The sequence below is a fragment of the Anabrus simplex genome, chromosome 3 (assembly GCF_040414725.1).
Source record: "Anabrus simplex isolate iqAnaSimp1 chromosome 3, ASM4041472v1, whole genome shotgun sequence".
In the NCBI taxonomy this organism is placed as follows: Eukaryota; Metazoa; Arthropoda; class Insecta; order Orthoptera; family Tettigoniidae; genus Anabrus; species Anabrus simplex.
The window spans coordinates 55,446,376-55,518,464 of record NC_090267.1 but is presented as its reverse complement, the minus strand read 5'-3'; positions in this window follow the sequence as shown (position 1 = coordinate 55,518,464).

The following is a 72,089-nucleotide window of genomic DNA, read 5'->3' as shown; positions in this document are numbered from 1 at the left end:
TTAATTGGCGACGCGTATAATTAGTGTGGGCATCTTGAAGCATAATCTGTGCATTTTGTTGGTTAGAATATCGTATTTGTTTAATTATGTCGGCAGAGTTTAAAGGGAGCATTTTGAGAAGTCAGTCAGGTAGAACGAACCGGGTGTTTCATGTAACTGCCAAGCGAACTTGGGGGGTGAGAGGCCTCAACTGTGATAACGGGACAGGCGTGGAATTGAGATTGTACTGTATTCTCGGCCAGGGAAAACGTTAAAATGCTGGATTTAGTTGAAATTCATAGCCGGTAATGATCTGAGTATTGTTAAATACTGTAATTGGGGACGTAATGAACATTTGAAATCACAAACTTTGAGTATAAGGAACGGAGTAACCAAATTCAGGGTTGTCCAAAATATAGAGCGGTGGTTGTGATGATCGGTTTGTCTGTGAGGGGTGTGCAAAATTCATAAATGGTAATGACGAGATATGACATCGTAATTATATGGCGAGTTGTTTGGTTTGTACGTAGATTCATAGGATATCCAAGTTTTAATAATGGTTAGGACTAGATTAGATTTTAAAAGTGTGAGATCACGAGACAAGATATATAACTGGATATGAATTATATAACAATTCTTTTCCAGCTAGACATCACAATATTGAATTCACATCACAGCTGCGTAGGAATTTGTGAAGAAACCAGAGTCCGCGGAGATAAAATTTGTTGTTCGTTAACATTTCGTCAAATCATTTAAATTTATTTAATTACTAGCGAATGTACCCGTGCTTCGCTACGGTATTCTACATTGTATTCGAATATCGAAGTAAATAGTGTGCATGCAGTAAATAAGATTGTTTTAAAATTGCATGTCTCTTAGCGTTATCCGAGAAAGAGCATGGGGAGGTCCCCGTACGTTGTTTCCAATGTAAAGTGTTTGTTATGGATTTGTGATATAACGGCAGGCTCACTTGCGTACTGCCATTCACAATCGAGTTGGGAAGTTTACATTATAATTGCAGGACCCATTGCCTACTACGCGGACAGAATCGATTTGGGGAGTTTTCCTTAAAATGGCAGCCCACCTTTCCTACTTCCAGATAGATTACAGTTGAGGAGTTTCTAATATAACGGCAGGCAATTACCCTACTATCACTCGAAATTGAGTTGTGCAGTTATCATTATAATGCCAGGCCCATTTTCCTACTGCCAGCCAGCTTACTGCCAGTCACACCAAGTTGGTGAGTTTCCATCAAAATAGCAGGCCACTATGCCTAACGCCAGTCACATTTTAGATAAGGACATTTCTTTATAATGGCGGGCACCCTTGCCTACTGCCAAACACAATCGGGTAGGGGAGTTTTAAACAAAACTGCATGCTCACTTGCCTTCTGCAAGTCAAATCGAGAAGCGAACTATTCATTACAATTGTAGACCTTCCTTACTAATGACAGTTACACAGGAGTTGGAGAAGGAACCCTTTCATACTGCCAGTCAAAGTCGGTGTGGGGAGTACTGATTACAATAGCAGACCCACCCTTTCTCGATCGCTACAAATCGACATCAGTGAATATATGTAGATCGACATACGAAAGTATATGCGTGTTTACAATATTGAAGGCCTTCATGTACAGATTAACTGCTACTAAACGTACGTCATATCGGCAAAGGATTATACCATAAGACACGCCGGATTTAGTGGCCTAAATGGCTGGTCCTATGATATGTCATCTATTCTTGGGTCAGATTGAGTTAGAAACGTGGAACAGGGTTACGTTTTTGTAAGATTATCTCACATAACATTACTTTTCGCATAATTATGTGACAGCTACATACATAGCATTTGGCTCACATATGGCTACTGGGTGGGCCAATTTTCGTGAAGAGTTTGATGATTCTGTATTTCATATAAGTAATCGAAAGTATGAATTATGAATGTGAATATTCCAAACTGACTTAACATCGATTAATAGAGAAAAATCAAGCGAAAAATGGATACAGATACGGCAAAAAGTCATAAGACCAAGGTTGTAGATCATTCCAAATTGAACGGAGATTGTGCAATCTGTTATGTGATAGGAATTTCCGAAGGTCTGCACCATCATTAAAATCGCCTGCATATTTCGATATTCTTCGGGGATAAAAAGTGAAAAATGTAATGATCTTGGATGTTTTCCGTTCGTTACAGGCTAAAACGTATAATTTTGTCAAATTTCAATTATCTTCTATTTTCTTCTGGCAGATTAAGCCGCAATCTGGATTTTGGGCGAGGCGGGTAAAAATTAGGACTTTCAGGAAACTAAACCAAAAATTATGCAGATGGTCATTATTACCCCTTAAACGGAAAGCTGTACGAAAATTTCGCCAAAATAGTCAGTGTAGATGCACACAGTCGTTACGATTTGATTTATACAGATAAGGAATCTGCTCCATGTAAAACACCTTTGTGGCTATGTCCGCTGGCCTTAACCTGCAAAACTGACCATTCATGATATCTCCCTTATTAATCCTCCTGACGAAAAAATGCACATGAAAAAAAAAGTTTAGAGGTGGAATTCCATCACGTTTGGTCGATTTCCAATCAGGTTGGTCTTGTTCTGTATATATTGTGGAAGAGTAAAATCACCATTTCGGTTCCCTATAAACCGCCAGTCCATTCCGCAATATGAAATGTTATTTACGTTTAACACCTACCATTGGACAGGTGGATGCTAAATACAAAGTTTGGTTCGAATGTCTTCAGTAGTTTTCAAGTTGTAAGGAATAGTCTACGCTTTACACGCACGCGCTCGTGAGTTAAGTCCGATGGGACTTGTACAGAAAAACGGTCCGTTAATGTTATCTCCCTTATTAATCCTCGTATCGAAATGATGCACATGAGAAAAAAGGTAGGTAGATTTCCATTAAGTTTGGTTGTGGATATTTTGTGGAAGTGAAAAATCAGTGTTTCGGTTTCGTATAAACCCCCAGTCAGTTCAGGGATTTAGAAACAATATTTGCCCTAAAACCTATCAAGGACAGGTGTATTCCAAATATGAGTCTCGGTGGAAATACATCCAGTAGTTTGTAGCACTCGCGTACATACGGCGTAATTAAGGAAGAAAATAATACAGTTAAGAAAGTTGAAACTAATAGAAAATGGATTATAACTGAGGACAGCCGGATAACGACAAATATGTAAATGCCAAGTTAATGTATTGGAAAATCAAATGCCCGTCAATAAATTATGCTAGTGTGAGTTATGGATATAATAAAGCGGTAACAGAGGAGAAATTTAGGTCCAGTGATTCTTAGGTAAACAAATAATAAGAAGATGATTAATGGTGTTATTACTTAATCTATTCGAGGGCGGTTATAACATCCAACGATATTCCGCCAATATCTCGCAGATAGGCCGATTGACGCCTCTCTTGCCTTCTACCCAAGGAACAACCACGAATTTAAAAGCATGATGAGGAAAATGGCAATACGTTACTTCCCTGCTGGCATGCAGTCAGAGACGTTGCCATGGTTACCTGTAGGTTCGTTGTCGGTCTGTCGGTCACTCAATGCAGAGCATGATACCAGCGGAAAATTGTAAATTTCTCCGTCATGTGAAGAGTAAGGTAAATTATGGACATAACGAAAGTTGTTTATAATGAAGAGACGTTTCACGTACGGTAAACGAAGTTTACAGAAAATCAATAGTATAAGAGAAAATGGAGGAAAACCATTCTGGTTTTCCTATAAACCCCCCGTCTGTTCAAAGATTTTAAAATGATGTGCATATTCGAACCTTCCCCGGTATGAGTATAATCTATATATGAAGTTTGGTTGAGATCTATCCAGCCGTTTCGACGTGATGGTGAAAAAAACATTCTGGTTTTCCTATAAACCCCCAGTGTATTCAAAGATTTTAAAATGCTATGCATATCGAAACCTTCCCCGGGATGATTATACTCTAAATGTGAAGTTTAGTCGAGATCTATCCAGCCGTTTCGACGTGATGGTGGGAAAACCATTCTGGTTTTCCAATAAACCCCCCGTGTATTCAAAGATTTTAAAACGATATGCATATCGAAACCTTCCCCGGGATGAGTATACTCTAAATATGAAGTTTGGTTGCGATCTATCCAGCCGTTTCGACGTGATGGTGGAACAGACAAACAGACAGACAAACAGACAACCAAACAAACAGACACGAAACGTAAAAAGCACCGATTCGGTCTTGAGTTGACCTAAAACGGATAAATATCTGAAAAATTGGCAAAACAAAAGAAATTACAGACAGCGGACCCCCTACAATTTTATTTATATAGATTAAATTCAGTGAAACTGCATTTTGAAATAACTTTAATCAAGCGAATAACTTGGAGAAGCATTCTGGAAATTTTAGTTTGTTTTCTGGGGAATATTAAAAAATAAAGTAACGATTAAAGGAACATATCCGAAGGAAATGGATTTTACTGCCACAAAGTTTGTGAGCATTGCTATTGTCGTAACTATTGAACTTTGATTGATTGAGCAGTGAATGTGCTGGGGATAGTAAAGTGGAACTTTAGTCATCAACCGATGTAACTTAATTGTGTTTAGCCTTCAGCCTAGAAACTTGGATGGTCAGGGGGTCATCAACCTCAGTGACTTAGATTAGGGCCATATGCCATTGTAGCATCATTTCCTTGCGGTCATCATCCACAATGACTTTAAAGTAACTTAGAAGATTAGATGTCGGTCCATAACATAGACGCAGGTCACATCGATTCAATTAAGGGTCCCATGCCGTAGAACCATTATGTGGCACACACCGATTGAACGGCCTTAATTATACCCAGAGTCCAGAGTTCGTGTTACGAGGGCTGAACCATAAAGAATCATTATGATGGTACATGTGGTCTCACATGGAAGCCGAATTTAAGGATTTCCAGACTTTCCTTTCTTAAATGATTAATAATTGAGACAATGGTTTCTAGTATGAATGCCCGTCAGGCAGTTACGTTAAAGTCTCACACCAGTGTTCTGACGTTTATGTAAAAATGATTGTGGTGTCCAGTGGACCCAATTGACTTCTATGATACCATTGATATATCAGAATGCTTCAGAATTTTCCTGAATAAATAGGAATCTTTTAAACAGACCTTTCATTCCAGTAGATAGATTAGAATTACTGAACCCTACCTTTACCTCAGCAAGTGACGAAGAACCCGATACGACCCAAGAGACAGATCTCATGAACTTTGCTGATAGGTAAGAAAGGTAGGTATCCCACAATATGGACCTAAAAGGGTTCAGTAGGATAGTTACGATGGCGGAAGTAAGGAGAACAGAAAATACACATTAGTACAAGAAAGGAAAGTTTTTCTTATGAAAATAAATTTGTTCACTTCGAACATAGATATAGGAATTAGAAGCGTGTTTTTGAAGACTTTCGTCTGGAGCGTGGCATTGTATGAAGGTATAATAATTTCGTGTGGCTATCTCTAGCCCAGTGCAGCCCTTATAAGGCAGACCCTCCGATGAGGGTGGGCTGCATCTGCCATGTGTAGGTAACTGCGTGTTATTGTGGTGGAGGATAGTGTTATATATGGTGTGTGAGTTGAAGGGATGTTGGGACAGCACAAATACCCAGTCCCTGAGCGAAGGGAATTAAACCATTTAAGGTTAAAATTCCCGACCCGGCCTGGAATCGAACCCCGGACCCTCTGGACCAAAGGCCAGCACGCTAAACATTTAGCCATGGAGCCGGACATTGTATGGACATGAAACATGCACAATAACTAGCTCTGAAATAAAGAGAATAGAAGCCTTTAAAACGTGATGTTACAGAAAATATACTAAAAGTGAGATGGTTAGATTGAATCACGAACGAAAAGATGTTGAATAGAACTGGTGAGAGGAAAACGATGTGATGGAATTTGACCAGAAGAAGAGAGAGAATGATAAGACACATCTCAAGACAACCAGAACTTGTTCAGCTAGTTTGAGGTGAGTGTAGACGGTAAGAATGGTAGGGCTAGTCCACGGCATGCATACGGCAGAGAGGTTACAGTAGATGTAAGATGTATTAGTTACTTGAAATGATTAACATGGGATAGGGTGACATGGAGCGCTGCATCAAACCAATCTATGGACTGGTCGCGCAAACAAAAATACGAAAGCATAATGTTTGATTCAGGGCACACCATTCAAACCGTCGATATAATTCAAGAATCAGTTGACAGATGTTTAAACTCGCCCACATGAAACAGTGTAGCTAACTGGCAAGTGCCTAAGTAGCTGTTTTATGGGTTCCCGATGGTATGTTTTAATGTTGGTAGAAGTTAAGTGCGGTAACTACAGTTCCATTTCCATATTATGCTGAAGAACGTAAACACGCCATTCGGCATGGTGTGAAACAAAAGAAACATGCAGCGTGTACTTGAAGGGCGCAGTCTGGCACAACTGGGTGATGCAATGTCACTACGTGAGGAGCCATGGCCTGTTAAATCAAGTAGGCAGTGCTTTCAAATAAAAACTCATTCCGTTCAAGCGAGTGGACAGAGGTCAAACAAAAGAATCGGTCGACCATAAAACTAGACAAAGGCAAGCAATTTTAGGAGACAAACAGCGACAGACGGGTGCCCCAGACGTGGCAGTGATTTGTATGAACTTCCGTCTTCTGTTTGGTTATTACAGCTCATGCTGAGATAGCGGCAATTAGCCATGTACTAGTTTCAATGAAATATTTAAAAAATAATATAAACAGCAGGTCTTCCATAATACGGCAATGCTTGGTAATTTGTATAGCTGCGATGTGATGTAGGCTACTTCTCTACTGCAGGCCTTCTGCGCGTAAAACAATGGCTCATTATTAATTTTTTACTGCATTTTTTATGCCAGCAGTTTAATGTTCTACTAACACATAGAGAGATTTCGGCGACGCAAAGGCAGCGTTAGAAGTGAGAATGTACCATCTCTGGCCTTAATTAAAAACAATACAACCCCAGCACGTCAGTTTCGAACATGGGAAACCATTCTCAGGACTACGGAATGTGAGATTCGAACCCACCACCTTATGAATGCAAGCTCACACCTTCGCGACCCAAATCATGTCCAGCTCGCTCAATTGTATTAAAAAGGCTAAAAGCCCTGTAAAGTTGCAAGGAAATATATTGAGATATTTCTTTTATCGATTTTGCTGAATTTCGCGTACCGTATGTTGCAGGGCGTTGGAAACTACATATGCATTTTTCTTTTCTGCGGACTAATACATGAAAGCGCAAAATTATCCCACAAAAAATACGGATGTAAAGAGGTGATTTCAGAGTTTCACGTAGAAACAGGTAATCTTTTTGATCAAAAGCAATTGCAAAATGCGTGTTTCCAAGATACATGAGCAAATCACTTCCGACCATTTTGCTATTTGACGTTATGAGGTGTACAGTGCAACAGAAATGTACTTCTAGAGATTATTTCAGCATTATTAACATTCATATCGTGATTCTAATATTTCTAATATCCGATATGATTCTATTTTAATATCACTAGGTTAGATTATTTTATTAATATCATTACTTTTATTATTATATTTCTCCCTCTCCATCTTCATAATATTATTACTAATAATAGTGAATTATGTTAGGATAGTTAAACCATACAAACATATAAAATCATTGTATGCTCTCGACCTTTTTCAAACTCATTGAATTTGTTACAAAAGAAAGTCCAACATATATTTTGTGCATAATTTGGTTGTGTTCGGTAATTATTCTGTACTAATTTTGCGATGATTTTGTCCCGTTAACTTGGATGACAGATATTCGTAAATTAAGTACTGTTGCAATTCTTCATAGAAATGTTTAATACAAGTCTTGCAATAAGGTTGGTTTGATAAATTGTATTTATTTGCGGAAAAATCACAAATTTGCATGAGATGTAGCTACCCCCGTAAAATGTGTTTTTTTTTTAGTAAATGTGGAAACATGTTAATTTTGTTTAAAAAGAGAATTGCTTTTGATAGAAAAAATACTGCACTTTCCGCTGTATTTCTTGTGTGGTGCGGTGCTTTCAACGATATCACAACATTGTGCTTTCCCGACTTTGAAGTGTGATGGGTTCTTAGTTATTTGTTTCCCAATTGGTAGTTGTAGTTTTACTTTGGAAATACTTATTTTCGAAGCCGAGAAAATATACTTCAGTTCCACCATAGGAGTGGGAAGTAACACTGTTACAATATCCTACATTCGAATCACAGTGCTATCTTAAAATTGCCTTTCCTCCGAGTTCCTCAAGACTCGGTCCAGGCAAATGCCGGTAATATTATTTATTTCAAGCTCCAGGACAACAATTTACCAAGTCAAAATAGAAACAAACAGTGATTACTTGAAATCTCAGAACAGCTCAAGAGTATCCAATTATACAACCTAACATGGAACCAATAACAACGAACGACAAATTCGTGAGAAGACATCTCATCAGAGTATAATTTATTAAATTTTCAATTTCTTTGCGATCATTTAAGAAAAGGCTAAGGAAACAACAGATAGGGAATCTGCCACCTGGTGGACTGCCCTAAATGCAGATCAGTAGTGACTGATTGACGCTGGATATATTCCGATCGACCAGCTTCGTCTTTTTTCGTTTTACGAATGTGACATTCGGTCTGACAGACCAAACAGCCAGGTATTTGGTTATGGAATGGCTAGGGGACTATTTTTTTTTCTCTGGTCAGTATGCCTCGGTGAGGGGAAACAGAGAGATGTGAGGGAACGTGGACAAGACCAGCAGAGCGGAAATGTTTATATTGGTTGCGGATAGAAAAGGGATTTTGGCTATGGATATATGTTTATTATGGTTCGCTAATAAAGTTGTTAAACTGGTCGGTAGAGGGAGCGCTTCATGAAACCTCGACTGTAACTGAGCTACCTTACCAGGGTCAGCCGTGGAGTTTGGGGATTCAAGAACTCAGTCCATGCCTAGGTCCCATTCTGATTATAGATTTTACATCCCTGGTGATCGACAAACTTAATAAAGTACAAGTAAGTGTGATGTACTGTACAAATTCTGAGATTGTAAATAGGCAGCTGATGAAGTTTGACGATGATGAAAATGTTCCCCACCCTGGAGGTTAATGGCTTTTCTGGCCGAGAGAGAGAGTTTTCTGACGAAGAATGTTGTTGTTTTGTTGTTGTTTTAAGGGGCCTAACATCGAAGGTCATCGGCCGACGAGGAATGAATGAATGAAGATGCACGAGTCTATCAAGGTGACTTTTGTACACAGGCCGAAACCTTTGCTATGGGCTTTTCTCTCTTCGTTCCAAGCTGTTCCTGTCGTTTTCTTCGATTTGTCCCATTAACCAACGTGCAATTTATGAATTTATCTCCCTGCTTTGGAAGCCTTCTTGAGCGCATTTTTTAAATTTCGCAGTTCCATTTCAAAGTGTTGCTTTTGGCTTTATTCCTTCCTGTCTCCACGGAACTCGACTATTTCTCTTGTGAGTCTGAGACCTTCAGTGTGGCCGTAAAATTTTAATCTTTGTTTCCTAATGTCTGGTTTTCTGTTCAAAATTAGTGTTTCCGGGCCATCGAAATCTTCTGTTCTTATGACCGTATTGTAATGTCCTAGTTTTATGTGGTTGAAAATGCATTTTAGCTATAGATATTTTGAGTGGGTAGATATATTGTTTCCAATTCTTTTACTTCAGATTTCGCTGGCATTTGTTTCGGTTCTATTTTCCTGAATGTTCGCAGAGGTATTTAAACTGCGGGTCTAGTATGATTTTGTCGTATTTTATATCAGTATATTTTGGTGCTTGTTTGTCACAGGTAATGTAATGTGTTTCTTCGAATGATACCTGGAGACTGAATTTTTTTACTGTTTCTTTTAAAAAGTTCAGCCAGTTTTTGGGTTCATGGAATTAGGGATGAACAAAACCTGTTTCCACCCATTCGACCCGCACGCTTGTACCAGCCTGTGAGGACGCAGGCTAGTTTCGCTCTCACATCTGACCCTCCCCTGACTTGCGAATACAGCGAGCTTGTACCAGCCAGTTTCGACGCAGGCAAGTCCCGGTCTCAAAACTCATCCTCTCCGACGGCGAATATAGCAAGTTTGTACCTGCTAGTCTCGAAGCAGGCGAGTCCGGCTGTCACATCCGACTCGCACGGAATTCTGGGGGCATAGTGTAGTTTCGTCTCACTCCCACAGTTGATTACGTCCAACTAACACAATACTAATTAAAGAGCGAAAAATAAAAATTATGAGGATATTTCGAGAATAATGCATATCAAGGTATTGGAGAAATGGCTTTTAAGTTTCACACATGTAATAGTTATTGTTCCTTTTACAAAGGAATACATATGTGCTGATTATTTTTAATGTTCTCTGAAACAACTTATACGCCAATGTCTACGTCCCGACTATGCCATTCATTCTTAATTAACGAAAACATGAAGCTGTCCCGATAATATAATCCACGGAGCGAGTTGGGTCGCGTAGCTGTTAGCCTGCATTCGGGAGATGGTGGGTTGGAATCCCACCGTCGAAAGCCCTGAATATGTTTTTCCATGATTTCCCATTTTCACACCTGGCAAATGCTGGAGCTGTACGTTGATTAAGGCCACAATCTTTCATTCCCAGTCCTAGCTCTTTCCCATCCTCGCGTCGCCGAAAACTTCAATGTGTTAGTGCGACGTCAAATAAATAAATAAATAAATAAATAAATAAATAAATAAATAAATAAATAAATAAATAAATAAATAAATAAATAAATAAATAAATAAATAAATAAATAAATAAATAAATAAATAAATAAATAAATAAATAAATAAATAAATAAATAAATCCAATATTACAACCCAATAAGTTCAGAGACAGGCCAGATACTACAGGAAAAGCTGGCGATATTGTTACATACAGTTATTGGAAGAGCCTCATATCACAGGTCTAGGAAATGGACAATTTCCTCCTAAGTGGCCTATTTAAATGAAATGTCAATTTCTTGGGCAAGTTGCAATAACTGCTTCTTTCGGCTTTTCTCATTTTCCTTGTATAGCACTGGCGGAATCACTTCCAGATTTTCCTTGACTGACAGCAAATGTACGACCTTCCCTGGATAAAGGAAGTGCTCTCATTGATGGACCATTGCTCCCTTCCTATATACAGTATAGAGCCCTGCACGGATGCGGATATCCGCGAAGTTAGTGTCTTGGCGGATGCAAACTGTATGGCAGTGCGGATAATTTTGCTGATAATTTTTAATAATGATGTTTATTGATTTTCACTCAGGTAAACTCCTACTTTTGCTTGTGGTTAGGCAATCCTTGACGCTGGTACAGGAGAATAGCTATATATAAAGTGCCTTGAGACCATAAAGCCGTAAATCTGACCCATGCCTAACTGCCTTCTGCCCGCAATTAGTGGAAGAAAGAAACAAAGGTCAACACGTCGGTAGATGTCGCAACAGAAAATTCGTCATAAACCTGTGACTGTAGGTGCCAGGTGTCAGGCCTGTCGTATTATGTTAACAGATCTATCCGTTTCAATATCTTGGGTGTAATATACTGTAGTTAAATATTTAAAATATCCGCGGATAACCATTCGCGGATACGGATAACCATTCGCGGATACGGATAACCATTCGCGGATGCAGATGCGGGTGCAGATGAAGGAAGTGCGGATGCGGTGCGGATATTATTTGTTATCTCCGCGCAGGGCTCTACCTATATAGCAGTCGGAGTCTGTTCAAATACGGGACTGGTGTGCATGTTGTCAAAACGGGCTTGTGCATCAAACACAACATGCTGATCTGCCTACCTGCTAATATCTCCGTTGATATTCCCCATACGGCAAAAAAGCATGACGTATAAATGACTGGAAATTATATTTTGCACAAATTTTCTTATGTACAGTTTGTCGATACGGCTAATATTAACGGAGACATTCGAAATTTCTAATGTTGGATCCTTTAATATCGCTGCGCCACTGTGAATTAGTCATATAACCTAATATAACCCAGTCATAAAACCGGAAGGACTGTTGGTTTCAGAGAGTCTTATTTTAAATACAAAAGGGAAGCTGCAAGAACTCGAGAAGAAGGAAAGGAAGATGCTGAGGAAAATTCAGGAACGGAAGAAGACTACTAATGGGACTTTCAAGAAAAGGAGAACTGTGGAGCTCTACAAGTACACCGAAAAGATCACGGGCACAATGCGGAAACGATGGCTGAAATTCTACGGACACCTAGTAAGAATGGATGTCAAAGAGATTTTCAGATACATCATGGGATTAAAGGCCATCTCTAAGTGGGTAGAAGAGGTCAAGAGGGCTTCAGAAAGAAGTTGGAATTACACTAGAAATGATCACAACAGAATTCCGAATAGGTGTCGGCAGTCATTTGAAGAGAAACCGCTACAAAGGAGACCCAAACGGATCATTTCCGAAGAGGAGAGAAAGATGAGAAATGAAAGAATGAAGAGGTTCTGGGAAGAGACGAGAAGAGAGGCCAAGAAACCTTAAGTTTTATGCGGTTCATAGTTGGCCAAATTCGAAGAAAGAAAGAAAGAAAGAAAGAAAGAAAGAAAGAAAGAAAGAAAGAAAGAAAGTAAGTAAGTAAGTAAGAAAGGAAACATCAGCAGCTTGGTACACATCCCGGGTATTGTTGAACTAAATAATAATAATAATAATAATAATAATAATAATAATAATAATAATAATAATAATAATAATAATAATAATAATAATAATAATAATAATAATGGCGTATGGCTTTTAGTGCCGGGAGGTGTCCGAGGTCTTCGGATCGCCAGGTGCAGGCCTTTTGTCTTGACGCCCACAGGCGACCTGCGCGTCGTGATGAGGATGAAATGATGATGAAGACGACACATACACCCAGCCATCGTGCCAGGAATTAAACAATGATGGTTAAAATTCCCGACCCCGCCGGGAATCGAACCTGGGACTCCTGTGACCAAAGGCCAGCACGGTAACCATTTAGTCATGGAGCCGGGCAATCTTGAACTTAAATACCGATTTTCGAGAAATTCTCGTGTGATATCCCTACAAACAAACATCGAACTGCACCTACTTTCGACGTTTATTTACCTAATCCCGAATAGAAACAACGTAGGCCTGCGAAGCAAAATTTCGAAGTACCTACCGTATATGGACATTTGACTTCAGTATCAGAACTCTATGAAGGTAACTCCTTGTCTGCTTCACGCGCGGTGTTGCTCTGTCTCGCTATTAAAATTTCAGGTAGTCGATCGACTTTGTCAGCCCCACGAAATAGGAAGCTGCACCATTCAAAGATCAGAGGATCATATCTCGGCACTGCGAACACCACTGTCAGTTTTGATTTTCTCGTCCTTTTTTAAACTGAACCTGAACAATTATAGGAATAAAACGTTATTTCAATTTCCTGGGCATCTATCTGATGATTTTCAGTACGCACATTTACTGTAGATACGTTATACAACAACCAGGATTGTACCTGTATTTTAGGCTTCTACACGTATATTTCCCAAGCGCGCGAATTGAGTTACCAACGGAGTAAACGTTTACCACTGAGGAACTATTCAGTAGTTTTTTCCCCGTGTGAAATAGTATTCATCTCTTATACCTGTCATTTACAACCGCCTTAATTCTTCTGGGCTGTTGATTCACACACGTGAGAGACGTATCATGGGCCTCATCTATCATTTTAAACCGTCCATTTGGCCAAGTACCGAACAACCAATAAATTGTTCGCCGTGTTGAATCGTACACATTTGTAAAACGTCACCGCCTCATCCATCTACGTCGACAGAACTTGTGATAAGCATTTTGTTTTGTTTTCATCGTTCAGATAACAGCTACATCAGTGGCTACATCCTGTTTGTTGTGTGAATTTTTTAATAATAATAATAATAATAATAATAATAATAATAATAACATTAGACATTAAAATACAGTCATTAAGCCAGAATGTATTTATGGGCCAGAAAAGCTAATTTTGAACAGGAAAGCAGACATTGAAGATATTCAGAAAAAGGAATGCAATATCATAAGAAAAATCCTAGACCGAAAACACACCGACGGACAATACTGACTCAGAGGCACACAGGAAATCAAACAATACACAAATATTCACTGTGACATTAGAAAACACAGGTGATGGATATGAACCTCCGTGGCTCAGGTTGCAGCACACCGGCCTCTCCCCGCTGGGTTTCGTGGTTCAAATCCCGGTCACTCCATGTGAGTTTTGTGCTGGACAAAGCGGAGGCGGGACAGGTTTTTCTCCGGGTACTCCGGTCTTCTCTGTCATCTTTTATTCCGGCAACATTCTCCAATATCATTTCATTTCATCTGTCATCCATTAATCATTGCCCCAGAGGAGTGTGACAGGCTTCGACAGCCGGCACAATTCCTATCCTCGTCGTTGGATGGGGGCTTCATTCATTCCATTCCTGATCCGGTCGAATGACTGGAAACAGGCTGTTGAATTTTCAAGATTCTGTGGATATATAAGAATGCATCCAAAAGGACTTATAAAACAAATAGTTGAATTCTATGAAAACAAGAGCAACGCCAAAACAGACACAATGAATGGATTGGCGAAATCAAAACTGATTTGAAACAGTCAGGAATTACACCAGCAGATGTCTAAAACAGGGTAATCTTTAGATCCAAAATTCACAAATGGCAAGAAGAAGACTCGAACAAGCCGGTCTGAAGAGAGAAAGGTAGTCCGCAGCAAAAGAATGAAATAAATATGGGCTCAAAGGAAGGCAAATGCACTCCGCTAAGTATTCTGCGTAGTCCTAATTGGCTTCCTCGCATATGATGATGATGATGATGATGATGATGATGATGATGATGATGATGATGATGATGTTAATAATAACAATAATAATAATAACAGCTGTTGCAGACGACCTGGCGATCTTAATTCATGACATCCCAGCTAGAGATGAAGAACGGATCAGCACTCATACCCGACGTGTTCGTCAGCCAGTGCCTCCTCGTCAACGGATATAAAACCAACAGCGCCTGTAGAGAAACTGACCGCATCTGTTGATAAACGTTTTAGGTTTCTTTTTAATGCGCAAGACAAGGCTGGGCAGGGCAGTAATCTGTGAAGCTTGAAGAAGCAATCAGCCTCCGTGGATAAACACGTAGGACTATGACGTCATCGCGGCCAAAACAAACAGTGCCGGGTCGCAGGAAATTGCGAGCTACCATCACTCATTAGGAGCTCGAGAACATTGGCCTCTCCCTCTCCAAGGGGAATTACAAGGAGGTCGATTTTAAAGGGGTAATCTCCGAAGAACAACCTGCGAATCAATAATCGCAAATAATAGCGTAATACGACCCAGGTTCCATTCCCGGCAGGGGCATACAGTAAATTCTACTGGTTCAGGGACTGGGCGTTTGTGTTCGTCTTAATAGTCTTCTCTTCAACTACACACAATAGTAAATACACCCCTGCACATAGGATTGGCGTCAGAAAGGGCAGCTGGCCGTAAAACTGAGACAAATCCGTATCAATTTCCAACTTAAATAAATATAAAACCTCTTCTCGACAGCGTCCAGTTTAATTCGAAAACATAATAATTGAATTAAAACTCGTAACGTTACTGAGTACAGTAAAATGACAATTTATTTGTTAAACAAACAGGAAACCTTTATATAACTCGTCACATTTGTTTGCATTCATTAAAAGTATCTTAGATGTGTATGCTATTTTCATTAAAATATGGTTTATCGAGTTATAATACACGCCATTTGGTTACCTAAGAAGACCCCATTTGGGTGTCTGCTATCATAATACAGATAACAGTAGTAGTAGTAGTAGTAGTAGTAACAGTAGAAGTAGTAGTATATTTTATCTATTCCGTAATCATCATAGGTCCACACCCACGCCGAGGCTCATAAAGGCACATTAATTATGTATGTATGTATGTATGTATGTATGTATGTATGTATGTATGTATGTATGTATGTATGTATGAACGACAGTATATATAGCATATTCTTTTTTATTGTAAGCATATCATATTTCGCTTCTGACTCGATAAATAAATAAATAAATTAATTAATTAAAACACATACATGACTACGTTAATTGCAAATCAAATATGAACATGAGAGATCTGTTGATAAAGTGTGCCGTACGTATCTTGCTTGGTCACTATGATGGTGCATTCTAAGATTAAGGATGTCAAAAACGTGACCTCTCCAAATTCATGGACGATGGTAAATCTGAACAATATAGCAAACTGTTGCCCTATTGAAAGTTAAGTAGGAAAGTAATATTCAAGAGCGAGGAGAAATTATTCTTAAACTTCACGAACATTAGCCTCTTTGACATTTTGCCATACTCCAAAGCTGCTACGTGCGAGAACCTCAGTCTGGGAAATTTTACAGGAACGAAGAATTTTATACTTTCATGTTAGCCATAAAACAGATGACGCTAAGAAGTCTTCTAGTTTTGTATTTTTTTTAAGTTATCGAAGCGTTTGGCAAGGAAGTTTGGAGAATGGAGCAGATCAACACAAGTTCATTTATTTGATCCTTCAAACACAGAAATAAGACAACTGGTATTTCACGACGAACACCATGCGACAACTGACCACCTTGACGAAATGGTAACTAGTGGTTTAACGTCGCACTAACACATCGAAGGTTTTCGGCGACACAAGGGTGTACAAAGAGTAGGATTGGGAAGAAAGCGGTCGCGGCCATAATGAAGATGACAGCCTGGTGACAAAACGGGAAAATACGGAAAACCAACCTCAGGACTACCGACTGTGTGAATCGAACCCACCATCTCCCAAAATTAAACTCACAGCTACGCGAGCCTAATGGCGAGCCCAACTCGTTCGGTAAATGATAAAAATTTGATTCTCCATATATATTCGGAATTTTTCTCGAAAATCTTAAAAATATACGAAATATCGCCAGCAATTCAGTTAAAAAATAATGTTTAAAATATTTCAAATTCCTCCTCGAACTACCGTAGAGAATTAGGCAATGGTTCTGTCGTCTTCAGTCAACGAGATGTGTAAATGCCAACATCCTCATGTTGATGCATCCCACGAGAAGAGCCTGACATCGTTACGCACACTACTCAGGAGATGTCCGGAGACAAAGACAGAATTGCCTCCGGATCGAGTACAAAGAATTTAACATTTATATGTTTCAAATCATATCAAACAGATTTATGTCCTCCTTGACGTGCTAACGTCCATACAGTAAACTCGATAAATACTCAAAATACCATAATACTTTCCCAGGCCGTCTATGTGCCCATAGCGGGCACTCCCGAGTATCGCTGAGCGTCGGCCTTTCTGATCCTCAGAGAGTATTCGACTCGGTTTGATGTCTGTACCACTGGAAACAAAGTATTTCGGCAGTTCGCCACCATGTTGCTCTAGGATGTCCACGTCCTCCCCTTGGTTCCTCAATGGCAAGAACTCTCTGTACGGTATGATCTTTACCTCGACGTTGCACGTGCCGCGCCTCCAGTTTCTCACTGATAGGAGCAGTATTAAATGATCCTCGCACGTGCTCAACGACGATAGTGTCTTGCTGATGAAGTGAGATAACCCAATTTGAAGAAAGACCTCTTAGTCGTCAACATTCACAGCAAAAGTTGTTCAATAAAATTATTTGAGGCTGGAAAACTATACAAAATACGTAGTTAGCACCTTAAATAACGTAATCGCTCCGCAGAAATACTAATTCTCCTCATAATCTCTTCCGTGGACTAGATGATGCGACTAAATTAAAGTTTCCAGGTATTCTTTTTTTTACTGTTTAAAGAAGGGAATTTTAAGCGGATTTTCTAACTGAGAGTGAATTCTTTCACGTGAAGCAAGAAATAACTGTGAGTTGCCAGTAAGCAGCACAGGTTTTATTTCGCTGTAGAATGCTCTCCTTTACGTGGAAACTCTAGTGTTAAGTGTCACCTGGGAGTGCCGGTGGTTGGTTGTGTTGCGCGGTGGGAGTGTTCAGTGTTGCGTTACTGTCAGCTGTAATAGGATCTGTCACTCTTCATTCATTCCGACAAACCTAGTTCAGATTGCATACAGTCTGCCTCTGATTTTAATTGACCGCGTGCAGCTTCAGATACAGAAAATATAACCTTACAGCTTTTCAGTGTGTCGAAAATACTAATTACAATGCATATAAGTACTATAGCATACACAATAATAAACAAAGAATGACATTTCCAGCAAGCAAGCAAACAAACAAAAAATCTTTCACAGCCGCAGTTCTAAAATTCACAAGAATAGAACCAGCTTTTATGTGCTTAGAGTACGTTTGCAGAGTTTCGCCCAGACGTGTCATTCGGGCTCATCAGTTGGATTGGCACGCCACTCCAAGATCTGCTTTGCAGTGGAAACGGAGAATTTATTTTGCAAGTTAGCCATTCCTATTTGTTAACACGTTCTATGAAAAAAAAAATGTAACTTCTCAAACAGCAAACTTATATTAATATTATGACAGTTATCAACGAGCTTTGTACTTTGGCATTTAACTGATTGTGCGTCATTTGGAACGTTGGGCACACGGAATCCAATAATATTTCCAATTCTTTATTCTCTTGAAACATGTGGAAAGAGCAGACTTTATAGTACCCGAAGATAACAGAGTGTGAATTTTGATGAGGTGAATAAATATGTCCTGCTTATTCCTTTAAGATTTTTCAATTTGCTTTACATCGCACCGAAACAGATAGGTCTTTTAGCGACGATAGGATATGAAAGGTCTAGGAGTGGGAAGGAAGCGGCCGTGGCCTTAATTAAGGTACATCTCCAGCATTCCCTTGCAGTGAAAATGGGGAAACTACGGAAAACCCTCTTCAGGGCTGCCGACAGTGGGGTTTGAACCCACTATCTCCCGAATGCAAGTTCACAGCTGCGCGCCCCTAACAGCATGGCGAACTTGCAAGGTCCGTTAAGAATAGGAAAGTCGAAATTGTACATGGCTGTTCATGAACCTTCAATTTTACATGAAACCACGGAGATGTTAATTTTAATTTCCAAAATCCTCTGTGTATTGACATGGATAACAACGCAGCCACGTTGAACTAGGGACATGGAGACCGACAATCTACCGCTGGTCCACAGACGGGCGGTAAGCAACTAGAGTTGACACTGACAAGTGATAGAACCGATCACGTGCAGAGTAAATTTTCTATCTGTTTAGTCCCCTGTATATGTTTGACAGGAGAATTGCTTACCTTCCAGCACAATACAGGATGGTCGGAAACAACCGGAATCCGGTGTATGAGCGTTAGAGGATGGTCCTACCAATAAATAATTTGAAAATAATTAATTCGTTATCACGCGCCGTTGTTATTTTATTAGCTTCGTAAGTTAACTAATCGGATCGCTTCGCGGGCGAATTCAAATGGGCTTTGAGAGGCGACGTTGCTAAATATGCTTGTGACTGAAGACTGCTTAAGAGCCATACCGAGAAATCAGCATCAGACACCGTGGGTTTCAGAGATTTTCACCGTAGCGCACTTACTATGGCGTGATCCTGTCAACTCGGAGGTCCATCTTTCAGTCCCTCCCTGGACGAAGTTCGCTTCTCAAGCCACTCGTAAGCTTCGTTCAGGTTTAGCAACTCCGCATCACTAAGCCCATTTGAATTCGCCCGCGAAGCGACATGATTGGTTACGTTCAGCAGCTGATAACATGACAACGACGTGAGCTAACGGTAGTGCGTATGTCCCACGCTTAACTCGGGAAAATATTTTGATTATACTAATAATATTCTTATTATTTTTACGTTCCACTGAATATATTTTTATGTTTTTTGGAGAAGTTGAGTTGCCGGAATTTTATTCTGCAAGAATTATTTTATTTGTCAATAAATGTACTGACACGATACTGGCGTATTTGAGCACCATCAGCTACCACCGGACTGAGCCAGGATCGAACCTGCCAAGTTAGACTCAGAAGGTCAACGCTCTACCCCCCTGAACTACTTGCCCTGTTTCCTGGTATGGTGATTTAATTACAAAAATTTGTCGAGTAAAACGCTCAATCGAAAGGACGACCCTTCGCAAGGTTTGGGCAGTGAAGATGTGTCTGACGCTCTGCACATTGCATTCAACGAGTTAATTTCAGTGGGTGATCCCTCTTCCACTTAATTCAGCAGAAAGTAGAGGTAGCACGATATTGTGACGCAGTGAAAATTAAACAGAATTTATTCGAGTAATTTAGATGACACTAGAAATGTATCCCTTTTAATTAAAAGTGAAGTTGATTTGTGACCTCACTTACATTGAAACCCAACACCACTCCCTCCTGCTTTCATCGAATTAATCTATAATTGATCAAAGTTGACTTAAAAAGCAGCCCTAAACTCAATTGAACAGAAGAGAACAGAACCTCATATTTTGGATTGCCTGGAGGGCTTTGCGTACCCAGGATTGTGGTTGCCGTCAAAATGGCAAATCAGATATAGAGCGCTATGGAATAATCTCAACTCCTACAGCTCTTTAATACAGGTGTTGTACAAGTGATGTGCGGTGTTGACAATGGATTGAGTTAAAATTGACTAAATGGATTAAAATGTCCACCAAACATCCCTAAAATCATTTCCAAGCAACTGCCTGGGAAACCTCCAATAAATAAAATGACATTCATAGCTCTTCAAGTAAAGGAAGTTAAAACAGGAGCCATATTAAAACCATTACATTATCACACTCAGCTCTCTTCTTATTCTTCTTCCTCTGCTGCTTCTTCTTCATCTTTGAATACCATCTCAGAGTAACTATCCATATTGTGTGGTTTGGTATCAGAGTAGCTGTTCGTGAAATGGGAAACCTCCAAGAAATAAAATGACATTCATAGCTCTTCAAGTAAAGGAAGTTAAAACAGGAGCCATATTAAAACCATTACATTATCACACTCAGCTCTCTTCTTCTTCTTCTTCTTCTTCTTCTTCTTCATCCTCTGCTGCTTCTTCTTCTTCTTCATCTTTGAATACCATCTCAGAGTAACTATCCATATTGTGTGGTTTGGAGATCAGAGTAGCTGTTCGTGAAATTTGACCAGTGTTAGAGGTTCCGCACCCTGGATGATCGTCTCTGCCCGCGTCCATGTTTTCATTGTACCTTCTGTCCTGTGATCAATTTTATCTGGCTGTATTTGTTATTTCTGGAGAAGTGGCTGAAGCAGATTGCTTTCCTGCGTTTTACGATGGTTAGGACTCGACATGATCTCCCTGTACGACGGAGTAACTTCTCGTTGGTGTCGCGGTTTACCCATGGTATCTTCAACATTTTGTGATAGATACAAATTTTAAGAATCAACAGTTGGTTCTTTGACAAAGCCTTCAGTGTCCGGTCTTGGACACCATAAAAGACATGCTAACAGGTTTCAAAACTGGACTCACAGTTGCACAGCTGGGTTTAGTGGCTCAGACGATTGAGGCAGTGGCGTGCACTGAACCTCATTTACCACAGCGGTTCTAATTATTCCTTAGAACGCTTTTTATAATGTTTAAACAAATTCGAACATCTAAGCCAAGTCAAGTACAGCTGTCTCGACATTCCGCTCGCACTACCACAGTTCAGCTTCTCCAGCGAGCTGGGTTTCCTTACCGGCGAGATAGAGAGCTACCCCCAGTGAAATTTAAGGTTGCTTGGGTGACGCATGCACTTGAAGCCTCCTCGAGGCGAAGCTGTGCCCCCTCCCCCGACAGCAATTTACGGTGACAGGTCAGCTAGCTTAGGTAATGGGTGTTAGTTTTAATACTTGACACTCGAAGTCTTCAGCATCACACACTAGAGACTGCAAGAAAAAGTATCAACATCTTAACAGTATAGCCACTTGCACATCGTCTTCCTAATAAAAATAGAGCCAGTATATGAAATAAATTGTAATATAGAAGAATATATTTTAGTCTTGGGTTTCAGCATGTATACAGTTTTTTCGACCAATTCATTGATAGCACGTGTAGAGTGTGTTCCGATAGCCGCAGAAAAATATTTAGGTTGCCCAGCATGAACACAGAGTTATGCGCGAATGGTTGTCTGTGAAGGTGGTATATAGCGAATTTTTGTAGTGTTTTTCTTGGATTATAGGTGAAGGTTTCGCGAGTTCTGTGGCATTCTTCATGAATATAACCTGTGTTATACGTCGTGACAAATATTTTCCCTCGTTTGTCGCTGATGCACGTACAATCAGTATGCGAGTGAAACTACAAAACTTCAACCACGGTAAAATATCAGTTAAATTTTGCTGATTAGTTTAGATTAGGCTTTTTTTTTAAACAATAGTTAGTCCCAGTGTATTTTTGTGAAAACCATGACTGTACTCTCACGAAGCGTCACCGGATGAAAATGTAAGTACATTGTTTAAAATTTGCTATAGATTAAGTTATGGTTGGGTCGTCACTGCCGTGAATATCAATTTGGAAGTATGTGCAAGTGTGTGGCTGAAAATATTCTTGAAAGATCTTTCCCAGGTAGACCTTTCCACGAAAAATGCAGCCTTATAAAATGGTAATGTTGACTTAAGAGAGTGTAGTGGGGTTACGATTGTATATATTTAAAAAAATTGCAGCTGGGGTAATGAATATGTTCACCGCACGCCACTGGATTGAGGCGCTAGCCTTCTGATTCCAACTTGGCAGGTTCGATCCTGGCTCAGTCCGGTTGTACTTGAAAGTGCTCAAATACGCCAGTCTCTTATAGGTTGATTTACTGGTACGTAAATGAACGCCTGTGGGACTAAATTCTGGCACTTCGGTGTCACCGAAATCTGTAAAATTAGTTAGTCGGACGTAAAAATCAATAACATAATCACGCAGTTGCACACTACATGTTTTCACGCATGAACATACTTTCTATAATGCCAGTTCTGGTTTTGGCAGCACACGTCCTACTGTTAAACTCGTTCAGCTCATCATTTCCACTGACGGAAGGGATCGGAGAGAGGCTTCTCAATAAAATGGTTCTAACCTGGCAGAGGTAGTCGGATTTCTGAAGCACAAAAAAGGATTTATTCGGCACTTCATGCCGTACGAAGTGAGCACGTAGAAGTCCAGCTCCACTGCTAAATGGTTAGCGCCCTGGCCTTTGGCCCAATCGGACCCGGATTCGATTCCCAGCCTAGACGGGGATTTTAACCTCAATAGATAAAGGCCGTTCGCTCGAAGGCGAGCAGTTTACAGCACTAAATTCATCACAACTAGGACCTCACTCTCACAGACACGCAGGTCGCCTACACGCAGCAACTGGAAAGACCTGCACCAGGCCTCTCTGGGGGCCTCACACCATTATTATTATTATTATTGTCCGGCTCCATAGCTAAATGGCTAGCGTGCTGGCCTTTGGTCACAGGGGTCCCGGGTTAGATTTCCGGCAGGTCGGGAATTTTAACCATCATTAGTTAATTTCGCTGGCACAGGGGCTGGGTGTATATGTCATCTTCATCATCATTTCATACTCATCACGACACGCATGTCGCCTACGGGTGTCAAATCAAAAGACCTGCACCTGGAGAGCCGAACATGTTCTCGGACACTCCCGGCACTAAAAGTCATACGCCATTTCATTTTTTCATTATTATTATTATTATTATTATTATTATTATTATTATTATTATTATTATTATATATAATTCGCTGGGGCCATCAAGGACCACGTTAAGTCTTGTTGCATTTTACACTGAACTTGGCCTTCTTTAGAGCCCAAATTTCCCTCATTCTTTGTGAGTGGGCCTGCTTACGCTCCTCTGTCCAAGGGGCAACGTGTCTTCTCTTCGGTTGCTCGTCTCGGTTTAGCCCGTTCATCAACATTTTCTTGCAGAAGAGATCTCTGTTAAAGGCGTCTTCAGCTGAGATATGTAGCATTTGCAGGTCTTCTTTGGTATTTGTAAACCAGGGAATTGTGGTTTTGGGGTTTGAATCAAAAATGTGAAAGATTTCTTTAGTTAACTTTCTTCTGTCCATTCTTTTCAGATGACCGTAAAATCGTGCCAGTCTTTTTCTGATTGTGTCGGTAATTTTCTCTATTTTGCTGTAGACTTCCTTGTTGGATCTCTTTTGATGGATTCCATTTCTGTACTTTGATCCCAAGATTCCTCTCACAATTTTGCGTTCTCTTTTCTCCAGTTCTTCAAGGAATCCTTTGCTGGCATTTAGAGACAGGGTTTCGGCTGCATATAGAACTACTGGCTTCAGAACTGTTTCATAGTGACGTATCTTGGTGTTTTGGGAAAGGCATTTTTTGTTGTAGATTGTGCGGGATGTTTGGTAGGCTATTTCCAGTTTGCGTACTCGCTCCTAAAGTGCTTCTTTGTCCAGTCCATTTTTCATGATGATCTCACCCAGGTATTTGAATTTGTCTACTCGGGTGATGTCCCCGTATTTTGTATGGAGTTTTGGTGGAGCCTCTTTGATGTTAGTCATTACTTCTGTTTTCTCAAACGATATCTGCAAACCAGTTTGTTCGGCAATTTCCTTTAAAATTTCAACTTGAGCTCTAGCGGTTTCTATGTCGGTTGAGAGAACAGCAATATCATCGGCAAATGCTAAGCAGTCTGTTCGATCCCCTTGGATTTGGTTCCTATTCTCAATGGACTGTAGTTGGTTTCCTGTAATCTCACCCGCCAGGTTCTGATGTTTTCAAGAACACAGGTGAAGAGTATCGGGGATAGCCCATCACCTTGTCGAACTCCTGTTTTGATGTCAAAGGAATGCGAGAGACATCCGTGGAACTTCACCTTGAATTTTGTATCGGTCAGGGTGACTCTAATTAATGCCAGCAGTTTCAAATCAACTCCAAATTCATTTAAGATGTTTAGCAGGACTTCCCGGTCAATGGAGTCGTACGCTTTCTTAAAGTCCACAAAGACAGACACCTACTGCTTGGACCTTCGTGTACAATATGTGATGATCGTTTTGAGATTTTGGATCTGTTCAGCTGTTGAGCGACCTTTTCTGAACCCTCCTTGGTATTCACCTATTTGATCTTCGACTTATGCTTCCAAACGCTCCAGAATGGCAAGTGATAGAATTTTGAAAGTCACGGGTAGCAAAGATATTCCTCTGTAGTTGTTCATGTTCTTCATGCTGCCTTTTTTGTGTAATGGATGGATCAAAGCTATTTTCCAATCTTCGGGTAGGGTCTCCTTGTTCCAAATTTCTTCTATTTGCTTTTGCAAGATATTAAGTGATTCTTCTGGGGCATATTTCCATAGTTCTGCTACTACTGAGTCTTCCCCTGGCGCTTTGTTATTTTTGAGACGGGCAATGTGGCGCTTGATTTCATCTCTGTCGGGTGGTCTGGAATCTGGGTACCTGAGTAAGGGTTCCTTGGTCTCAATGGCGCTTTGCAGTTTAGAGCAATTAAGTAAATTCTTGAAGTAATCTGCCAGAATGCTGCAATTTTCTTCATTTGACGTCGCCAGTGTGTCGTCCGTTCGCTCAAAGCATAGAGATGGTGGTTTATAGCCAGTGAGTTTGCGTTTGAAGGCTCTGTAGTACTCTCTGCTTTCATTCTTCCTAAACTTTTGTTCTATCTTTTCAATGAGAGATTTTTCGTATTTACGTTTCTCAGTTCTGAACACCCTAGCTGCTTGGGCACGTTGGGTTTTGTAGGTTTCCCAATCATTTTCTGATTTCGTAGAGTTGTACTGTTTCCACGCATTGAGTCTTTCTTGGAGGACTGATTCGCAGGAACTATTCCACCAGGCATGCTTTTTGCTTCTCTTGATTTCTGCAACGTCTTTGGCGGCCTCAACAAGAAGACTTTTGGCGTTGTTAAAGTCACAGTCATTTGGTCTAGCCTTCTCCTGGAACTCCTCGACCCTTTGCCGAAGTTTATCATTGCCGAAGCGTGTGATCTGTTTGGTTGTCTTCCTTGTGTTTGCGGGAATTGGTTTGAATTTGATAAGAGACATATAATGATCTGAGGCCATACTGATGCCTTTCTTTACCTTGACATTCATAATCTCAGGGCTGTTTCTCCTGGAGATCGCAACATGATCAATTTGGAACTCTCCGAGAGCTTGGACGGGAGAACGCCAAGACATTTGCTTTCTGGGTAGATGACGAAAGTGGGTCGACATGACCTGCAGGTTGTGATTTTCGCAAATGGTCACCAGTCTTTTGCCGTTGGGATTGGTTCTTTTGTGAGCAGGGTAATTTCCTATAACTTTCTTGTACTTCTGCTCACGACCTAGTTGGGCATTGAAGTCACCCAAAAGAAGCTTGACATGGTGTTTGGGGATTTTGTTCAATTTTTCATCCAGTAGGTCCCAGAAATTATCAACTTCGTCTGGATCAGACTTGTTCTTATCGTTTGTAGGAGCATGTGCGTTAACTAGGGCGTAGGTTTTGTTCGCGCATTTTATTGTGAGTATAGACAATCTGTCATTCACAGGTTCGAAATTTGCAACCGATTTAAGGATCTTGGTTCTAACGGCAAACGCGGTTCCAAGCATCACAGCTCCATTGAGGATTTCTCTTTGCGCTTTGCTCTTGAAAAATCGGTAGCCTTCAGATTCAAAAATCTCTTCATCTGGGTACCTTGTTTCCTGTAGGGCCATTATGGATATCTGATTTTCGTGAAGAGCTTTGGTGAGGGTTTTCAGCTTGCCAGTTTGTGTAAGTGAATTTATGTTGAAAGTTGCTAGAAAGGTTTTAGATTTTGGCCTGAGTTTTTGACTCTTCGGGGTACGCCGAGACGCTCCGACTCGCCTCTTGCATGATGTCGAGTCTCCCCCAGAATCCGAACGAGACTCGTGCGCCGTGGCGTTCACGACGAGGGATTTATCCGAAGATTTACTCCCTGGGGTATGTTTCTTGAAATGTTGTGCCATCATGCTTTTTGACTTGACTTTGCTTTGGACGGGTACCCATCCTTTTACAACTAGGGTTGTTAGCCCTAGAGGTTGCCTCAAGATGTTTTCTGGCTTCTGGTCATTTACCAGTCTTCGCCGTAACCCTGGCAAGGGACCAGTTTTTATTTCACGGTGGTATTTTATTTCCCTACTACCCTCTGACTCTGCTGGCGGCAGAGCCAGCGAGCTTCCCCAATTCCAATGGGACGCGCCCGATGAAGGTAACCGGTAAATCCTCACACGGGTATTATTATTATTATTATTATTATTATTATTATTATTATTGCAGCATGTACAATATTTCTGGTGCCACTTTTTTTTTTACAATTTGTACTGACATAAATAGGTCTTATGGCGACGACGGAGTAGGAAAGGGCTAGGAGTAGAAAGGAATCGTTCATGGCCTTGATTATGGTACAGCCTTTGCCTGGTGTGGATATGGGAAACTACGGAAAAGGGCTTCCGACAATGGGATTCGAACCCACTATCTCTCGAATGCAAGCTGACATTTGCGTGACCCAAACAGCTCAGCCACTCGCTGGATCATTTGGCGTTTACGCGATAAAACTAATCAAGTCCTCATCAATAGGTCGCCAATTAGAGCAGAGTAAAACGGAACGTCGAAATTGACACGCACACAGCCTTAATAACGCCAAATAAAATTGTCTGCACACGGTAGTTGAAGTCACAACATTATTACTATGATTATTATTATTATTACTGAATTGTCCGGGACTCTATTTCTCGTATTTATGTGGGACACGACATACTGGCGAGACTCGCTCGGAGCCATTTCACAGCGATCGATCAACGACTATTCAGCCAGGAAATTAAAATTTTCAATACAACTGCCATTCATCCAGCGATCTGAAACATTTCAATAACAGCAGCTCGGCGGCCTGGGGCGAATAAAGCTGACATCCAACCAGACCGCATCAGCCTCCGAAATAAGACAAACTGAGTAGTCGGTTACAAAACAAAACACGTTTTAGTTTTTCAGATATCGGAGGAAAGTCAACAAAAATTTCACCATAAAGCCGCAATATGAGCCGTTGAGACTAAAGCGCTGTACAACAGCCAGCTGTGGAAAAAGTTTCCCTACCCACGGCTGTTTTATTGAAAATAAAAACCACAGACTGTAGTTTACACCAACAGAAAGTTAAAACTAATTCTAACTGAAGAAAATATGTTTCTAAAACTATAAACATCTCTCGGTTCTGTTAAAAGGGCTTGTATAGAAGTGACCACAGCAAGTGTTCTGTGGGACAGAACAGTGTCTAGAAAGAACATCCAACAGAATTAAGAAGTGTTTGGAGAATATATGAACTAAGAACTGCAAATAAAAGTAAATAAATGCATTTATAATCCCATATATATATATTGTTGAAAATAAAAGAATAATCACTGCTGCTGAATTCTGCCATCAATGGGCGAATAAGGGAGGATAACTTTTTTTTTTGCTATTTATTTTACGTCGCACCGACACAGATAGGTCTTATGGCGACGATAGGACAGGAAAGGCCTAGGAATGGGAAGGAAGCGTCCGTGGCCTTAGTTAAGGTACAGCCCCAGCATTTGCCTGATGTGGAAATGGGAAACCAAGGAAAACCATCTTCAGGGCTGCCGACAGGGGGTTCGAACCCACTATCTCCCGAATACTGGATACTGGCCGCACTTAAGCGACTGCAGCTATCGAGCTCGGTAGGATAACTTTTACTGCAAAGAAGATCGAAAATCTCGCGCATCAATCATATTGAATAATTACTCTGACCTTCAACGACATTAATGAAAACTTTGCAACGGCAAACGTTATTCTGTGCCCAAGTCTCGATTCTCATGCATTCTTATGCACTGCCAGAGAGAAGTGCAGTTGTTGGTTTAATTAGATAGTGGTATACTTTCTCCTATGACCTACTAAGCCCTCAACTGTAACTTTTTCTATGTAATTTCTTTCGACGGCGTGACCAAAGTTTGAAGAGAATGCTTAGAATCCAATGGACTCATTGAGAAAGATGTACAGCGCTGAAATGTTGACGAGGCACATTTTAGTGGTGGACGTATGTCGTGGCTCTTCCATATTTTTGTCAGCAGTGTCACTGCAGATTTTGCTATTTCCATTCATGTTCTGATACCTTCAGGACATCCCCCACCTGCAGATCACTCACTTGCAATGTAATTTCAGTTGTGTTTTGCCCTGTTATTAAATACTCATCACCATGGTTTTCTCCCTACTGAATCCCAGGCGTACCTCGTTGCTTGTATCTTCCACTTGGCGAGGGAGGCTGATAATTTACTTCTCTGAAGAAGCAAGTAATAATAGTGTCATCGATCAGCGTACTTTGAGTTGTTAATCATCTTTCTGTGTATTTTGAAGTGTCAGTACACGGAAGAAAATGAGACCGTTCATTTTGAAAGCATGATATCGCCCATTATAGTAGCACAGTGTTATTCCGTGGGCTGCGGCCTAACTGCACACATGGTTTATCTAGAAAAGTGCAGTCTCTGTCTGTAATGTACTGAACTGGAATATATGTATAATAATTATTATTATGCTCATTTTTATTGATTTATTTGAATGAAATGATTAATTATTTATCATGGCAATATTAAGGCCAGATACCCTTCTCTTACATTTAACCAGGTTGATAAATTACTTATAGAAGTTCTTTACAGTTATGTTTCTGCATTTCACAGACCTATTTCGAAGTATACACGTGTTACTTGAAAAATAGTAGTGTAATGTATATATATATAACTATATATGAATATTGTGCTTTAGCTGATAAACGTACGCTATGATTAAAATATTATGCACAGTAAAAAGTAAGTAATTAATACCTTATTTATAAGTCACTAAACTATAAGTATAACAATAACTAAACAAAACTATTCGAATCATGATGGTATATATAAATTTCACTAGAGTCAGCTGTTCCAAAAGAGAACATACTTTAATTGTTAAGATGGAAAGGATATGTTAATATACTTGCAAAATAAATACCACAGGAGCCTCCGTGACCCAGACGGCAGCGCGTCGGCCTCTCACCACTGGATAGCGTGGTTCAAATCCCAGTCACTCCATGTGAGCTACGTGCTGGACAAAGCGGAGGTGGGACAGATTTTCTTGTTTTTTACCATAATGAGAAGAAGAAATACCAGAAACTCTCACCGACACAACTCCCAGAAATTCATTCAACTCATGAAAATTATGCACTGAAATATGCGAAACTACCAAATACAAAACAATTCAATATGTCCTATTCATTATTAATATACGACTTTTACAGGGGGTAGGGGGAAGCGACTACAGAAACGCAAGAACGCAAGAAAAAAACACGTGGCCTACAACACAAACGAAACTACGCGCAAAAAGCGATGTTAACAGCGCGCGAACCACACAATAACAAACTCATTATTTCGTTCCGATTAACTGAGTCGCTAGCGCGCGCTTGCCGGACGATTGCCGTCCCGAATCCCCAGCTGTATAAAGCACACACGCTGCTGTGGTGAGTGAGAAACACGATACACGAAGGCGACGCACGAAACACTCGCGAAATAACGCATCAAATAAATACGCTTGAAAATGAAGTTGCGTAACTTACACAAGCACATAAGAATTTATCCTTCATCCTAGGGAAAGAGTATGACCGTACTGGAGGTTATAAAGCCAAACCCCATCGCGCAACCGCCCCGAAGGGCCATGTCCTACCAAGCGACCGCTGTTCAGCCCGAAGGCCTGCAGATTGCCAGGTGTCGTGTTGTCAGCACGACGGATCCTCTCGGCCGCTATTCTTGGCTTTCTAGACCGGGCCGCCATCTCATCGTCATATAACTCCGCAATTAATTGTAATCACGTAGGCTGAGTGGACCTCGAACCAGCCTTCAGATGAAGGTAAAAAACCCTGACCTGGCCGGGAATCGAACTCGGGGCCTCCGCGTAAGAGGCAGGCATGCTGGAGGTTATACTGGTCAAAAATAGGAAGATGTAAAAATAAATAGGAAAATCGGAAGACGAGTAAAATTGGAAAGTTTCCGGATAAATCGGAACGGTTCGCAGGTATGGAGGAGAAAATACTGTCAATAGAGATTTCTAACAGAAAAAAACGTGTGAGAGCTGAATAATCTAAACTACCGCAGTTATATACTGTATATGAGTATATGATTTATTACTACTACGGCAATTTTTTCTTTTGTGACATCTTCTGTATAACAAAAGGAAGAAAGTTTGAGAACCCATAACGCAAGAAATATCCCACTCTTATTGTAACACCTTATAAGCAAACGGCACAGAGCACAGCAACAAATCACTTCCACAGAGTTTGGTTAACACCTCACATGACCGCAAAGTCACAGTCTCAGTGCGTTTATGCATCTCCTACAGCAAGAGGATCACTCGTCCTTGTCCCCCTGTAGGTGGGGGCGGCAGAATACCACCCACGGTATAACCGGGCTGTCGAAAGAGGCGACTAAAAGGGGCTTCAAGGGCTCTTAACTTTCGTGGGTTGGCGATCACGAGGCCTTTACTTGAGTCCTGTCATTGTTTCTGCTTACCCGTCCCAGGCTCCTCACTTTCATCTTTCCTATACGACCTCGTGTTCATTTCAGACCCCTACGGTATTAGGTCACGAAATCTAGAGTGTTTTCACGTCCTTCGTGGCCCTTGTCTTTCTCTGACCAATACCTTCGTTTTTTCGAAGTGTCGGGCCCTTTCCACTTTTTTTCACTCTGATTAATGTTAACAGAGGATGGTTGCCTACTTCTACTTCCTCTTAAAACAATAATCAAAATCACCACTCGTCCGTGTAACCGAACGAGTACGCCGCGCGGTTAGGGGCGCGCAGCTGTGAGCTTGCATTCGGGAGATGGTTTCCCGTGGTTTCCTATTTTTACACCTGGAAAATGCTGGGGCTGTACCTTAATTATGGCCACTGTCGCTTCCTTGCCACTCCTAACCCTTTCCTGCCCCATCGTCGCCATAAGACATATCTGTGTCGGTGCGACATAAAGCAGCTTGTAAGAAAAAAATCGTCCGTGTACTACTTATCATATTTACTACAGATTAACTTCGTAGATTTTCCATTTTCTCTTGTTTTCAGGCGCCTAATCGGATAGCATTCCCCCACTGCGCAACAAATTTAAAAACTTGAAATAAAACCCCAACGGCACTCTGAACGAGTTTTGAAAATAATCTGTAACGCAGTACCGAATTAGAAATACATGCTACACTACACTGTACAGGTAGTACTGAACCCCATGGACGTCTTCCAGTCCGTGAAGATGGGGACCTATTTCGCATGAAATCTAACGATGAAGACGGTATAAACACCCAGTCCTCGAACCAGAGGAACTGAACTTGGAACTCCTTAGACCAAACGCCATCGTGACAAACAGCCATGGAGCCGGGCTTTAGCCAAGCGAAACGTCCTGAAAGAAAACAACATTCTCATCAGATAAAAAACACATAAGGCAAGGGCGCAATTTCCAAGAAAATTTCGTATTACGTTCGTTCAGTGTTCTTGCACTAAAGAGGAGATTTTCTTGGTCCTAGACTGCTCTCACTGTATGAAACAGATTTTTCATCTAAGAAATTTTCAGCGAGAGAGGCAGAGAACAATGAGTGTTTATGATGAACAGCAACCAGTTATTACTAATACACCCTGGAGAATTTTATGAAACAAGAAGGGCATTTACAGTATGTGTCAACCACGGTAAGACGGACTCATTTATGGTGGAGTACAGGATTATTTTTGCGTCCAGCTCAAGTGTATCCTAAAAATTCTAAAATTAGTTAGAAACATTACCACACAAATTCTCTCCTAACAGACAAACTATTCTATCGCCTAAAATGCATTTTGATCGTCATGTAAACTCTAAAGAGGCTTCAATTTTAAACGAGACTTTCATCCCCTTCCATGTCCCCTTGCGTCCGCATTCGTCCACTATAAATAACAGACAAGCTTGGCTGAACCTTGTGTAACAATGTTTAGGACTTTCTTGGCTACTACTGTACGCTTAATCTAATCTCAAACCAACGATTCACTCCACCATTCGCAATAAAAATGGACAATCAGGAGAAATAACTTTCGGAAAGTTCATCGGAAGTTGCGGCGCTTTTTGGCACGTTATTCAGAGAGGCGGATCGCAGAGGAGCAGTGATGCAGCGGGAGGGATTACCAGCAATACAGTATTGTAGCCAAAGCCGGATCACTGTGATGTAATAGGAGCCAACAGGCCATGTCGAGCCGATACTTGGAGCTAATGCCACCCACTCAATTACACTAGAACATGGCGGACACATGTTCTCTTGAAAATATATCACATGCCACACCACACTAATCCAGCCGAGGGAGACGACGATTGACTCACATTAGACAATTCTGTACAAGAAGCTTCACCTACGTTTCAGCGGCTATTTGCCATTAGGCTGAGCCACTAATACGTGGATACGACGTGGCTAAATGAAATTTATTTAAAAATAAATTACAAGTAGGAATAAAAGTGTATATATTTAGCTGTAATCTTAAATTAATCAATTAGAATCAAAGCAAGAGCAAATTCATCTCCGTACAGGCAATGAAGGCCCTTGGAAGAGTGGAAAGTAAATGTTTTCACTATCCATAACCTGAACATCAAGTGCGATAGAGTGGTTAGCTACGCCCAGTAATATCTATCTCAAGGAATTAATAGCAGAGTTAATCTTAGACCCATGTACATCTCCAAAGTTGAAATCTCGCTAAATCCTTGGACTTCCTGATGGAAAACGAACCCACGTCCTTCCGGGTGAACCGAGCAAGCCATTTCCGTGTCGGCTAGGCAGCCGATAATCAATTATACGATAATATATAAGGGGTGATCAAAAAGTTTCCGTTCGACGGCCGTACAGTGCTCAATCGGGATGCCAATCAGGCAAAATCGCCGTGAGCATTGAGGAACTCATTCGACCGACGCACCAGGTTGATGATCCCCGTGTGGTTAAACACCGTGTCTGCTGCGTGAAGAAGTCCGTGCTGCACATCCTCGTCCGACAGGAAGTGTCGACTCTTTCAAGACCTATGGCGTGATAATCGCATGAATGGTTATGCGCCGGTCCGCCCTAATCGCGTCATCCACCACCTGCTTGTTGTAGTAGTCCGTAATGGACGAGGCTGGCCTCCCAGATCGACCGACGTCTTGCGTCGTAACGCGACCCGCACCATTCCACAACGGTGGTTTTCGACAGACATGCTGGTCCATACACAGTCTTCATTCTCGGATGAATGCTCACTGGTGTTTGCCCTTCGGCAGCCAAGGACAGAACAACAGCACGTTGGTCCTGTTTGGACGCATTTGGTAATAACGTCGCCATAGTTCACGTGGCCGCATTTAACGCTCGCACCTCGGCTCGACACGACTGCCATACTAATCCCTTTGCCTACATGTCCGCATCGGAGTCGCGCTACTGCAGCAACGCCCTCAAACGGAAACTTTTTGATCACGCCTTATACATAGAAACGTGAATAAAATACATATGAACATCTTCAGGACAAATCTCCATAAAGAATAAAAAACTAAACCTCTAACGTTAGATATCCAGGAGCGAGAATTTTTTTCAAAGTCACTCTTAATATGCGGTAAGAAATAGCTAGGTCATTTTTTCAGTGATATCTTAAGCTCAGGGGAAGTGATGGGATAATCGAATACAAAATAATCGCTTATTCGATTATTTCATTTTATTCGATAATTTGATTATATTTCCCATTCGATTATTTTTCAATTATTCATTCAAATGAATGAGGGGCTGCCTGGCCGAGGCGGTAAAGGCGTGCTCGGTTAGCCCGGAAGGACGTGGGTTCGAATCCCCGTCAGGAAGTCGTAAAATTTAAGAAACGAGATTTCCACTTCCGGAGGTGCATATGGCCCTGAGGTTCACTCAGCCTACACCAAAAATGAGTACCAGGTTAATTCCTGGGGGCAAAGGCGGCCGGGCGTAGAGCTAACCACTCTACCCCGTCACGTGCCGAGGTTAACAATGGTGGAAGCCTTTACCTTCCACTCCTCAAGGGCCTGCATGGCCTGTACGGAGGTGACTGCTTTTTTTTTGGCCTTCAAATGAATGAGGCAATCGAAATGAATATTCTTTCCATCCGATTATGTTTTCGATTATCGATCCGAAAGTCCATTAGGATCAATGAGGTTATCGAATAGTGAAAATTTTCCATCCGATTATTTTTTCCATTATTCATTCGAAACTGCATTCGAACGAATTAGACAAATGAATAGTGAATGCTTTCGAAATAATCGAATGAACAAAGATGTTATTAAGACAGTTAATTCAATCATTTAGTTTCAAAATATGGAGCTAAGTTTGGAAAGGAGTATTTCTATGTTACACAAGAGTTCATCTATTCGCTTATTTCCATCGATTATCCATCCGACACACTTAAACCGAAAAAATTGATTCATGACGCATGCGATACAAGTGAATGATATATGAAACTCATTCGATCTTTATTCGATTATTTAAATAATTGGATGGAGATTGTTCGATTATCCCATCACTACTCAGGGGTTCTACACAAAGAGTGTAAGAAAAGTAAAAGTACGTATTGCTCTCATGAAACCTAGGAATCTTAAAGACCTACCCCAAAGTTACAGGCCACTTTTACAAACTTTTTGAAAGGTTGACTTATATAGGATAAGTCCTACCATGATATTCTTGTGGAGCCGATTACAGATACAATCGTAGTTGCTGTGACCTACTTCTTGCTTTAACATCCCACATAGAGTCTCGTTTTCAACTTCAGCTAAAACATGTGTTGTGTTTTTGGATCTCTCTGCAGTGTTTCTCTCAGATGTTTCTGTATTATTATTATTATTATTATTATTATTATTATTATTATTATTATTATTATTATTATTATTATTATTATTATTATTATTATTATTATTATAACACTTATTAATCGTATTCACTCCATTATGAATTAAATGTAACGTGCATACTGCACATACAGCACCCTGAAGAAAATGGAAATTGCAACACCCAGAAGGAGTGGTGCTACATTGCTGCAATTGAACATGCAGGACGAGTGTTCGGTTGTGATTCGATTATTAGACTTTCAGGTCCCTCTGACAGCAAGTTTCGACAACAATCAATACAGGATGTGCCCACGACGAGCTGCAATACATTGATGAATTCGTCGAGGCATGGAGTCAATAAGGCCCTGAATCGCTTCCTGAGGAATTGTGGCCCATGCTTGCTGCACTGCACGGGTCTTGTTCCAGAGTTGTGGGTTGCTGAGGACGGTTGGCCAGTTGTCGACCCATCATGTCCCACACATGCTCAATAGGACTGAGGTCCGGGGATCTAGCGGGCCATTCTAATGTTGTGATGTCATGGAGAGCTTCTCCGGAGATGCGTGTAGTGTGAACCCGGGCATTGTCCTGCTGAAACATCCCATTAGCAATGTTCGCCATCATAGGGACAACCACTGGATTGAGTACCCTATCAACGTACTGTCGAAGAGTCATAGTGCCCTCAACAAGCACTAATTGTGATTTCACATTAAAGCCAATAGCTCCCCAGACCATAATGCTTAGTGTTGGCCCTGTGTGCCTCTCGACAATAAGATCTGGGCGGCCCCTCTCCCCGGTACGTCGGCGCACACGATTCCGGCGATCACTGTGGGCAAGACAGAAGCGCGATTCATCATTAAAGATGACCCTATGCCATCACGTCGATCTTTCTCGACACCAGGCCAGCCTTACACGTCGCTGTTGTGGGGTCAATGGAACACCTTCTGCAGGAACACGGGCTCGTAAGCCAGCTGCACGCAGGCGATTACCAACTGTTTGTTGTGCAACTTGGGGTGCCACAGCTGCTCCAATTTGCGCTGCTGTTGCATGGGGTTCCATCCGAGCCATCCGAATGATGCGGCGATCCTCTCTCACAGTTGTCCGTCGCGCTGGGCCTGTGCCAGGTCTACGAGTGTGGGTACCTTCATTTGATCCCTGCTGCCATACACGTTGTACCGTAGATGCCTGTTGGCCAACACGTGCAGCGACAGTTCTTAGCGATAATCCAACCTGACACAGCCCAATTATCCGAGTCCTCTCAACGGCTACAGTTGTTGATAGCGTGCTCTTCTCTGTCGTCGAGGCATGTTTGACGGGGAACACTTCACTGCACAGACTGCAAGTCAACTACGCTACACCTGAGTCCGTATACTGGAGTTGATTCCTCCGCGACCAATCACGTGGGAAGACCTGTAGCAACAATCCAATGGGTCTGAAACTTTGATCGTTTACATATCTACATGGCATCGTTCCATATCTTGAAAATCAACACAAATGACCAATGCCTTCATGGTATTGCAATTTCCATTTTCTTAAGTGTATTTGCTATTTTGGGTACATATATTCTCCTTCATACGGGGTGACGGGAAAGCCTACTGTACAAAATGTCATAAGTAATGCCCTGTAAAACTACAGTTCAATTTACTGTTAATATATTCAGCGACAGACTTTTCGACATCATCCCATGAACAAGAATGAACGAACAAAGGGAGCTGAACAACGGTCTTTCCCAAGGAACAGTGCTGGCTCCCCTTCTCTTCAGTCTGTACGCAGAGCCTACGAGGTTTTGTTACGTTGATGTGATGACATAGTCCTGGCGAGTTCTGCATATGGTCAGATACCTTGTGAAATGCAAGGGCCAGCAAATAAAACTGTACCGGGCGGTACACCTCCACGCCGCTAGTTCAAATATTGCGCAAGTTGAAACTCCTCTACAGGAGAAAGCCTGAACTTTAACAAACTGTATTAACTCAACGGTTCCTCGGAAGATGTCACTACTGTAAATTTGGTAATTTTGAAGTGTTCTGAACTGTGTCTATTTCGATTTGTGTTTGTTTGCTCCGTATCAAGAAGTTTGGGCATTCTCTAACAGATGTCTCTACCAAAACTATGATAACGCACCCTGGTGTAAAGGAATGTACTCTCCTGAAGAAATTTTGTATTCCTAAGTTTTGGTTTTACTAAATTTTGTTCTGTGGTTTGTGGGTTGGCAATATAAATCCTTTCTTTCCACATGTTTTGAATGTAGCCAATCAAGAATTTCTGTAATTAATTTTCCACCAATAAGGTGTTTCTTCCTCGTCTTGTGTATTAGTTTTTGCTGTTATCCAATAAAAGTTTGTGGGCGGGTTGTTATCATTCATGAAAGGTCTCGAACTTTCCACGAGGGTATAAAAACTGCTGATTTTCTGGTCTCGGGGCCACTTCAGTAACATCTCTCTTAGTGCGTGTATATGTAGCAGGGGGCGGGAAGCGCCTCTTTCTTCAAGCAGAAGTTCTTCAACAAGGTAATGGCCTGTTAACATCTGTATTTCTTGCTAGCTCAGCAGTTTAACTCTCGGAGAAGGTTCGAAATCTTTAAAATGTAATCCATCTTCCTTAAAATGTAATTCCCTTTTTCTATCTATGTAAAAACTACTATTTCTTGAACTGTAAAGCTGGGATAGAGAGTGCTTTACCCTCTCGAACTCCCCTTCATTTTGAAAAGGTGGTGACTACGTTTTCATAACCGTTCTTCTCTTCTTTAATGTAGTAAGTTTTCTCATACGTGTCACCTCCCTAGCTCGGGATTAGCCCCTGTATGATCGGCCTAGCGCCACATAGGTTTTGGACAAAAACTTTGTGTAGGAGTGCAAGTTATCGCCTCCATTCAATTTTGTATTTTGGGCCATTTACTTAACCCGTTTTGTTTTCCTTCCTGCGAAGGCCCAGTAGATTGGGTATTAGATACCCCTGTTTCACTGTATGTGTGCCTTCAGGGCAGTTAGTGTAAAGTCAGTTTATGGCCCCTTAAATAGGCTTGAAGACTTTGAGAGCGCATCTGCTCTTTCTTGTGTGTGAAACGTGCCTCTAGGAGGCTTAACATGGTAATTGGGAGCAAGTGCTCCTTGGCATGATTGGGGTTTTCTGCCCCTTTGTGTGAACTGGGTACATTGGTAAAGTTGTGCTCATAGCTCAAGTATTGTAAATATGGGACTCGAAGCCCAAAACTTGTAACGAACTGTAATCTGTAATTTCTTAATTTGTTGATCTGCTACTTGGTACCTGTTATACTTTGTTATTTGTTGATTTTGAAAAGAAAATATAACCTTTGTTATAGTTTTAAATTAACTTTAATTTGGTAGTTGAGACCTATTCCAGCCCGCATCTTCTTTCACCTCTGCTGTTCCACAGATACCTCGGAACAAAAACATTTACCATTCGGCAAAATGTGGCTCCCGACAAACATGTGGTATCCAGAATATCAGTGGATGACATGTGGATGCTCAGTTATTTTGATGTTTTAAAAAGATTGAAATACAATTCTCTCAGATGTTGCTGTATTATTATTATTATTATTATTATTATTATTATTATTATTATTATTATTATTATTATTATTATTATTATTATTATTTGATAACATTAATCGTATTCCCTCCATTACGAGTTAAAGGTAACGTGCATATTGCACATATTTACTATTTTGGGTACATGCATTCTCTTTCATATTTTTCGGTCATTTTCTAACTCATTTCGAGTCATTTTTTAGTATTTGTAGGACATGTCCGGTATTTGTTATGTCAAAAATTGGTACCATGCTTATTTTGACGGACAATTATTATTTGCCGTTAACAGTGTTTAAAAGTCACATATCGAAACATGCATTATAAAACAGGCTACTTTTAACGTAGAGTTACGTTCCTCTACAACGGGCATATGGAGAGAAAAAAAAATAAGACGCTTTTAGTGTTCTGATAGGACGCGTATATTGCCGAGAATATTTAACTTAGGATTATGTTTAATGTCTCAGTTGACAGATAAAGGAGGAGGCTATCTGTTCCAATAAAACAAAAAACAACCTGAAACGTACTTTTCATGAAATAGCGCTTCAAAGTAAGGCAACATTTGTGATAAATATGTGACGTCACTCACATACTCTGTTATAAGATGGCGCTGTGTTGCTCGCTCAGTTGGAGGCTAGCTGTCGTTGTGAATACATCGCGTTCAGTTGTATAGAATAGCAAATTTAGTAATGGGAAAGAAAAATATTGTGCCGAGTACCCAGCATTTTGTTATAATTCTTTTTATCTAACCTTTACTCGTAATATTACTGCCGAAGTCTTAAATTGTGTCTCATATTTCTCATATCAGGGACCCAGACTACACCGAGTTATTACCCACATTTCAAGAGTACCACGTTCTATTGAATGACATTTATTATCCAAATAATATTTGTCTTTTATTTCTAACAAGTAAGTCTACGAAACTACGAAAACCCTAAAACCCTGCTACTGTTACAACAGTGAATGATTTTTTTTCTCACCTGGCAGTTACACTTCACTTCAAGGAAATTATGACCACGACAGAGTATACGCGTCCGTACGCAGCTTTTGAACCAGTAGGTCCCCTGAAGGAATGTATTTCCACAGTCAACATCTGTACTCTGTACATCGTGACATTCTTAAAACTACTGTAACGCACCTATACAAAATGCAAAGTAATCAACAATTACGTGCGAACATAACACCAAACGCAATGAGACTAAATCCGTGAAGTCTCTGAAGTGCCGGAATGTTGTCCCATAGGTGTTCTTTAATGTCATGATGATTGTTGTTTAAAGCGACCTAATGGCTAGGTCTTTGGCCCCTAAAGGTACGAGATGCAACGACATGAAAATTAAAACTTCAAAATATATCCAATGACTAGAATCTAAAACGAATGATGATGAAAAAATGATCGTGAAACAAAAACAATCAGTGGATCCAATTCACAATGCCTTCGTTACTGGGATTTTCTTTTTCTCCCTTTTCTTTTCCTACCGCTTTCCCACACCTGTGGGGTCGCAGTGCGAACTGAGTCGCACATATGGATTTGGCCCTGTTTTACGTCCGGATGCCCTTCCTGACGCCAACCTTATATGGAGGGATGTAATCACTCTTGCGTGTTTCTGTGGTGGTGGGTCGTGTGGTATGTTGTGTGAATAGGAATAGGATAGTGTTGGGACGGACACAAACACCCAGTCCCCGAGCCAGAAGAATTAATCAGAAGCGATTAAAATCCCCTATCCGGCCGGGAATCGAACCCGCGACCCTCTGAACCGAAGGCCAGTACGCTGACCATTCAGACCAACGAGATGCATAACTGGGATGCTGCTTATTATTAAAAGGGGTCCAAATTCCAAGTCACCGGTAAAGAAGAACCATGGTGTTCCTCCTACAGTGGTACTAATCACAGGTAACGTAGACTCATCGTGTTTCTCGCATGGTAGTACCAATCACAGGTGATGTAGACCCATGGTATGTCACACACAATGGCAACACTCACAGGTAACACAAATCCATGGCGTTTCGCACGTAAGGGTACCACAAGCAACGTAGACCCACGGTGTTCCCCACATAATGATATTACTCTCAGGCAACGCAGACTCATGTTGTTCATCACATAGTGGCACCACTCATAGGTAACGCAGACCCTTTCTGAACAAAGTGGAACCGACGGATGGAATGCATGGTTCTAATGTCATGATCTCTTGGTCGCTCCTTTTAGTCGCCTCTTACGACAGTCAGGGGATACTGGATCATCGTCTGCGTTTCCCACCCACATGAAGTGTCCTTTTTTATGCCACTAAATCTATCGACATGAGACTGACGTATATGAGCACCTTCAAATACCACCGAACTGAGCCGGGATCGAACTCGCCTTGTTAGGCACAGAAGGCCAGCACTGTATCGTCTAAGCTACTCAGTATCAAGTAAAATGCTCCGTCAAACAACAGAAGTATCAGTCAATAACCTCACCAGACGAAGGTGCTCCTACTGTAACGTGCATTACAAAGACGACATTGAAGCCTTTCAATTTTTTCCTCCAAATTTCTCAGTGATGTTTTCGCAAGATCTAAGGAAAACACAAAATGTTATAGAGACAGACGATACCAAGCATTCCGTGTAAAGATACGAGCGAAACTACTTCATTACTGACACAGGCGTTTGTCGAGCGGTATTTCCCCGAGGACAGATCCTAGCGCGAGGAAATAAGTTTTGTGCTCGTATCGGTACACAAAGACGGTCACCACTCCCGTGAGGACCGTCTCCAGGACACAGGTGGTGTTCATCTCCGTGAACTAAGGAAAATACATAAAGGAATTCAAACGATTCTGCGCTTTGTGAAATTACGCAATACCAGCGTTCCGTACAAAATATTGTATATTCTACCTTTACGAAATTAAACATAAAACCAAATATTAAACAAAACCGTTAAAATGCATAATATACTGTTCTTCTGGACATAAGTCGGTAGAGTGGATTGATGCAAATCTCCATATTACCCTATAGTTTCCTAAAATTTTCCTTTCTATGTACATATCGTAGCCAGCATCTAATCTCCACCGAGCTCGATGGCTGCAGTAGCTTAAGTGCGGCGAGTATCCAGTAGCCTGTATAGGCCTAACGGGTCCAAACCCCACTCTCCGCAGCCCTGAAGATGGTTTTCCGTGGTTTCCTATTTTCACACCAGTCAAATGCTGGGGCTGTACCTTAATTAAGGCCATGGCCGCTTTCTTCTCTCTCCTAGCCCTCTCCTGCCCCATCGCCGCCATCAGACCTATCTGTGTCGGTGCGACGTAAAGCAACTTGTAAATTAATATATATGATCTCCAAGTCATATTCATCTCTTGACCTCCTCCCATTCATTCAAACCCCGACACTTGCATCACAAACTAACTTGTTTTTAAAAAGTTGCTTACCGAGCTCGATAGCTGCAGTCGCTTAATTGCGGCCAGTATCCAGTATTCGGGAGATCGTGGGTTCGAACCCCACTGTCGGCAGCCCTGAAGATGGTTTTCCGTGGTTTCCCATTTTCACACCAGGCAAATGCTGGGGCTGTACCTTAATTAAGGCCACGGCCGCTTCCTTCCCACTCCTAGCCCTTCCCTGTCCCATCGTCGCCATAAGACCTATCTGTGTCGGTGCGACGTAAAAGCAAATAAAAAAAGGAGTTGCTTTACGTCGCACCGACACAGATAGGTTACACAGTGATGAAGGGATAGGAAAGGGATAGCAGTGGTAACGAAGCGGCCGTGGCCTTAATTAAGGTACAGGATACCACGAACAACCATCTTCAGGGCTATCGAGAGTGGGGTTTGAACCCACTTACAGCTGCGCGACCCTAACTGCACAGCCAACTTGTTCGGACCCTAACTAACTGATCCAGCCCTGGATGCCTCAAGATGTATCGTATCGAAGTCTCTCCTTGTAATGTCAAATTAAGCCTAATAGTTTCTTCACCGACTTTATTTAATATCCCTTAATTCGTAAACCGAACTACACATCGGAACTTAAACGCTAGAATTCAAAATAATTTATTTTCAAAAACAAACTCTCATGCAATGATATAGGAAACAGAGGCAGATTCCATATCGCAAGAAATACCAACAATTACATCAATCTCTAGGTGTATTTCATTTCTTCCTTTGTCTCCGTCCGTACGTTTCTACCTCTTGTGTTCATCTTTTTTGTTTCTCCCTTTTATATCGCATTCTCCCTTCAATCTTCATATAGATTCTACTCTTCATTATCTCAGGTTTCATATCTGGAAACATTGTTGGGTGGCAAAGGTCACACGACCTATATGTGAATATATCGTATGGAGAGGGTAAAAATAACAGCCCATCAATATCTACAGTAAGGAAAATCCCAGAAGTGCACACGTCGTGGCCCGATACCCGATACAACAAAGGGCCTGTTAAGAAATACTGTTTAAAAAATGAAACACAGTAGGGAAAGGAGAAAGACTGAGATAACAAGGTGAACAGCTTCTTTTAGTCAGCAACAACATTCGTATCTCCAGTCAGTGCCGGTACCTTTAATGGCATGCATGCCCTTCCCAGGTCAGGAAATAACCAATGTACAAGCGATCTTCATTCTAGTAACCACAGGTACTGTGGTGTAATGATGGATTCTACTTACACACCCTGACCTGACAGATCTCCAGGGTACGAGATTATTACCTGGTATTATTTTCAATAATATAGAAACAGCCTTGAAAGTTTCCGTATGCTTTTATACCAGATAGTTCAATAACATTAGGAACACACTGCATTAGTCAGGCGAATGCCAACTACAACCCCATTAGAGATATCAAAGCTAACGAGCAACCATGATGTACAAGCTACAGTAAAACCTTCTATTTAAGGATTTTTTTTGTTAGTTGCTTTACGTCGCACCGACACAGATAGGTCTTATGGCGACGATGAGGCAGGAAGGGGCTAGGAGTGGGAAGGAAGCGGCCGTGGCCTTAATTAAGGTACCTGGTGTGAAAATGGGAAACCACGGAAAACCATCTTCAGGGCTGCCGACGGTGGGGTTCGAACCCACGATCTCCCGAATACTGGATACTGGCCGCACTTAAGCGACTGCAGCTATCGAGCTCGGTTTTTAAGGAATGCAACCTTAAAGAAAAATCATTACCAGATCACTTTCAACAGATGTCCTGAGAATAGGGGGGCTATGAGAAGCGGAAGTAAATTCAATCTGTGAGGATTTATCGCGTTATAATATATGACATATCTTTTCCACCTTGCTTATTAACGTGTGCTTTGCTATGTATCAACCCAGCGAGCCGAACACGTCGAATTCACATACGATTATAACTCCAGTGAGTTTGCTTTACTCCTAATATTAGTTATCAGTCCTTATTTATTCAATTTAGTAAATTAAAATTTACTAATTTATTACGTATCCTACCACAGTGAAGCATAACTTTAAAAAACATGACAGTGTTTATAGCTGAAGTTCTGTATTCGCATTTCCTTTTTTCCACATTCGCATATTTCAAGTGAAGTAAAAGCGAAGCAAAGTCATCTCCATACAGAGCATGAAGACCCCTGGAGGCTCTGGAAAGTAACTGTTTCCACTATCCGTAACCTCAGCACTTAGGGTAGACTGGTTAGCTCTACGCCCGGCCACCATTGCCCCCACGACTCACCCTGGTGTAGGCTGAGCCTCAGAGCCACGTGCATCTCTGGAAGAAGACATCTCGTTTCTTACATTTTTTGACTTCCAGACAGACAATCGAACCCACGTCCTTCGCTTTTACCGCCTCGGCCAGAACGCTCCTTTTTTAGTAATGAACTCATATTTAATAGTCAATTAGGTATACACACGCTTTTAATTAAATGCTAACAAGTTGCTGTAAATAATCTATTAACTCCGTTAGATGTAAGAGAAGGCCACCTCTTTTCACACACCTTGACCTCCAAGATTCCTGGCGAACTGGGAGATGACTAACGACAGTCTGACGTGGTAGATCCCAAGATAACTAGGAGATGAATACGTCCAGGTGCTCTATCCACACAATCTAACCTGGTAGACCTCTAGGGAACTGCGAGATTATCATCTCCAGGTAGCCTGTTCACACAATCTGACCTAGTGGACCTCTCGGGAACTAGGAGATTATTACATCCAGATATTCTGTTCGCACAGTTGAACCTGGCAGACCTCTAGAGAACTAGGAGCTTATTACCTCCAGGTAGTCTGTTTGCACAGACAGATTTTCTTTTGCTATTTGTTTTACGTCGCACCGACACAGATAGGTCTTACGGTGACGATAGGATAGGAAGCCTAGGAATGAGAAGGAAGCGGCCGTGGCCTTAATTAAGGCACAGCCCCAGAATTTCCCTGGTGTGAAAGTGGGAAACCACGGAAAACCATCTTCAGGGCTGATGCCAGTGGTGTTCGAACTCAATATCTCCCGGATGCAGTTCACAGCTGCGCGCTCCTAACCGCACGGCCAACTGGCCCGGTCACAGTCAGATTAGGTAGATCTCTAGAGAACTGGGAGATGGTATATCTCACCGAGCGAGGTAGAGTGGCTAAAGAGAAAACTTGCAGGTCTCAGCTTCCCGAGGAGTTTCATCATGACATGAACTTAAGGTAACTTGATGTTCCCGTGCAGTTCATTACCAAGTTTCTTGCTTGCAGGCGCCGAGTAAGGAGCCTAATTTGTGATCTGCGTGAGCACTGGAAACAGTAATCTAAACATTCGTTGCTACTCTGTCGTCGTCTCTCCGAGATGGTTCATATCTGATGTAATTCTATCAAACTACATTAACCTGACGAATAATGATCCGTTCGTTTGAGATCCATTTAAATACACACACCAATTAGAACACAACACTGCAATAGAACACGCCAACTCATGTTTTCAAGTGCTGAAGGAAATTCCCAGGTGGCGCGTCCGGGTGGCGGATAGGGGGTCCTAACCGGCTTGCTGGTGGACTTGAGGGAAATACAATACCTCTCGCGGAGCAAACACACAACCCCCTGTGGGTGGGGGACGCAGATGAAGAATACACCCACGGTATCCCCTGACTGTCGTAAGAGGCGACTAAAAGGGGCGACCAAAGCTGATGAAATTAGAACCATGATACTACTAGTAATTAGTACCATCACGCAGGGAACACCATGGGTCGCTTTTACTTGCGCGTAGTACCACTATGTTAGGTAAAAAATAGGTTTGTGATTAGTAGCGACAGTGCGTGGGTCAGGATGCATTTTACAGCACCTGTGATTCCTACCCCTATATGAGCAACACCATGATTTTGAATTGCCTGTGCTTAGTACCCACTATATGAAGAACACCACGGGATAGTGCGAGTCCTTGTGGTTAGTCCACTTAAGTGAGGAACGCCGCGTTGCGTGTATAGGTTTGCGTTGCCTGTAAATAGCGCCGCAGTGTGCGAAACACCATAGGTCCGTGTTACATGTGCGAATTTCATTACCTGTGAGAGTACCATAATGCGTGGAATACCGCGACTCTACGCTAATTGTGATTAGTATCACAACATGAGAAATAGCATGGTTCTCTTTTCCTAGCGATAAGTACCATTATGAGGGGCCGATGACCTGGATTTTGGACCCGTTTAGATTACAAGCATTATCGATTCAGTATTGTTTTAGAAGCAGTCCTTTAGTCAGTAATACTATTGTTTAACGCTAGTTTCTGGGAATGTGGGACATTGCGGGTCGAATCCACTGATTGTTTTAACTTCATATCCATTCATTCATTCTTCGTCCTCACGTTTTCGAATTCCGGTCAGTGGAGGATTATGGATTTTTAAATAGTCATAACATTTCGTACCATTAGGGGCCGATGACCTAGATATTAGGCCCCTTTAAAGAACAACTATCATCATCATCATCATCATCATGTACTTCTACTACTTCTTCTTATTCTTCTTCTGCGCGAGTGGGTCATGTAGGGCCACACGGAATCAACATTTGTTGAGCTTTCCTCCTTGTCCAATAGTTCTTCTCTTGTGTGAACAGTTTTCCTGATTACATTTCTAACCTGCAGATGTGATGATCCTAATTCAGAGGGGTCTTTCTCTATTTGCTTATACCATTTCGATCTCGTACGTTTCGTCTGCACAAATGTGTGTATTTGATAAGTAAGTCTATTGTCTTTTTCTCATGAATTTCCTTTATTTATTTATTTATTTATTTATTTATTTATTTATTTATTTATTTATTTATTTATTTTTTCTTCGTTAGTACCACTGTATATGTGGATTATAAATTGGGTTACCACGCATTAGAAGGATGCCAATCCGAGGCGGTAATGGTGTGCTCCGTGCACCTATAAGGATAACGGTTTGACTTCCCGCGAGGAAGTCAGGTGATTTAGACACAAGATTTCCACTTCTGGAGTGCTATAATACTCTGATGTTCACTCGGCGTAGAACAGAGATGAGTACCTGAATACCGCCATTGCACTTAGTGCCGATGTTATGAACAGAAGCTTCTTCCTTTCACTCCACCAAGGGCTTGCAAAGTCTATACGACCATAACTTACTTTTTTCTTTTGTTTAATCCAATTCCAGCCTATGAAGTTCCAATGTAGTTTCGGACAAGAAAGAAGCTTCCATTTGCATAACTGTGACTATCCATTTTACATATTTCTTGAAGGTAAAAGCAAGATGATTCGGAAAACAGAGCACGAATTTTGAACATCATGTCTAGACTGTGAGCAAAACAACAAGAACTACTACTACTACTACTACTACTATTACGTAAATGTTTAGGTGATCAGTCTAGCCACTTATTTATTAGAGCGCTGTTACCAAGTTGCATCCCTCGTGCGTTAAGTGGTACCCGAATTGATTCTCCGCATTGTCTTCGAAAGTTGGTCGATTTTTTTTCCACATTTCCGATCTTTACCTGGATGTTCCATGACATAAAAGTCATCAATATAATTTATTTTTAAAAAGTCAGTGTATAAAAAATGACTGGGGAACAAGGGTAACAAGAAATTAATGCTGAAAAATATGTATGATAAAATAACTCCAAAAAACAAGAAATAGAAAAATTGAGAAATTGCGATACTACGCACTATAAGAATACACAATAACGAAAATTGCTACAAGTTTATATCACCTGAGTAGTGTAAAGTTTATTTCATCTGACAGTTGCAACTTTATACTTTTAATAGTGATAGTCACTAGAGAGCCGTACATTTTTAACCATTCCAACAACATATATACAGGACAATGTAGTAACTCCACAATACGGAATCAATTCATACGCGGCCTTCCTAACAAGGTGGGACTCAATTCGGATATGTCCTTCGTTAGAAGCCAGGGATCAATCCAGCCGTTAGGGAATCAATTTGGACGCAGCCTATTACAGCCACCTATTATTCTGTTCATGCTTTGAATTTCTACTTCCATTCCAACCCAGCTATACGCTTCCCTCCGAAACTGGGAGGGATATTTCTATATGACTAATGAGCCCATCTATCTATCTACTTATCTCACAAGAGATATATACGGTTCTGGACGCTCAAAAACAAAAGAGACCTGGATCACTTTACAAAGTACTAATCTGAAAGCCCGAGTCTTGTGGTGATGGTCCTTCCCGTGTAAAGTCAACCATTTAGCAGATTCTTATAATGACTGACTGGAACGTTCGAGACTTTTGCAAAAATGGCTTCTGCGAGAGAAAGTGGATTGTGCCGACGAGGGCACATCGGAGTTTATGTTAGAAGTGTGGAAGTTCCTGTAATACCACCCACATGGTGAGAACCGGCGACGCAAGGACGGAAAAGGGAAGTAAGCGGCCGTGGCCTTAGTTAAGGTACAGCTTCATCATTTACCTGGCATGAAAATCGGAAAACACGGAAAACCATATTCAGGGCTGCCGTCGGTGGGATTCGAACCCACCATCTCTCGAAAGCAAGCTCACATCTACGGGCGACTCGCTCGGCAATCATTTCTTCGTTTCTGCCTAATAAGGTTACTTGAAAGCAGACACGTACAACTCTTGTATTGTATTATGCTTTTTAAGAACAATAGTGTTGCATTTTTGCTATTGGTTTTATGTCGCACCGACACAGATAGGTCTTAAGGCGGCGATGGGATGGGAAAGGCTAGGAGTGGAAAGGAAGCGACCGTGACCTTAATTAATTTGCCTGGTGTGAAAATGGGAAACCACGGAAAACCATCTTCTGGACTGCCGATAGTGGGGCTCGAACCCACTATCTCCGGATGCAAGCTCACAGCTGCGCGCCCCTAACCGCACGGCCAACTCGCCCGTTAATAGTGTTACAAAGCCATAGAAAAGAAATTATGGCGATTTAGGGAAACGAATTAATGGATTCGAATTGCCAATACAGAACATATCGCACTTCATTCTCAAACCGTAAGCAGGGTATGCAGCTACCATCTGCTTCGTATTGCCTGGAGTCCTTGCCAGCACCTAGCTTCATCTAGGTCACACACGGCAGTCAATCACAGCCTGACAATCATCAGAGACATCCATATCGAGGGCGAAAAAACCCTCCACATCTATACGAATCTGGCAGGGCTTTTGTCTCGGCAGTGACATTGTCTGGGACACATACTCATCACAGAACAGAACCGTACAGTGAGTGAGCTTCTTTCAAGTTCAGCCTATCGCATGCAATCTGCTCTCAAACAAATGTTGGAATTGCGGAGCATTCTACTGGGAGTGGATCAGCATCAAAGAGACATACATACTCTTGTAATGAAGAGCAAGAAGCATGTTGAAATTCATACAGCATAGAGCTACGTGCCCCGGTCTGAGTCCATGTCGAACGTGCGAGTCTACAAACGTTCATTGAACAAAATCATGACAACAAGCAAGCCAGACGTAAGAGGTACCAGTAAGCGTAATAGATCAGTAATATTGTACATAATTTTTCAACTAGACAGCCACGATTCGATTCACCGCTAATGTATGAAATTTTTCGAAACACAGTCACATCGATGTGTATCGAACTCCTTACAAAATCACGTACTTCAGAAAGTTTATTTTATAAAGCAGCAAAAATTAATCGATTCTACCAATTTATTGCACCCGGAATATTCAACAATGTCCATCACTGCAATATGAGTCGTGTAGCTGCAATTTTGTATGCGGGAACGGGTTAGAACCACACCGCCGGCAGCCAACATCGTACTTTCCATTTTCACGCCAAGGAAATTTCGGAACTGCACCTTAATTTATTAAGGCAATACCATACCAACCCAGTCCCAGTCCTGTCCCATCCAAACGTCGTCAAAAATCTATCTACCTACGGGATAGGTTAAAAAAATTGTTGGCCGAACAACCTTCGCATTTGTTTCATTGTTAACGTAATGCAATGTTACTTGTTTTTACATGGAAAATTTAAGGGAAGACAGATTAACATCTATTTTCTCTCCATTATCATACCATCTGGAACTGAACCCACGCTGTAAGCACGCAAGCTAGTGATTAGAAATTACATACGTCCACCTTTCCTACCCTGCCGGCCAACATTCTGAAAGTTGGACGACAGCACGTGAACGTTTCAGGCCTTGACGCCTAAGTGTACACTAGGTCACGAGTAGAAAGTTACAAGTACACTCATCATATTACTAACTGAAACAGCAAGCTTACCTCACCTCACAGTACTGATAACTTTTCATTTTCTATTTGAAATAAATCCTTCTATATTCAAGACGGCCCCTCCTTTCTACTCTGTAGCTATCGTTCACTGGCAGTTTGAACAACTGAAAGATTACGACTACGGCAAGGAACATATGTCGTGGATTGTGTAACGGCCCAAGTTAGTGTCGGAGAGGAAAGGGAAGTTCTCAACTACGCGGTGGGGGAAGGGGTGAAGAGCAGCTTAGTGGCCCGTTCAGAGATGACTTTCTCCAAAACCGTGTATTGTTGGGGATTGAAACATTATGTCTCAATGATATTTTATTACGGTTCTTTTACGATAATTTTGGCACATGAGAATAAAGTAACCAACATACAAGGGTACGAGGGTACATTGCGTATGCGACAGTGGATACCAGGAAGACATTTGGTATAGTCCGTCGGCGCATGTAGAGTGGCCACGACACTCCGTCCGGCCAACGGCTCTACCGTGGCTCTACGCCTCTGTATTCGGGAGACGGAGAGGGGCTGGATTTCCGTGGTTTACATGTTATAAACTTCATATTGGTTCGTGATGGAATTTTAGTATGTAAAGAACTCAACTAACAAGTTAAAAATTCCACCTTAACCTTACATTGAAAGAACATTAATCCTTTTAAAAGTGGTACATGTTTCGTTTTTCTTTTATAAACATCTTCTCGTGTTCATATTTTAATATTGAAATACACAAAGTACAGGTTTCATAGATACAGTGAGTTTCTCTCATAGGTCCGCCGCAGGCGCGCCCAGCTTATCTGCCTCCCGTTGACTCATCACTCCCCGCTCCGTGGGATAGCACTTCGCTCACTTTATCCGTGCATGAAATGAGATAAAACTCCGCAGCCTGTTTCCAGTCATTCGACCGGATCAGGGATGGAATGAATGAAGCCCCCCATTTAGCGGCGAGGATAGGAATTTTTGCTATTTGCTTTTACGTCGCACTGACACAGGTAGGTCTTATGACGACGATGGGACAGGAAAGGCCTAGGAATGGGAAGGAAGCGGCCGTGGCGTTAATTAAGGTACAGCCCCTGCATTTGCCCGGTATGAAAATGGGAAACCACGGAAAACCATCTTCAGGGCTGCTGACAGTGGGGTTCGAACCCACTGTCTCCCCGATGCGAGCTCACAGCTGCGCGCTCCTAACCTCACGGCCAACTCGTCCGGTAGGATAGGAAATGTGCCGGCTGCCGAGGCCTGTCGCACTCCTCTGAGGCAATGATTAGTGAATGACAGATGAAATGAAATGACATTGGAGAGTGTTGCTGGAATGAAATATGACAGCGAAAACCGGAGTACCCGGAGAAAAATCTGTCCCGCCTCCGATTTGTCCAGCACAAATCTCACATGGAGTGACCGGGATTTGAACCACGGAACCCAGCGGTGAGAGGCCGGCGCACTGCCGCCTGAGCCACCGAGGCTTGCGCATGACATGCGATAACAATTACGAAAATAAGAATTAAGAAGCTTAGTAGTTAAGAATGAAGAAAATAAGCTCGTATCTTATGACAGGAGATGTTGGAAATGTTCTCCTCCTGGATTCATTCATTTGTGGCATCGTCTTAGGAAACTCCGATTCAATGTTTAACATTTTCTTACCCAACCATGCTGAGCTCTTCGAAACCTCGGCTTTTTATCCAAGATGTCTTATGGATTTTGTAGGCGTATGTTCTAAATCTTTCTACGATTTCATTTACTTTTCCTCGTTAAGTACACGTTTTTTAACACTTCGTTTCTTATCGAGTAAAGAATCAGTTCCTCTCAATTTGTTTACCAGTTTCTGCACGGTCTCTATATGTGGAGGGAGTACACCTGGAAATAGTGTTACAAATCGCCTAACGACTTCCCTGGCAAGACTCTGTTTTCACATAACTATCGTACATCAATACCCTTTCCTCTACTGTGTACACATGTATGAGAATTATACCCTAAAGTAACACATCACCACTCGAGAACAGTTCGAGCGACAGATCAACACTTAAAATACGCTCTTAGCACGGACCTGAGTTAAGAAGTGCGGGCATTCCCGTGCTGTCGCTGTGCTGTGTAACGGGAAGTGATGAGACTGATGAGTTAACGGGAGACAGATAAGTTGGGCGCGCCTGCCGGCCAACCGATCAGAGAAACACACTGTACATACAATTAACAACACATAGTTAAGAACATCTTGTCCTAATCCTGGAAAAGGCTTAAAAACTATGAGTCTTTGAGTCTTAGAGCATGCGACATATCTTGTTCGTAAAGGCACGTTACACGTGAAATCCTCTTGATCTACGTATAAAAAAAGTATGCATGCACGATCAAAACATACAGCAAAATATGACAAACTTGTAGAGAAGGGATCAATCCGAGAGTTCATCACATAACTTCCTTTTTTAAAAAAAATGAACTCACACTCCTCTTCCCTCTGAGGCAAAGGGAGTTATCGGATTTGCTCTTCGAATCTTTCAGTGTCGTTTCACCCGGGATTTCATCAAAGCTCAAATCCATGACAGAATTAACAAAAAGCTGAAGCTGCAAATGACCTGCCGAGGAAAAAGCTCAAGCAATTCCTTATCAAACGAAGTTAGCAAACGAGGTAAATTTTTAAAAAAAGAACATTCGAGACTTACTGGAAGAGCATATGCACTGCATCATACAACTCAAAGTTCTGGAAATGAAGAAAAACCAACAATTATTGGTGTTTACCACTTATTACAGAATCTATTATGCGTTTCACTCATTACGTTAAGCAAAGTACAGGAACAAAGCTCCGAAAGAGATTATTCCCCAGCAGAACACAGAAATGAAAAGGAGGATTATTTTAACTTCAACTTCGCATTACTATTGCCCACTAAATGTTGCTCATTAAGGTCTAATTAGAAATATAGTACGTACTGTACAGCATCCAACAACACTCGTCTAAATCGTTTATTGAAAGACGGATTTGTTATGATCTAATCTACCTATAGTACCATTAACGACAATCTTTACAAACTTTTTTTAATACTACACTCTTTCATGCACTCATTACTACCATAAAGAGTGGATCAACAGGGATTTTCAACTCGAAATTAGTAGAGCTTATGTCACGCCCTCTTTACAATCATGACAGTGATCGGAGTTATAACAATCACCTATCACTCAAAAAGGAAATACTGTAATTACTTTTGCCAAATCGTAAGTTCAAATAATTATAATTTTAATGAAAAGATAACAGGTCTCCGATTACAGTAAACTTAACAAATTTAAAATATAGCAGTACATATACTACATAATTCAATTAATGATGATGATAATGATAATGAAATTGAGTTAATGATAGTGAGAAATGAACATAATGATGGCAAGGATGGTAACAATATCGTGTAATAATCATTACTAACTTAGTTACTATATTATCGAGCAAATTTGAAACTGTCAACATCATAGGTTTCCATCTGATTCTGGAGGTTTTTAAAGTCTGTCCGAGGGAGTGGGTAAGAGGTTTTCTCTCAATGTTTCCTGGCAATTTTCAGTATTTTGTCGTAATCATTCGAAGTCTGTCAGAGGGAGAGGCTCAGCCGTTACCTACGAAAAGTTCAAAGGGTCACATTCACGTGGCTGTTGACTCGTAAAAATACATCATTATACATAGGCCTAATACTAAAACTCATTACAATTATCATCCTCTTCCTTTTCTCGTTCTACTTCCTCTTATTCTTCAGTCCATGCCTTGTCGATGCAATCGTATCTCTCATCTTTCTGCCCCTTGCTACAGTTCTTGACATTTCCTTATACCCGATATTTTTATTATTTTCTATTTTTTATTTATTTATTTATTTATTTATTTATTTATTTATTTATTTATTTATTTATTTATTTGTGGAGAAATGGTATGTGGTTAAATAGGTACATTCAGTTCACCTCCAGGCAAACCCTCAATGAGCCTGTGAGCTGATGGAGAAAATATCGCTTGTTGCAGCCGAAATCTAGCTCCATACTGTTCGCGGCCATGCTGTTATACTTATTCCACAATTATGTGAACTGGTGAGTTACCTTCACTAGCTGTTTTCATATTTTCACAGCAGAACGTGCCTGTGAGACACTGAATTTTATTAATGAAAGAAAATAGAAATATCAAGGATGTTATTTACAACTTTGAACACAAATATATCGCATAAATCTCTACGTGATTTAAGAGATTTGAAATGGGCATTAATAATAATTTCGTGTAGCTATCGCTAGCCTTATGCGGAAGATCCTACGACAATGGTGGGCGGCAAAATTCGTGTCTTCTTTCCGAGGTGGTGTAGCTCTTTTCAGGCACACCCTCAATGGAGGTGAAATGAATGTACCTATTTAACCACATACAAGTTCTCCTGCTAATCTTATACTTCTGGTAGTACCGAGAATCGAATCCAGGCCACCGAGAACACCAGCTAATAGTGCAGAACCGTTACCTATGAAAAGGTCAAAGCGTCATATTCACGTGGCTACTGAGTCGTAAAAATACACCCTCACACATAATAACACTAAAAATCATCTTCTTCTCCTTCTTCTTCTGTCCATGCCTTTTCGATGCAATCGTATCTCTCTTCTTTCTGCTCTTTGCTACAGTTCTTAATATTTCCCTCAACCTGAGATTTTTTATTATATTTATTTATTTATTTATTTATTTATTTATTTATTTATTTATTTATTTATTTATTTATTTATTTATTTGCTAGTGGTTTAACGTCGCGGAAGGTTTTCGGCGACGCAAGGATGGGAAAGGGCTAGGGTTGGGAAGGAAGCGGCCGTGGCCTTAAAGTACAGCCCCAGCATTTGCCATGGAAAAAGACGGAAAACCATCTTCTCAGAGCTGCCGACAGTGCGGTTCGAACCTGCTATTTTCCTAAAAAAAATACATATACGTTATGTTTTAATGAGAGATGATGGTCATATATGTCCGGCTCCATGGCTAAATGGTTAGCGTGCTGGTCTTTAGTCCAAGAGGTCCCAGATTCTATTCCCGGTTGGGTCAGGGATTTTAACCTTCATTGGTTAATTCCTCTACCTTGGGGGTTGAGTGTGCGTGTGTGCCGTATTTATCATTAGAAACCATCTTAGGTAGGCCCTCACAGAGATGTAGGTCGCTTTTAGGCCGTCAACTAGAAAAAGACCTGCACCAGGCCTCTCTGGAGGCCATACACCATTATTATTATTATTATTGTTATTATTATTATTATTATTATTATTATTATTATTATTATACTAATTATTTATTTACAGACATATTTCCCTCCTGGTCAAGACACAATATCAATTATGGTAATATATTATGCCTCATCAATTGCTGAAGATCTTATGACACGATTCTTTGCCGGCTGCGCCAAAATTTTGGCCCGAAATGGAAAACCACGGAATATCATCTTCAGAGCTACTGACATCGGGGTTCAAACCCAATATCTCCTAAATGGGAGCTAGCAGCTACGTGTTCCAAACCGCGCAGCCAAATCGTACGAAACAAGAGGTTGAGAAAATGAACTGTCAGTGATCTGGAAGGCAGTGAAAGAAAATTTGATTATCAACAGTAAAAGGAGCGTAGCACAATACCATGCTAAGTTAATTGGAAAAAGGTTACTAGTCACATACAGATGACGAATTAGAAAATGATTTAACAGAAGTGTGCAGTAAAGGCAAAGAAACCAGTTCAAGCCTGCTTTACAAATACAAATTTCGGTTCATAACTTCTGATGAATTTGATAATGATTTACTTCACAACATTTTTCTTGGACATAGCGTACTCAATATATGTAAGATGTTTAGAGAATTTCTGAAAAAACAATATTCCGATTCCTCTTTTTGGTGTTCTTGTCCAATCAGCAACTACACAGGAATTGAGAAACTATGGTCTTCTTTAGGGATAGTACCTCGTAACTCTTCGGTTAGCACGGGTCGTGACAGTCTACACTACCGAATTAGTTTTGAAGTCTGATTCTCAAATATATACAGTAAATATAAAGTATAATTTTCCTCTAATATTCTCACCCATTCATCTCAGAAGATAAAAAATAATAATCATCGTATGCGTTTAAGAAGAAATCTTCCATATCTATAGTAGGAACGATATTACTTCATCGAAATGTAGTTACACAATGAGCATATGAACTGCAATATATACGCAAGCGCTTCCTGTGCCCTCCCTCCATTCCAGATAACAATGTATCTATGTCTAAACATTGCATCAAAATACTAGAGGGCTCTTATGCTATGCCAGATGAGGATCAATTCTACTCAAAGCACTTTTCCGTCACATATTTCATTAATCTTACCACTTTCCCTGAACTCGCACGAAATTTATCAGTTGCGCTTACAAGAAAACTTTTAAACACACAGTAGATCACATTCACAGGAAAGTTCTTGTGGAGAGAGGAAACTTGAACGAAGGCATAAATATTTTAAGGATTTATAGATGTCAAATAACAATTATGTGGGCGTTTCACTGAGCAATACATCAAGCCGCGAGCTGCACGAAACATTAGACAGACGAGTCTTAACCCTGACATCAATCACCTGTTTCACAGAAAACTTTCCAAGCTGCGCAGAAGACCTAGGAGGCACGATAAATACAACGATATACTCCCTGCTATATTAGCAGAAAAGTCAGACGTATAGTTTTCCTCGTATTTGTTAATTTCGTAAAAATAAAATTATCTAAAGTAGTATAATTGGATGGTTCGGCGGCCACCGCCACCTCCGGCTCCCAGTGGCCACCTCCACCTCAGCCAGTGGCCTCTTCCAGTACTGCCAACTTAACCTAACTAGCGCGACAGTACTGCCAACTTAACCTAACTAGCGCGAAATTTGAATTTGTAAACAAAGCCACGTGCTGTTTGACAGCTGTCATCGACAACAACGCATCGCTAACCTCAGTACTGCCATCTTGACGGGCCTAAACCTCAGTAGTGCCAACTTAACCTAACTAGCTCGAGATAAACAAAGCCACGTGCTTTTTGACAACCACGTGCTTTTTGACAGATTTGTAAACAAAGCCACGTGCTTTTTGACAGACAACAACGCATCGCAAACCTCAGTACTGCCATCATGACGGGCCTAAACCTCAGTAGTGCCAACTTAACCTAACTAGCATGAGGTAAACAAAGCCACGTGTTTTTTGACAGCCACGTGCTTTTTGACAGATTTGTAAACAAAGCCACGTGCTTTTTGACAGACAACAACGCATCGCTAACCTCAGTACTGCCATCTTGACGGGAATAAACCTCGGTGGTACCAACTTAACCTAACTAGCGAGAGGTAAACAAAGCCACGTGCTTTTTGACAGCCACATGCTTTTTGACAGCTGCCATCCGCCATCTTTGAGCACCGTGCTGCCCTCTTTCGTCACCTGTCATCGGCAGTGCTGCCATCTTGACGGGTCTAAACCTTAGTGCTACCAACTTAACCTAACTAGCGCGAGGTAAACAAAGCCACGTGTTTTTTGACAGCTGTCATCCGCCATCTTTAATCCATAGAGCACAGTGCTGCCCTCTTTAGCTACTTACCTTTGAAATGTGGTGGCGGATAATTTGAAAAATGCTTTTTGACAGCAGCCATATTGCATCGCAAACCTCAGTGCTGCCCTCTTTAGCTAGATACCTGTGGTAGCAGACAATTCCACGTGACAGCAGCCATCTTTAATCAAGAGAGCACCGTGCTGCCCTCTATGTGGTGGCGGCAATTTGAAAAATTCTATGTGCTCTCGTTGGGAAACAAAGCCACGTGCTTTTTTTTGACAGCTGTCATCCGCTATCTTTAATCAATAGAGCACTGTGCTGCTATCATGCGGGCAATTTCCTTAGCTGTCATCCGCCATCTTTAATCCAGAGAGAACAGTGCTGCCCTCTATGTGGTGGCGGCAAATTGAAAAATTCCACGTGCTCTTGTTTGGAAACAAATTCACGTGCTATTTTCTGACAGCTGTCATCCGCCATCTTTGAGAACAGTGCTGCCCTCTATGTGGTGACGGCGAATTCCACGTAGAAACAAAGCCATGTGCAGCTGTCATCCACCATCTTTAATCACCGTGCTGCCCCGGTGACGGCAAATTCCACGTAGAAACAAAGCCATGTGCTTTTTTGACAGCTGTCATCCGCCATCTTTAATCACCGTGCTGCCCCGGTGACGGCAAATTCTACGTGCTCTTGTTTGGAAACAAAGCTTTTAATCCAGAGAGAACAGTGCTGCCCTGGTGGCGGTAAATTCTACGTGCTCTTGTTTGGAAACAAAGCTTTTAATCCAGAGAGAACAGTGCTACCCTGGTGGCGGTAAATTCCACGTGCTCTTGTTAGTTCGTGATTTAAAATCTAAGCTAGCTGTAAATCCCCGATTCTCGACAGATTCTTAATCTGAGTTGTCAGGAAGGGCAACCAAGAGCTTAGATACTACTAGTTTTGCATCAGGGAGGGCGACTAGTCTTAAAACAAATTCTTGCGATTTAAAATCTTAGTTTTGCGTCAGGAAGGACATCCGGCCGTAAAACAATAGTTCGTGATTTAAAATCTAAGAAGTGCATCTAGCTGTAAATCCCCGATTCCCCGTGTTAGACGTTGTAAAACAGATTCTTAATCCGAGTTGTCAGGAAGGGCAACCGGTCGTAAAACTATGGTGTATGAGGTTAGATACTGCTAGTTTTGCATCAGGAAGGACAACTCAACACATTCATGTGATTTAAACACATTTTTATTCCCAAGAGAATCGAACCCGAGACTACCGGGTGAGAGGCATGCATACTGTAGGCTATAGATTTGTTCTACAGTCCTCGAAGCATCGGCACAGTCATTCTGAGCGAGTTGTGTGGAATGCATGTGTTAGCTGAAATTGTACACGTATCTTCCGGCTCGACCTTGAGCGAGGACACTGATAAGCAACTTGTAACTCGCGAACGTCTTCTTAGCTGAGCGTCATTCAAGCTCTTAAAACACAGTACTAATTAAGGTTGTAAAATATTCTGAAATAGTCCTCCTCTGTGGTGTAGTAGTTAGCTGCTACCCTCGGAGGTCCGAGTTCGATTCCCGGCTCTGCCACGGAATGTGTAGCATTTAGCCTATGTAAGTTCCTAACGTAAACTATCATGATTGTACGGAGAGGTTAAAACACACACAGTGCCTACTCCTATCGAAAGAACCTGCACGGTACCGGCATGTAGGCTTCTCCTGGTGAAGGAGCTTGCACATGGTTTAACGCCTCCTATCAACAGCCCTTACTTAATGCTGGCTTTTTTGCACACCCCGCCTCACACCATACGACCGGCTGCCCTTCCTGACTAGGATTTTAAATCGCAGTATACATGATAAATTTGTTGTAGCGGGTTTTATAACTAGATACCCCGGTACCGATACATAGCCTACTCCACTGAAGAAGCCTGCACAAGGCTTATTGCCTCCATCCGACAAATGAATCAGCATCAACACTCTTGTACTCAAAAAATCATTTTCGACCGAGTTCGATTCCCGGCTCTGCCACGGAATGTGTAGCATTTAGCCTATGTAAGTTCCTAACGTAAACTATCATGATTGTACGGAGAGGTTAAAACACACACAGTGCCTACTCCTATCGAAAGAACCTGCACGGTACCGGCATGTAGGCTTCTCCTGGTGAAGGAGCTTGCACATGGTTTAACGCCTCCTATCAACAGCCCTTACTTAATGCTGGCTTTTTTGCACACCCCGCCTCACACCATACGACCGGCTGCCCTTCCTGACTAGGATTTTAAATCGCAGTATACATGATAAATTTGTTGTAGCGGGTTTTATAACTAGATACCCCGGTACCGATACATAGCCTACTCCACTGAAGAAGCCTGCACAAGGCTTATTGCCTCCATCCGACAAATGAATCAGCATCAACACTCTTGTACTCAAAAAATCATTTTCGACCGAGTTCGATTCCCGGCTCTGTCACGGAATGTGTAGCATTTAGCCTATGTAAGTTCCTAACGTAAACTATCATGATTGTACGGAGAGGTTAAAACACACACAGTGCCTACTCCTATCGAAAGAACCTGCACGGTACCGGCATGTAGGCTTCTCCTGGTGAAGGAGCTTGCACATAGTTTAACGCCTCCTATCAACAGCCCTTACTTAATGCTAGCTTTTTTGCACACCCCGCCTCACACCATACGACCGGCTGCCCTTCCTGACTAGGATTTTAAATCGCAGTATACATGATAAATTTGTTGTAGCGGGTTTTATAACTAGATATCCCGGTACCGATACATAGCCTACTCCACTGAAGAGGCCTGCACAAGGCTTATTGCCTCCATCCGACAAATGAATCAGCATCAACACACTTGTACTAAAAAATCATTTTCGAAGGAGTCTGCACAAGGTTTAACGTCCCCATCAACAGCCCTTACTTATTGCTAGCTTTTTTGCACACCCCGCCTCACACCATAGTTTTATACGACCGGCTGCCCTTCCTGACTAGGATTTTAAATCGATATCCCGACATAGCCTACTCCTACCGAAGAAGGCAGCTTAACGCCTCCATCCAACAAATGAATCACACTCAAACACTCTTCAATCATTCTCGCTACTTCGGAAGATAGCGGGTTCGAACTGGAAGCCGTAAATGTTAGGCGAGGGACCTGTGCGATCGTCATAACATGATCTAGCTAGATACCCTCCCCGACGGTATAAGTTGCCAGGATTTGAATCGCGTACCCCGACTAGAAGAAGCCTGCACATAGCTTAACGCCTCCATCCGACGAATGAATCACCCTCAAACACTCTTCAATCATTCTCGCTACTTCGGGGATAGCGGGTTCGAACTAGAAGCCGTAAATGCTAGGCGAGGGGCCTGCGCGATCGTCATTACATGATCTAGCTTTAGCTCAATACCTACAGGTAAGGAATACCGCGGATGTACCCTCGAGAAGTCGAGGATCACACGCTAACTTTCCAAGGCTCGAACTCTTAAATTCTGAAACCTCGGCGTCAACAGGAGGTTCGATTCCGGCTTAAATACGTCAGCCTGCGGGACTACAGGAGTGCTCTTGTTGCATTCGTTCCGACTGTACTGCAGTTGTCAGCTCAGAGATTTTTTCACATCCGCTTGGTAACAAGCAGCATATTTACTCACCGCAGTCTGCGTGAAGTGCTTACAGTTCTCTGTATGCGTTTATCACGTACACATCTCCCGTCTGCTGTGAATATTATTCTTCAGCCTTTATCTTAAGGTAAGGTAGAACTGTTAGTTACTTTTTTTTGCAAAGCAACTTCTACGCTAGACATCTACATTCATATATGTTTGTTCTTTTCTTTTAGGTACCGTTCGAGTTACAGGCTTGAAAGTACGCATTTTATTCATCCGAGTAACAGTCTGCAGCACATGCATTTTTAAGGTATGTTTTCGAACTTTGAGTTGTAAAGATAACTAGGCTAGCTGATACACCCTACACTACATTCATATATGTTTGTTCTTTTCTTTTTTAGGTACCGTTCGAGTTACAGGCTTGAAAGTACGCATTTTATTCATCCGAGTAACAGTCTGCAGCACATTCAATTTTTTTTTAAGGTATGTTTTCGAACTTTGAGTTGAAAAGATAATTAGGTTAGATGATGTACCCTACACTGCATTCATATATGTTTATTCTTTTCTTTTTAGATTCGACCAGAATATTATCATTCAAGTTTCAGGCTTGAACGCACGCATTTTATTCATCCGAGTAACAGTTTGCAGCGCGAAGATTTTAAGGTATGTCTGACCTCTATTCATTGAAACTTGGTTTCTTCTAAAACATCTTAACTTTAGTCTATTGATAAATAGTTGTTCTCTTTAATCCTCACGCGAGATGCGTACATAGCTATGTCTGCCCTCAACAGGCTGAAACTTGGTTTCTTCCGAACATCGTAACTTTAAGCTAATCATAAATAGTTGTTCTTGCATACTATAGACGTGGTATAATTTCAAACACGTACACATAGCTATGTCTGCCCTCAACGGGCTGAAACTTGGTTTCTTCTAAAACATCGTAACTTTAGTCTATTGACAAATTGTTATTTTCTTTAATCTGCATGTCATAGAAGAGGTTAATCTTATAATTTCAAACACGCACGCATAGCTATGTCTGACCTCAGCAGGCTGAAACTTGGTTTCTTCTAAAACATCGTAACTTCAGTCTATTGACAAATAGTTATTTTCTTTAATCCTCACGCTATAGACGAGGTGCGTACATAGCTATGTCTGCCCTTAACGGGCTGAAACTTGGTTTCTTCTGTAACTTTAAGCTATTCATAAATAATTGTTCTCTTCAACCTACATACTATAGACGTGGTATAATTTCAAACACGCACACGTAGCTATGTCTGTCCTCAACAGGTTGAAAGTTGGTTTCTTCCGAACATCGTAACTTTAGTCTATTGATAAATAGTTGTTCTCTTTAATCTACATACTATAGACGAGGTGCGTACATAGCTATGTCCGTCCTCAACAGGCTTAAACTTGGTTTCTTCCGAACATCGTAACTTTAGTCTATTGATAAATAGTTGTTCTCTTTAATCAACATACTATAGACGTGGTATAATTTCAAACACGCACACGTAGCTATGTCTGTCCTCAACAGGTTGAAACTTGGTTTCTTCCGAACATCGTAACTTTAGTCTATTGATAAATAGTTGTTCTCTTTAATCTACATACTATAGACGAGGTGCGTACATAGCTATGTCTGTCCTCAACAGGCTTAAACTTGGTTTCTTCCGAACATCGTAACTTTAGTCTATTGATAAATAGTTGTTCTCTTTAATCTACATACTATAGACGTGGTATAATTTCAAACACGTACACATAGCTATGTCCGTCCTCAACAGGCTTAAACTTGGTTTCTTCCGAACATCGTAACTTTAGTCTATTGATAAATACTTGTTCTCTTTAATCTACATACTATAGACGAGGTGCGTACATAGCTATGTCCGTCCTCAACAGGCTTAAACTTGGTTTCTTCCGTAACTTTAAGCTATTCATAAATAATTGTTCTCTTCAACCTACGTACTATAGACGAGGTGCGTACATAGCTATGTCCGTCCTCAACAGGCTTAAACTTGGTTTCTTCCGAACATCGTAACTTTAGTCGTTCTCTTCAATCCTCATGCTATAGGCCTAACTCACAGCCATGTCCAACCTCTAAAGGTTGAACATCACAACTTTAGGCTAATCTCTATTGGTTGTTCTCTTTTCAGAACTTGTTGCATACGCTGTTCACCTAAACACTTTATTCGAAGAAAGAGAAGACACTATGTTCCCATGCGAGCTGTGTAAGGCAATGTTCACAAGACGTGACAGCCTTGCACGCCATGTAAAAACAAAACATCATCAGCTATCTGCTTGCGACTATAACCCTACTATGTTCCCCTGCGAGCGGTGTAAGGCAACGTTCGCAAGACAGGATAACCTCGCACGTCATATAAAAGCAAAACACCCTAGCATAACATCTGCTTTATGTGATGTTTGCGGGCTGTACTTCGCTAATGTAGAGCAATACCAGGCTCACTTAGCAGAGGTACATCAAATATCTACTTGCCCTCAGGTAGTAGTAGGGAAAAAGCGTGCAGCTACTGATGTAGCTGTAGAAAGTACTAGTAGTAAAAAACCTAGAAAAAATCATGAACTTCAAACTATTCACTGCGAGCACTGTAACACTGATGTACCATCTTCGCATTTTCAGGGGCACTTACGGAGTAATGCGCATAAAAATAATGCGTGTAGAAGTGGTAGTAACGCAAACATCGAGGAAATTAATACAGCATTTAAAAGTAGGATTGCTAGTTACCGAATTCGCACCAGTCAAAAGTTTCAGAGCACTTCAAACTTTTTAAATTGCGTTCAACCGGATGTACAACAGCTTCTTGCTAAATCTTTGTCCAATCATAGTTTATTTAAAGTTAATTTTGAACTTTTCGCCTTGTACATTAAAAGCACGGATGAATCCGAAATAACGGACATTAAATCATTTAATACGAAGAATTTTGTCATAAGTCAGTCGACTAATTTTGGTGATGTACTTAGGGATGTCTCTAACATTATTTCAACTAAGAGCGAGGAATTTCAGGAAAAGGAATCAGGGTGGGCTTTAGTTGAAATAATGTATCTAGAAGTTAACATCAATAAGTACAATCCTATGCGTGGATCATCGTACATCGAGCTGCCGGCATGGATTCAGCGAAAAGAAGCTGTTGTAAACATCCAAAACAATGACGAAGCATGTTTCGCATGGGCGGTGATGTCGGCTTTAAATCCTGCGAAATCAGACGTAGCTAAGAGAACATCATCCTATCCACACTATTCAACGCGGCTAAATTTCGATAGTATAGAATTTCCTGTGCAGATAAAGGATATTAAGCGCTTTGAGGAACTAAATAACATTAGTATCAATGTGTATGGTGTAGAGAAAAAGTCTGTAGTAGGTCCTCTGTATTATACATGTCATAAGAAGAGTACTCACGTTAATTTACTCTATATTGAGAACAGTGAGAATAGCCACTTTTGCTGGATTAAAAATCTGAGTAGACTTGTTGGCAGTCAGTTGTCAAACAGGTGTAACAAAAAGTGGCTATGTGATGGATGCTTGCAGTATTTCAGAAATGAAGATCAGTTAACGAAGCATTCCGAGAATGACTGCAATCATGTACGTACAGAGATACCTACTACAGGCAATAATGTTTTAAAATTTACAAATTTTCACAAGCAGATGTGGGTACCGTTCGTGATTTATGCAGACTTTGAAGCCATCCTCACGCCATGCAACACATGCTCACCTAATCCTGACAACTCTTTCACTAATACTACGCACATGCATGTCCCGTATAGCTTCGCGTATTACATCAAGTGTAGTTACGATAGTACGCTTAACAAGTTAGAGCTGTATCGAGGACATGATGCTGCTAAAGTATTTTTAGAAAGACTTGAAAGTGATGCAGTTCGTCTCGGTCGTATTCTGAATAGTAATATTCCTATGAAGCCACTCACCGAAATTCAGTTAAATGATCATGAACGTGCTACAAAGTGTAGCATTTGTGATGGGGAATTTTCCGAAAATGACCCTAAAGTTTTTGATCATGATCATTTAACTGGTTTCTACAGATGTGCCGCTCATTATATCTGTAATCTTAAGTATAGAGTTTCTAAATTCATCCCTGTAATTTTTCATAACTTATCTGGTTACGACTCTCATTTCATCATTTCACAATTTGGAGCTTCGGATGAAAAAGTAGATATAATCCCTCAGAATAAAGAGCGGTACATTGCGTTTGCAAAGTCTGTAAAAGTAGATGCTAAGCATTCTATAAAACTGAGATTCCTTGACTCGTTTCGCTTTATGGCGAGTAGCCTCGATAAACTTTCTAGTCATTTACAGCCTGACCAATTTACGGAAATTCGACGCGTTTTCCCCGAAGAAGCGCAGTTTAATTTACTTCGGCGTAAGGGTGTTTTTTGTTACGAATATCTCGACTGCTTAGACCGCCTCGAAGAACGTGCTTTACCATCGAAACAATCCTTTTACAGCTCGCTGAATTCAGCAGATATTAGTGATGATGACTATTTACATGCACAACATATCTGGGAGCAGTTCCACATTCAAACGCTGGGTGAATACTCCGATTTATATTTAAAGACAGATGTACTTTTGTTAGCTGATGTTTTTGAAAATTTTCGCTGTGTTTGCATGAACACCTACAGCCTTGACCCATGTCAGTATTTTACTGCACCTGGGTTAAGTTGGGACGCGATGTTAAAATACACGCGTGTGAATTTGGAGCTGCTAACGGATATCGATATGGTGCACTTTATAAAAGCATCCATTCGAGGCGGTCTGAGTCAGTGCAGCGGCCGGTATTCGAGGGCTAATAATAAGTACATGCCGAGTTTCGATTCCAGTCAGGAATCTCAGTATATCGTTTATCTGGATGCTAATAATCAGTATGGGTGGGCGATGAGTCAGCATCTACCGGTGAGTGGTTTCCGCTGGCTGACGCAGTGCGAAATTGATGCTTTACAGCTACACGCCCTAGGTGATGAAGCTGATAAAGGTTATTTCCTCGAAGTTGACTTACAGTATCCGAAAGAGTTACACACTTCTCATAATGACCTACCGTTCTGCCCTGAAAATATGAAGTCCCCGTACATTGCATCAACGACGAAAATGCTCATTGCTAATTTATGCGATAAATCTAAGTATATCATTCATTACCGAAATTTAAAACAGTGTTTGCAGCATGGTTTGAAGTTATCCAAAATTCATCGCGTACTAGAATTTAATCAGTCACCGTGGCTAAAGCCATATATCGATCTGAACAATAATTTAAGAACGAATGCGGTTAACGAGTTTGAAAAAGATTTCTACAAGCTCATGAATAACAGTGTGTTTGGTAAGACTATGGAGAATGTTGACAAACGCGTTGATGTAAAATTGATTACAAACTGGGATAATATTAAGAAAAGGTATGGTGCTAACTATTTAATAAGTAAACCAAATTTCCACAGCTGCACCATCATACACGAGAATTTAGTTATTATACAGATGAATCGTGTCAAGGTTAAGTATGACAAACCTACCTACGTCGGCTTCACAGTACTTGAATTGGCTAAAACACTCATGTATGAATTCCATTACGATTATATGATGAAGAAGTACGCGCATAATGCGCAATTGCTCTACACAGATACCGATTCGTTTATTTATCAAATCAAAACTGATGACTATTACAATGATATAAAGCCTGACTTGGGTAGGTTTGATACAAGTAACTATCCTGCAGATAATCAATATCATCTACCGCTAGTGAACAAAAAGGTTCTAGGTAAAATGAAAGATGAATGTGCTGGGAATATTATCGATTCATTTGTAGGTACTAAATCTAAGTCATATTGCATAAAACTCTTAAATGAATTACAAATAAAGAGATTGAAGGGGGTTAAAAAGAATGTCGTTCAGAATCAGCTAAGTTTTGAAAACTATAACAATTGCATTAAAAGTAATCCACCTGTTTTGCATAAGCAAATGTCTGTCATTAGAAGCAAGAAGCACCAGTTGTACACTCATTTAATTAGTAAAGTAGCCCTTAATAGCGATGATTGTAAACGGTTTGTCATCCCAAATTCTACCAACACGCTAGCCTGGGGGCATAGTAGTATTGATAAGTACTACTTTACATAAACATTATGCTAGAGGTGTGTGTACTCACGTTACGCTGTCTTACATCACAAAGAGGTACGCTGAGAGTGTAGTACGGCAAGTTTAAACTTGTACATTAAAGAATTGCATCGAGAAGTACGCAAAACATCACTGGGGTAAAATGATTCGAGATAAAACGTGTACATACAAGATGTAAATAAATAATGTAGAATTAGCATATTCTTTTATTTTAGGTTAGGTATCACCTTCCTCCCGCTCCTTATTTGCAAGATAGAGTTTTTGTTTATTACTCATAGAAGAAGAAAGAAGGTGATGAGCAGTTTCGTAAGTATAGTTCGGTAAGTATCTCGAGAGCAGAATTTTTTTTTGTCAAAAAAGCACATAGGTTTGTAAAGCACATAGAATTTGCCGCCACCGGGGCAGCACTGTTCTCTCTGGATTAAAAGCTTTGTTTCCAAACAAGAGCACGTGGAATTTGCCGTCACCGGGGGCAGCACGGTGATTAAAGATGGTGGATGACAGCTCTGTCAGAAAAGCACATGGGTTTGTAAAGCATTTAGAATTTGCCGTCACCGGGGCAGCACGGTGATTAAAGATGGCGGATGACAGCTGTCAAAAAAGCACATGGCTTTGTTTCTACGTGGAATTTGCCGTCACCGGGGCAGCACGGTGATTAAAGATGGTGGATGACAGCTGCACATGGCTTTGTTTCTACGTGGAATTCGCCGTCACCACATAGAGGGCAGCACTGTTCTCAAAGATGGCGGATGACAGCTGTCAGAAAATAGCACGTGAATTTGTTTCCAAACAAGAGCACGTGGAATTTTTCAATTTGCCGCCACCACATAGAGGGCAGCACTGTTCTCTCTGGATTAAAGATGGCGGATGACAGCTAAGGAAATTGCCCGCATGATAGCAGCACAGTGCTCTATTGATTAAAGATAGCGGATGACAGCTGTCAAAAAAAAGCACGTGGCTTTGTTTCCCAACGAGAGCACATAGAATTTTTCAAATTGCCGCCACCACATAGAGGGCAGCACGGTGCTCTCTTGATTAAAGATGGCTGCTGTCACGTGGAATTGTCTGCTACCACAGGTATCTAGCTAAAGAGGGCAGCACTGAGGTTTGCGATGCAATATGGCTGCTGTCAAAAAGCATTTTTCAAATTATCCGCCACCACATTTCAAAGGTAAGTAGCTAAAGAGGGCAGCACTGTGCTCTATGGATTAAAGATGGCGGATGACAGCTGTCAAAAAACACGTGGCTTTGTTTACCTCGCGCTAGTTAAGTTGGTAGCACTAAGGTTTAGACCCGTCAAGATGGCAGCACTGCCGATGACAGGTGACGAAAGAGGGCAGCACGGTGCTCAAAGATGGCGGATGGCGGCTGTCAAAAAGCATGTGGCTGTCAAAAAGCACGTGGCTTTGTTTACCTCTCGCTAGTTAGGTTAAGTTGGTACCACCGAGGTTTATTCCCGTCAAGATGGCAGTACTGAGGTTAGCGATGCGTTGTTGTCTGTCAAAAAGCACGTGGCTTTGTTTACAAATCTGTCAAAAAGCACGTGGCTGTCAAAAAACACGTGGCTTTGTTTACCTCATGCTAGTTAGGTTAAGTTGGCACTACTGAGGTTTAGGCCCGTCATGATGGCAGTACTGAGGTTTGCGATGCGTTGTTGTCTGTCAAAAAGCACGTGGCTTTGTTTACAAATCTGTCAAAAAGCACGTGGTTGTCAAAAAGCACGTGGCTTTGTTTATCTCGAGCTAGTTAGGTTAAGTTGGCACTACTGAGGTTTAGGCCCGTCAAGATGGCAGTACTGAGGTTAGCGATGCGTTGTTGTCGATGACAGCTGTCAAACAGCACGTGGCTTTGTTTACAAATTCAAATTTCGCGCTAGTTAGGTTAAGTTGGCAGTACTGTCGCGCTAGTTAGGTTAAGTTGGCAGTACTGGAAGAGGCCACTGGCTGAGGTGGAGGTGGCCACTGGGAGCCGGAGGTGGCGGTGGCCGCCGAACCATCCAATTATACTACTATCTAAAATTCGAAAACTGTGACTATCGGTAGAGCCCTGCACGGATGCGGATATCCACGGATTTATCCGCGGATATCCGCCAAGTTAGTGTCCTGGCGGATACCAACTGTATGGCAGTGCGGATAATTTTGTTGATAATTTCCAAATATTGACCGTTATTGATTTTCTGTCAGGCATACTCGTATTTTTGCTTTTGGTTAGGCGACCTTTGACAGTGGTATGGGAGAATGGTAATGTATAAAGAGTCGTGAGACCATAAAGCCTTAAATCTGACCTAAGCCTAACTGGCTCCTCTCCGACAGTAATGGTAGGAAGTAATACGTCGGTAGTTGTCGCAAGAGAAAATCCCTCATAAACCTGTGACTTCAAGGGTTCTGGTGCCAGGCGTCAGGCCTAGTGTAATATGTTAACAGATCTATCCGTTTCAATACCTTCAGTGTAATATGCTGTAGTTAAATATTTACAATATCCGCCAATAACCATTGGCGGATGCGGATGGACGAGGTGCGGATGAGGATATAATTTTGTATATCAGCGCAGGACTAACTATCGGGATATATGACGATGTAAGCGAGTTCAGAATTAATAATACGAAGAACTACGACTCCAGGATTAAAGAAATAGGTGGAAAAGTGAAGAACATGCGTAGTGTATAAAGGAACGCATGATTAATACAATGAGTGTACTTTAAACTTAAAAAAATGGAATGATAATAGTGAACAATGCCATATTCCTTACGAGATAAACTAACTGTAAAACACGATTCTAACGAATATTTTGTACGTAGTACAATATTTAAGTTCTGAGACTTGACGCCTGGAGGATAGGCACCCACACGACTCTCTTAGTTGCACACGATGCCGCATTACACGGCGTACACCTACAAAGAACCACATCCACCCTGAAAATAGTCGCTGTTGGCGGTTATATACGTTTGCCAACGTTGGTATAGCTACTGGAAGAACCGCTGAAAGGAATCACCATGTTTCGTCTCCAGTTATCCGGTTGAGAAACGTCGGATCATCGTCAGCACTACTGATGAGATCCCACAAATCGCCATGCGATCATCGCGTTGGTCTTGCGACAGGATTTGTGGCACACTGTGCTGGGTAACACGAGACATGTTGAGGTCATCCGTCAGAATTTTGTGGCAGGTACCATGGGCGACCCCTATTGCTGCTGCGAGATCGTCTACCGACTGGGAGCGGTTAGCACGCACCAACGTTGGAACTTCTTGGATCTTGCGTTCCGTTCGAACTGTTTGTGGCCGACCAGCACGCACATCATCTTCTAAACTGTCCCATCCTTGCACAAAACGTCGGTGCGACGTAAACACAACACTGCAACACAATGCGTCCTCGCCGTAAACCTCCTGGAACATTTCAAACGTTTCGGTAGCGGTTTTGCCTAATTTCTGTCAGAACTTGATGTTTGCCCGTTGCTCAAAAACTGAGACATGTCAAGGTCCGACGGGCGCATTCAAATCACGTACGTCTTCTCCCAGTGCATGCAATCAACTGTCTCTTGCAGGGAAGAGAGACTAACTGACATGGTTATATATTAGACTGTGATGGTACAATACCACGGCGCCACCTATGCGCTATAGTGCACCACAGCGCCAACATGCGGTCAGTCTCAGAACTTAATGACTGTACTACGTATAAATGAGTGGAATATCTTAAGACAAAATAAACTACACTTAAATGTGACGTGATGTGTGCACTCGAAACAAACTCACCGAATTGTTTATATGAGCAATGAACAGCATAAACACCACGAAAATACTCAATTTTAAAAATATGATGATGATGATGATGATGATGATGATGATAATGATGATCACCATCATAATCCACAAACATCTCTTTGTAGTAGGCCTAAATATCATGCCTGGAAGATAATTATCCAGCTGTCCCCATGGTAAAGCATGCATACATTTCCCATGAAATACAAGTTTACTCACTAGTCATCTATATAAATAAAAAATCGTAATGACCGCGTGTCTGTACATTGAATATTTACGCGAAATTTCCGTACAGTTATCCGTTTCAGGAGTAATAATGATCATCTGCGTATCTTTTAGCTTTGGTGTGTCTGTTTGTCTATAACTTGAAAACTACTGGATATATTTCTACCAAACTTCAC